Here is a 72,089-nt window from a genome sequence, read left to right as displayed (position 1 = left end):
GATGTCACTGAGATTCTGTGACTAGTCGCAGCTCTGATTTGAAAAGGTACTCTGTGGTGTGTTCCTAATAACGTGAATCAGCAAGGCATAAGAAATACAACACACATCAACAGCACCAAATACAAAACAGCCATTCACTGAAGCATATACATATATACAGAAATGATAATGCCAATATAATAACAACATTGAGGCAATTTGTAGTGCTTGTTGCACGCTTACTGACAAATAAATAAATGAACCATCATCTGCACATCAATTCACCTGTAACAGCGATGAAAACTAGGTTAGCTTTTAGACCCAACACATTTCACACTTTTTTTTCTCTACAGCTAATAACTGGAGGCCTTACTACAATTTATTTTTGTTAAGCTTTTTCAAAACACCTTTTAAATAATTGAATAACCCAAAATGCAGCTGCAGCTACCTGTAGGTTTGATTCAACACAGCATAAATATAATACTAGAAACCACCATATCCCATTCAGTAGTATTAATATGTGATACATGAGACAATGACAATATTTATTTTAGCCTGTGCCCTAAAAAGCATCCATTCTTTGAATTCGCATGATGCACTGTACCAGTGGTGCCTTCAACAAGGCCAACTTTCACAAAGAACTGTGTTAGCTTTGAAAGATTTTATCAACTTCTATCGAAAAATAACAATACCTTATAAATAAGTCACATTATAATATTAAACATACCTGAAGTAACTCTTTCAGCTTCAAACGTTTGAGAAGAACAGGCCAACCACAGAAAAAAAAAAAAAAACTGTTCGCAAACCTTCTCTTGGTTGAAGGCACCTCAGCTGTTGCGTGTGTTATGACGTAATTATTACGTCAGAGTACTAGTGCACGCTGAGGAATTTAGTTGTAATCGCTGAGCTAACTAAACATTGCCCTACTACAATGTGTATAATAATAAATATAATAGGACTGGTATCTATATATGTCGTTTTATTAAATCAAAATATTTTGTATAATAACCACTACTACACCTTGAATTTGATAGGATGCACTACTGTCTCTCTCTGTTTTTAGATACAGGGAGTAACAGTAGGCTATTATGATGAAGTAGGTGTATTATTATTATGACCCGAGGTAGTGTACACTGCGGGCACAGTCATTTCAGGGGGCTGCAGGAATGTGAGTGGATGGAAATGCCAGCGTTGATCACGATTTCTATGATGTTTGAAGTGTGTTATAAGGACTCGGTATGGATTATTTAAGATTTATGCACGTCAACGCGTTGTAACAATTTATTTGCATGCCAGAACAAAGGTAAGTGGACTAGAGTCAGCGTGACTAATCACAAAATATTGTATGGGCTTTCTTGTCATGTTTTAAAAAAAAATAATCTAACCGTCTCCATGAAATAAATCGACTTACTCCTTTACATTATTAGCCACATACACTTACTTAAATATACTTTGGTTGGCCCTGATAGTGTACATATATTTACGATTTAAAGTAATGAAAAATGTGGATCTTAAACTTAAAAAAAACAGAAGTATGCAGAACAGAACGGTAATAAATACATAAATAAATAATCGTTGCTGCAGGTCAGTTAAATACAGTACATTTTTAAACAACTTTTGATATGTTTGTGATTAAATTTGGATAAACGGATGTGTACGGGCGTGAAAGCATTTTTGCAGCAAAAGAAGGCTGTTCTAAGACGCACTGGCGTCTCCAGAATTATTTATTTTTTGTAATATATACATAATTACAAAATAATTGTGTGTGTAGTGTTAAGATATTAGAGTTCCACTTACCACTATTAGTAAAGTTTTTTTTGTTTTATTTTGTTGTTTTTTTTGCGATTAATTTATATATTAATTTGCAGTGTATTCAAATAAAACAAATTTGGAAGAAAAAAGTTTGTCTTTTTAATTTGACTTTCACAAAAAAAAAAAAAAAAAAAATTTATTAATTATTTTGGAATTCTAGTAACCCTTAATGTGGCAACATTGGTATTTATTTCGGCACCTGCCAGGGATAACTAACATCCTACGTGGTGTTTACAATCAACAGCCGTCCGGGTTGTGAAGCGAGATGTCGCAGAGTGAACGGAAATCACAAGATAAATGGTGGAAGAAAAGCACATTAGAGCGGCCAAAATCATCCTCTCCAGCGAGCTCTGGCAAGGAGTCGCGGAAGAAAACATGCGAGGACAAAGACGATTCAAAGAACAGGTGCGTAATTTTACGTAGTCAGGATATTGTAGTGTGCAAAATAAGTGTCAGTATCCAACGGTCGTTTATTTCTATAGTTTGTCTACAGCCCATATAAAACGTAAAAAAAAACAAACAAAAAAACTTGCAGGACTCCAGCGCCCCTGTCAGCAGACTAGTGAAGCCCTCTCCTATTGCGTTTCCATTTGCTTGTTTGGCATTTTAATCTGATTATGTCTCCTTACTGAAATATATATATAATATATATAATATATAATAATTTTATTTTTTTTTTTTACACTGTAGTTTTCTCTAAGGAGTTTACCACACATGTAATGATACTGTAAGTGTCAATAATAACATCTTACATGAATAACAAGTGTATTAATTCAGTGCTGGAATTTACTTTGCAGGGCCATCAAAAGACCAAAAGGTCAACAGAAGGATTTGAACAGTGAACAGAAACATCTGTATCAACTACTTATCTGCCCAAACTGTGGGAATCTGTGTGAACAAGCCCAGTTACTACCCTGCCATCACAGCATGTGTGGGAGTTGTGTGGAAAAGATTAAAAAGCAATCTTGCATCGACATATATGAACGTTCTTCTGCCACGTGTCCCGTGTGCAAGTCAGAGTTCAACTTCAGCAAAAACGACATCCAGGCTTTCCCAAAAAGCTACTTGCTTTGCAACATCATTAGCAGGTACTCCCAGGAGCGTTCCAAAAACAGCCCGGCCGGTGCAGAAGACATAAACATTTACTGTGAGCTTTGCCTAAAGCAAAGGAGCTTGGCTGATGTGCATTGTAAAACCTGCAACTTGAATTTCTGCAAGAAATGTCTGCAGAGGATCCACAGCCACCCGGCTTTCCAGGCTCACTTCCTGACTGATCCTGCAAACAAAAAGTCAGATCCAATTCCATGCTTCTGTCACCCTGAAAAAACCTTGACTTTTTACTGTCTTACTGACAAAACCCCAGTCTGCAAAGACTGCACAGTCACTGGCCACAAAAAACACACAGCAGTTAGTTTCCAGGAGGCCTACACTGAGGAATCCAGACACCTTACTGAAATCTTGACATGTTCAGAAATAGGCAAGTGAAGTTACCTTGTATACTACTAGAGACTTATTGTTTGAATATGATATTTCATGTTGTAATTAGACCACTCTTACAGTATGGTGTGCACAGTATAGGATCTGGCTGAAGAAAGTTCTTAGATTCAGCACCATCATGTATTTTACTGTCAATTCCTTTGAACAGACGCAGTTTGCATTTTGCCACTACTGGATGCAATTACCAGGATTGTTTGCAATCAGTACATTTTCATTAATATAGAATCCACAAAATATACATGCATAATAACTCCATTGAGTTTCTAAACATATGTATATTTAATGTACAGAAACATTTGTCGTCATAATATTCACATAAGGGAGCTTCGGAGATATTACCTTTTTTTGAAAGTAAGGGGCTTATTCAACTAATTGGAATCAGGGAAGGGTAAACTGACTGATATGGATAAACAAGTTATAACAGTAAAATTATAATAGCAGGTTAAAGGTTTTTTTGGGCATAGGCAGTAAAAACAGTTTGACCCACAGGAGAAGGTGCATAGTAAGCTTGAGGTGTATCTATTTCAAAGTTTTCAGAGGGGATAGATTGTAATTTAAACTAAGATTTTTGTCAGAGCAATTTACATATATTATGCCGCCATCATGTTAGAACAAAACAGAAATTGTGTATAGGTTTATTTTTTCTAATTTTTACAAAAAGACTGCCAGTCCAGCCAAGTTTCAAAGGTATTTGTAAAAGTTTTGATGTTCCTTTTTTTCTGTTTTTCACCTGTTGTTCTCTAGCAAAGCATGCATGCGAAAATGACATAATAGAGATGAACAATTTACTATTCAAAATAAAAGACAGCAAAATCGAAACACACAAGAGAGTCGGCGAAGGATTCCTGGACTTACACAAGATACTTGGGGACTTTGAAGACATGCTGATCGACACAATGAATAAGCAGGCGGCAGCAAGAGTGGAGCGAGTAGGGAGCTTCATCAGCCATTCCTCCAAGACGCTGTATCCTTTAGAGGGTTTGCTTCTGTACTGCAAGGAAGCTCTGAAGGAACACAACCAAGGGGCTTTCTTGCAGTCTGTTAACCACCTCAAATCACAGGTGGTCAACGTTGTAAACGAGCTCTACATACCTGAGGATGAACTGAAAGAAGACCCTTACAAGTGCTTTAGACTGGGATTTGGAAATGTTTCAAAAGGTCTGATTGATCTTCTTCAAAGTAATCTTTATCATGATGAAGTGGCGAGACCCAGCACACCAAAGCTATACATCAATAACAAATATCCACCTGAGCCTCCTGAGTTCTTAGCCCAGATAGAGGCCACTGAGACCATGACCATGACCAAGACATACTCCAAAGGGCCAGAGCTGAAACAGTACAAGCATGTCTCCAAGTCACCTCTGAGGGTGCCACCCAATAAGGTTGTCCAGGTGAAAGTAGAAGATAGCTTCAAAATGGTGAGAAGACAGGAGAAAAGGCAGAGAAGCACTCCGCCTTATCAAGAAGATCACCACCAGATGAACACCTTCCACCGTCACTCTGGCAGGAGCCACGATGACCTGGAAGCCCTTCCCTCATCAAGGAATTTCTCAGTAAAAGTACCAGACTTCTTACTGCCCAGACCACCAATCATCTACCAGCACAAAGTGCTTGAAAGTACTGCAAAGGTATGAGTATGTGCTTGGAGGTATATTTTAATGCTCATAAATTCAGTAGATGTTTAAACGGATTGCACTTACTCAGAAAACATTTTAGACATTTAGAACTGTAAGAACTGACATTTTAGAACCCCACACTACTTTACAAACACTTTCCCTATACAAGAATAGTTGAAACTTTTGTCCATTGATTATAAACAGAATACTAAATTGTCTAGACCATTCTTGATCGGTACTCTGTTTGCAGATTTACTGGATTATTCCAATTGGAGAAAACACTGATGTTTTTGACGTCCAGTTTCAAGAAGTGGTTTCTAATGATTCCAGGATGTCTTTGTCACAAGAGAAAGGGGGCCTTTTTCCTCGAATAAAGGCTTGCACTTTTGAAACAGGATCCCTGAACCCCCACTCAGAATATCTTTTCAGAGTGAGAGGAGTGAACACCAGCGGAGAGGGAGAATGGAGCTATCCTTACAGGGTGAGCGTGCTGTCTAGTGTAATAGCTGGCAAACTGGTAAATCAGTGGTTAGCAACTCTGGCCCTTGAGATCCACTGCAGTCCAGGACTTTGTTTCAAATAAACTCCTTAGGCAGGTCAATTAATATTTAGAACCGTCAGTTATTTAACTAAACTCAAAGTCATTAAATCTTAAAAAAAAAAAAAAAAAAAAAAAAAAAGAAAGATCAAAAGCCGATCAAAAATGTTGAAATGGCTCAGTCTGGGTCAAGTGGTGCAAGTGAAGTGGGCTGGTAGTTTATTCATTCAAGCTTTTGTATGTACAGAAGGTGGACTTAACTATGTACACAGCTGGGTTTAATAATTCAATTTGATAGTTCCAGCATGTGCAGGAGTTCTAGACTCAAACTACAAAATGATATCTCTCGTAGTAACACCCTATGTACAGTTTATTAATCCTTTGTAAATCGCATAAACAAAGAGTCATAAATCAGGCTATTCAACATGTATTCAGAATAATCCCTAACTGCAATTGGTTGATTTCTAATGTTCAGTAAAGTCAATTGGTAATCCTTTTTTAAGTTACAGTCCCAGTTTGTCCTTAAACAAGCAGTCAGCTGTGCAGGAGATTTCTCTAATTAGCAGTTTTGTTCTGCTCTGCATGAGCACTTAATCTCCTAATTGCAGGGTTATCGTGGCACTCCTATTAAGGCTTTGTAATTGCCCAGAGTTGTGTGACAGAGCCATTAGTCTCTATTGTTAAGTCAAACCTGAATTTTATGCAGTAAATCATACTTTTTGCTGTTTGTCAGATCACCTTTGGATTTTTTCAATAAAATAAATATATATATATATATATCTATATATATATATATTATATATATATATATATATACTATATATATATATAAGATATATAGTATATATATATATATATATATAGAGTTATACAAAATGGTATTATAGACAAAAACATGAATCAAATAATATAGCCTTTGTGCAGCAATTTGAAATAAACTGATGATATAATATATCAAAGGTCTTTCTATGTTAGATAATACAAGTTGGGGACAACTTTGACAAGTCAAGTGTGTAAGTTTAAAAAAAATCTTTTGAAATAATGTCTAAGCATTAAACAAACTGGCAGAAAATCATTAATGGTTGTAGAAATGGTTGTTACATCACAATAACAAAACATTCTCAATTTTGCAGGTTATAGTTGAAGGCGAAGTTGATTCAGGGAAAGGACAGTAACAGGTTTATGATAAACCTCAAGTCAAGGATACAATGACATTCAAAGAGGACCTGACAAAAGAATGTCATTCATACTCTGGCTTGCTTCAGTTGCCTGGCACATCTTGAAGGGTGAACCAATTAAATAGAACCTGCAGTTTGAAAATGATTCAGTTCTACAGTGGTGTCAGTGCTTTTTTTGGTTCTGGTTCTGGACTTGTGTGTGAATGTTCAATATTCTCTCACTGTCCCATCATCACACCGAGGGCTCAGGGAGACAACCCCACTTGTTATTCCTGATTTTTTTTTTTTTTTGTTGGAGATCGAGTGGCAAACAAACCCAAATTCAGAAATACTTTCTCTTTCAGCCAGAAACTTATTAGTAGCCTTTGGTAAGCATCTGTTTCATTTATATCAGAACAGTTTATTGAACCCTTGGATTGAAACTTGCATTCCAGTTGGCTAATGCAGGCTCAATGATCAATACTAGTTTGTGCTGTTGCCCAAAGTCAACAGTGCCCCACAACATCTCCCAGATTTCATTTGATGAATTACTCTTAATCAGAGCTTAATAAACAAGAGTTTAATATGCCCTTTTAAGCCCATTTCTTTAACTACCAGACCACATAGCCTCCTGTATGGTGGTATAAATGAAAGAAGCCAGACTGCTAGGGAAGAGTAATGGCAATGCCACAATATAGATAGGGGCATTATTTCACCTAAATGCTATAATTAGAATTCTTTGTGGCCTTCGTAATCTATTTCTAATTGCATTTAATTTGGCAATTCATTAACCAATTAAGTAGTGCTTGATCCCCTAGTTCAGTTTCTGTCTGGGTAATTGAAGACAGTCTTTAATGAATCGATTATAATAATGAGTGGGAGACCACTGGTTATGTACTGAAGATTGGTAGAATAGAATGCTACCTATTTCCTGAATGTGCTTTTGCTAAATCAAAGCAAAGTGCAGAATACCTGAAATTCTGTATTCTGCCTGCAAAGACTCGTGGCTGAGCCCTTATTAAGCATCTCACTCTTAACAGTCTTAAGCCTACATTTATTTCAAGGCACACTTAAATTGTAGAGTGACTGATTTCATTTTAAAAATGCAAGTCTAACTAATACTGGAAAAATGCTGTTAGATGCAAATGGGAAAATACATTTTACACAAGCCTATCAAAACAGACTAAACAGTCTTCACTGGACTTCAACAATGTATCTAGTGTTATTTACAGTGTGTGGCATCTGCTGTCATTTACAGACAGGAAGCAGGCAGTGCTGCCCTCATTTTAAAATTCCCCAGGGTGTTCTAGTGACATTGGAGTGGAAAGAGTACAGCTCCTGTCTGCCGTAATGATAGTAAACAAATTCAGAGAGCCCTATACATCTTGTAATGAACCTTGAGAAAAGCAGCGTGCAAGTGACAAATAACTTGTTTGCATTTTCCCACCAAATATTTACAGACTTAGTATTGAGTGTGTGCATGTGTGTGTGCGTAAGGGCCTGAAGGGGGCTCACCTGGAAAAGGCACTACCATGTGACATGCAGGGTGGGTCATCACTGACCTTTAGTTCTCCCGAGCTGTTTTCAGGGTCAGAAACCAACTTGTGGGGCATGTTACAGCAAAATTAAGTAAATAAATAAACTCCATTCCAAATCAACTATTTACAGCTGCTAAGCCTAAGCACCAGGGACCTCACCTTGCTACTGAACCCTCTAGACAAGGGCCCAGTCTGGGAAGTGTATGCAGGGATTGGGGGGTGCCCGAGCAGTAGTGAAAGCTATAGCACAAGGAGGCTAGCTACACCCAGATGATTATCCTTCCCAACCTGTGGAACTTGTGTTCATTTTCTTGCAGCAGAAGTAGTAATACCCCCTTAAAATTAGGTATAATCTCTTTCACACTTTGTAGATACAGTTCTATGTCCCCTGTCTTCTTGAGTGAGAATTTCGAAATCAGAAATACTATGAGCGCCATCTGCTGGGTTTCATAAATTCTTGTCTGTGAAACTAGTTTGCTTAATAATCCAGTAGAGCTATATAAAACCCAGCAGCTGTTCCAGGAATCCAAGCATTGCATGTACAGAAGCCTTTTAATTTTGTCTGTACATCTATTAAAACCAAATGCGTCATACATAGGAAAACAGGACACGCACAGGAACTTGCAGTAATTTCCATTTCTGTATGGTGATCAAGCATTGGGATTCAAAAAATCCTCAAAAAGGATCCATGTAGGATTAGAGGTTACTTGTAAAATAAGGATCCCCAATATAGCACATTATAATTAGATCATGAGCAGCCCACTAGCTACAATAGACCACAATGCCGCACAAGAAAAATACATTATCCTACAAACACCATGAATGCTAGTGGCACTTGTATATATATTGTGGACTTGTCCACCATGGAAGAAGAAATGGTTTAATTGGCATTGATCAGGCAACAATTACCTGGAACTAAAATTGTCAGATATTACCAAGTGATTGTCTATTTTTCATTGTATGTCACATTTAACCTACACACTAGTAACAGGTCCTAATGCATTACTCTGATTGGTGATAATGATTGCCCAGTTAATAATTTAATTCCAAGTAGAAATTGATTAAATGGAGCAGTGACTAAAGCTATGGTAAGGGAGAAAATGATATAGAATACAAGAAAAAAGTTACATCCTGACAAAGTAGAAAATGGACAATTTGTTTTGTGTGAACAAGCAGCAATGGTATGTAACGTTAGATGCCCTTGACTCTCACCCACCCTCTTAATCAGTTTCTGTGCTGGCTGAAATCCGATTACCGCGACATTGACAATGCTTTTGGTCCTGGTGTGCTTGTGTACTGTACTGTAGAGACTCTCACTGCAGAGGGTTACTTCAATAGTTTTACCACCACGGATCATTTATCCTGTAATTGTTAGAGCCGTTGACATGTATTGCACTCGGCAAGTAAATTAAAATGAGAGCAACAGGCAATGTAAAAGCACCACACAAGCAGTTTGATCTTTAGCTGATATTGTTCCACACGAGAGGTTCCATGAACCCATAAAAACCATTCTGCAGCCTCACTGGGTTTTACAAGTTATATAGCACGTCAACGACTTAGGCTGCATGATACTTGATCACCAGAAAATGGAAGTAACACCTGATTAATAAAAGATAAAGAAATGTGTTTAATGCAGCACGAGAGCTAACTTTGTGTACGGTGCAGTGTGATAATTCAGTGAAATCCTGTGCTGTTTTAGCTGATCCCCGCTCTGTATTTTCAAATAATTGATTCATTTGTTTTATAAAATCAATGAAAAATCTAAAATTCTCCATGGAAATGAGACTGCACAATGGACTAATTCACAAGCATGCTATACTGGTCCACCTTTGGGGGACCTGGGTTCAAATCCATCTGAGCCCTCTATTTTCAAATGCTCGGTTAATTTACCTTATAGCAAATGCAAAAGCTACCATGGAAGTGCGATAGCACACTGGGCAATTTAATAACATACTGCTGTTCTTCCTTCTCTGGGTACTGGGTTTGAATCTAAGAGTTCGATCCTTTATTTTCAAAGATTTGGTTCATTTACCTATACAGTAAAGACAAAGCAAGCTCTTCTGTGGACGGGAGATATCACAGTGGGCTAATTCACTAGCATGCTATGCTGGTCATTCTTGTCGGACTTGTTTTAAATCCAGCTGAGTTCATTCCTTCATTTTAAAATAATTGATTAATTGATCCTATAGGCAATGAAAAACATGCTCTTCCGTGGAAGTTAGATGGCATAGTGGACTAAGTCACTGGTATGCTAATAACTGCTGGCTTCCATATGAAAATTTGTTTTAATATGGTGTCCCTGGTCAAGCTGTGGAATCTGAAGATGCACAGCAGTAATAATGTCTAGGAGGGTTGGCTTTTTGCAAAGTTTTGTACCAATTTTCAAAATGATTGGTTCCCCTGTGGGGCATGGCCGCATTAGCTCGTTTGTACATCACTATCCAGCACAGTAATGGGATTATGGGCGACACATACTCTGGCCTACTAAAAAAATTAAAACGTACTGGCTTGTGATTCTGGTGTGGGACATTTATTGCCATTATTTACATTTTCACCTACACCTTGTGCTGATATCTGATGAAAAAGTGAACTAGATTATACACCATCAAAACAATTGCATTATGGCAAGTGCTCTTTATAAGGAATCAGTACTATCGGTCAAAACCACTCATCTTGATGATTCGGGACAGTATCTCAAACAGCAGACTTCTTGCATGGGAAAAGTCATCAGCTATTACACACTGCATACAGCAGGTGGCAGTGATGTGCCATACCACTTACATACAAACTGATTTCAAATAGGATACGCAACAGGAAAAGGCAGCTTTCTGCATGGGTTTGCATGTGCATTGGGTTTTGATTCAATCAGTTGTATTGATATAGTTGTCACGGGATATTAAAATATCTATTCAAATAAAAATACAGAAATGAAATACTTCAAATACACCTGGGAGCTTTTTCAGGTAACATTTCACACAGGACTCCTATCTCCTGAATAGAGACACACACTACTGTTAGGATCTGAACGTGTATTTAGCTGTAGATTTAATTGATCTTAAAGTTTGGACAAAGACTAACCAAGGTAAAAGCACTACACTCGTAATACAGTAAGCATTGCTTACCTTTCACAACCCCTCAATTGGGTTTATTGGGTGTCCTAATTTTAGGGACTAAACATTGGACTAAATTATCAGTCACTGCTGGAACTTTACTGTTTATATATATATATATATATATATATATATATATATATATATATATATATATATATATATATATATATATATATATATTATATATATATATTCATTCATTCCCCACAGGTCCACTTTCACTGTGAACATCTTCACCTGCTCATTACACTGTTAAAGGAAAACATGGAAAAAACTGAAATTAGTCAGCACTTGTTAAGTGAAATAATCAAGTTACATTTTATAAAAAATAAATTAAAAAAAAAACCCACATTGAGATACCTGAAACTCCTTTCTAAATGAGCCTGCACTTTTAGAAACCGTTTAACCATTAGCTATTCAGTGCAGACAGGAATGTCTTAATGTTGCAAGTACGAAAAATAATCCGATAGGCCCTATAGAGTATTAGCCCTTTAGTTTTAGTTTTACAACATAAATAATCAAAAACTTACCTCTGAAATGCCTGCAAGATATTGTTTTTGGACATTAAATTTCTTTGAATATGTTTTAAACACAAAACTTGGGCCTATGTATATCACATATATTAATACAATGTGTAATATCTAGAAAGACAAATATTTGTGCTTTATGTATGTATTATTTCTATAAGTTTTACCCAGCATGGGCCCCGAGCTCCAGCCGCACTGATCTCTCCATCCACAACTGTGTCATCTGGCGTCTCAGAAGGTTTAGTCGTGCATGCACATCCTGTATTAAGACACAAATATACATCAAACCACAGGAAGAAAAAAGGAAAAAGCGATCTTTGGTTTGACACCTGTACAGCGAAGCAGGGTTGCTAAGCAATGATCCATTCTCCTTTGCTTCACTGTCCACTCCAATAATGAACGGGGCACAGGGCTTGGTGGGGTCCATCTCAATCTGCTGTCTGTTTGCAAGAGATAAAAGGAGTGGTTTCCTGGACATGACTACATTATGGCTCTCAGGCATTCATTTCACCAGCAAACTGCATGTGAGTCGTGCGCTTCTACCATACTGTACCAAACAGTATTTTCATACCAGGCACATCATTTGAATCCCAAGATTTTTTTTCATGGATTATCTGTGGGGCTTAATTTCAGAATTCCTGGCCTCAAACAATTAAAAAGTAACGGGATATTCTTTGGTTATACAGTATAAAAACTAATTATACAGTGCAGCTTTATGCGTTTTCTAGCAATGTTGAGGACGTCTGCTTGCATATCCTGAAATCATCTCTCTTCACATAACAAATTATAACAATAGAAATAAAAGCAAATCAGAAGTAAATAATTCAATATATTACTTGTGTTAGGGCTAGGGTAAGTATAAATGTGACATTTGCAATCAGTTTGACAGGTAAATCCTTTTAGAACAGATCTCTCTTGCACAGTGTTACGTTAAACTTCTTGTGGTTATTGTTTTTGATTGAGATGGTTAGACTTGGTTTGTCAGCCTGAATACAAGAAGTCTCTGAAGGTCTTGGCGAAAGGCGTATCATCTGACTGCTAGATGAGGAGACTCTGCGTTCCACCAGACTTCTTGTTCCTTTCCAGCTGCTTCCTCCTGTTACAATACCCTTTCCTTAAAACCACATGCAATGCAGATAACACACGCCATGTGTAATGAGCAGAACCTTCACCGGTTACAATAGGATGAGCTGCCTTTTATCTTAACAGCTCCCCATTGCAGCCTTTATGCAAACTGCAAATGTAGAATGGGATAGGGAGTTAATTAGAGCAGACAGTTGAACATGTTCCTTCAGCACTACCCTGATGATAAAGGGTTAGGTGAATTGGACACTTCTCCAGTGGTGGCTGGACTGACAGCTGGAGGCAGTCTACTGCACGCTGTTACAGGCACAGATCGGCAGTTTATTAGTTGGAGTAATTTGTTTCAAATGACACCTAGAAGAAAATTTCTTAACAGAACATTCCAAGGATCATTAAATGAAACATGCAGCAAGTGTATTTCAGCATAACAGAACCAGCATCATTGAAAGATGTGTCCCTCTGCACTATGTAACTGGTTGTATACAAATCCACTTCTCTTTACTTCAGTCCGGTAGTGTGCATTCTTCAACTCATTTTCAGTACAACTGTAAGGGTAAACAGTTAGCTGCCATGTGCAATTTTGAAGCCAGTAGAAGTGAGATTATGGCAGTTTTCTTCAGCAGTTCGTTTTGGTGGGGTATACGGTTTACTTTTTGTTTAGTTCAACAAATTGCTTAATATTCTCTCGCTCTCTATAAATCGATAACATTGGTAATCAAATCAAAAGTACCAGGGATTATCAAAATAGAGAATTTGCCTTCATTGAAAAGTCAAAATTTAAATAGCATTAGGGATGACTGGAGGGAAAAAAAAAAAAAAAAAAGAATATGGAATACAGTCTTGTAACCAAGAACCTTTTTAATATGTCTTGCAAGTTGTCCAGTTCAACAACACTCGGTTTGGCACTGGACTTGACAGTCATTAAAAGGACCAAATAGACTACTGATTATCTGCCAAACATTACACTGTAAAACACTGCGACTTTCAAAGCTAATTTTGAATCTGCAGTGTAGGCTTGAATTTTAAATGTCTGAATTTTGACCATCTTCAAATTCTCATTCTTAGTCATTCATAATTCTACAGCTAACCTAAGGCATGCTCATGTCAAGGTTTAATTAATTAAAAGCAAAGCACCTTTCATTTTGAACACTAAATATAACCAATACACAACACGCTTCCTACTCCAGTCATGCTGTCATTAAGAAGTATGTTAAGGATTGTCATGATGCAATTATACAGTCCTAAGTTTCCCTTGACCTAGATTGAGTCCAGTCACATTTCCATGGAAACCATGTTAAAACTAATGTAGGGTGACAACCAAGTTATAAAATGGCTTTAAAACCACAATGAAAATTGCATTCAAATTTAACATCCTAACTCACTGAAAGGCTGCAAAGGAATATAACAGTCCATGTATTTAAAGGGTTAAGGACATGTGCCTTTGAGAATTATTCCCTGGGCCTGCTTTACTGTCCGTGATAATAGGCTATCTAACCTAGTTTTTTCACATTGCCATTCTGGACTTGTTGCGATGGCTGCAATCTTGATACACAAGGGAAGAAACCGTTTCCTCACTCGTTTTCTTTTTTTAACTCCTCCTGTTAGTATGGTATCTCTGGAGCCATCTGCTTGCGTAAATGAGATGTTCTGCACTGTCAGCCAGCCGCATGAACTTCAAAAAGGAAAAAAAGAGACACTGATACAAAAATAAAGTGCTGGAACAAGTATCCTTGTCAGTTTGAAACAATGAATTCTCAGCAATTGCTAATTAAAATGCCTGTTTGAGATAACAGAATAATCATGGTGGAACTATAGGGACATATACGTTCAAAAGTTACCTTCTTGTATCCTCTGTGCCAAGTAGAGGTAAAATTAAATTGTTTCTGGAAATAATTAAACATACAGTAAGTACATATTGTAGCCCCTCCAGTCCGAATCGATTCTGCCAGTGAGGTAGACTGTTGGTTAAACACATACTCCATTTGTATTGGTTAAAGCAGCAGCTTGTTGGATTATTGTATTTTAAAATAAGCCAGAGCTTTGAGATTAAACATTTGAAAGGCTGCATATTTGGCTTCCCTGTAATTTTCTGGAAATTTTTGTTTTAATTTAACAAAACGCTTAAAATGTCAATTATTGAATTTGCACCCAAGTCGAGATGCATTTCAAAATTCCTTCAAAATCAAATCATATGCCAGTAATAGATTTCTTCTCTTTTCTAGTGCTTACCGCTAAGCATTTTAATTAAAACATGCAAGCAGCAGGTTTCAAAAGCAGAGTTCTTTATTTGGCTTTTTTAACTTATTATTCTTATTCCTTATTTAAATGTCTTTTTTTTTTTGTTAAATTACCTTTGACAGTCATGATAGGATGTTGCTCACTATGAATTCCATGTTATACTTCATAAAAAGGACCAGAAAAACATAATTAAGGATTACAACTCTGTACAGAAGAAACACATGCAGTTTTGCTAGATGTTTTAGTTAAGGAGGGGTGTTCAAGCAATTTCAGAAGCAAACACTTTTAAAAGCTGCAATCTTGGCCCCAAATCCATCTTGAAACTACACTCAGCACTTAAGTGCTTTATTGACATCATTTTCCTCATACAGAAAGGAAATGAACAATAAAAGAGCTCTCAAAGCACAATGGAAGTCTAGGAACCAACACCAGGGAAGCAAGATCTAGGCAGTACCAAAAAACTAAACAAAAAAAAAAAAAAAAAAAAAACACACCAATGGTGCAAAAAGGCATTGATTGAGAATTTCTGGATATTCTTTGCATTACATACACCGTAAAAACAGACATTTCCACACCCAGAATTGTTGCTCACCAAGTTACAATGCTTTATTTATTAGTTCATCACACTGTAAAAGGGAGTGGTCAAACACAAGGACTACTCATTGATGTAACCTGGTTACAATGCCTTCTACACTGAAGTGCAGAGAGACAGCACAGAAATGAAAAACATAAGACAGTGTGGAAGACCAGTCGCCCACACTAAAAATAAGCGAAACAAAGCCTGTATAGTACGGAAGTGTTGGTCTTCAGTGTGTGTCAACCGTCAGACACAAATGTTCTGTTCAAACCTACTGCATGGACAGATAGAGTGCAAACCCTTCACCTTGAGACCTTACCACTGTACAAAAGAGCCAGGCTCTCTCCAGCCAGCCATTATGGACCTGGTCTATTTCCCAGCAGGCACTTTGTTGGACCTAACTTTGGTCTTCCATCGTGAAGTCTCAGTGGCCAGCTTTGCCTGGACTCCTGTGGTATTGCGTCCTCACTTAGATGACAAAAGCGCAGAAGACAGCATCTGCCAGGGTTGCATGCATTATTGCACAAGGTGGTCACTGTAACTGTGTAGAAGAACAAGCTACAAACACCATGGGTCAGGAGCTGTGGGACTGGGTGATAAAAGCTTACCCTTCCAAAGGTTTAAGTGCTTTCTATTAATGCTCATTGAATATGGATCTCACAAAACCACACACAGCGAGGCAGGTGAAGAGCATTGGAGGGCTAAACTGCACTGGAGGACAAAACTACTAACAGAATGGACAATATATTTAAAAAGGATTTATTTTCCCTCATGTTTACACCCAATAGTATTTTGTCATTATAATGCAAAATATACCTGAACACTGACAATACACTGAGAAAGGTATTCATTCACTTGTTTTATTCACATTAAATATGCTAAAGGCAGCATTGTCCATACATTCAACTTCCTGCCAGTTAAAAAGCAGATTTAAAACAGAAAAGAAAAAAAAGCAGCATCTTTAAAAAATATATTTATAAAACAAAAAAAGATCGAGAGTGAGTCGCTAGAATTATTGGGCTTCTCCAATCCAGACATTATCAGAGCAGCATTAAAAAAAAATCTGATTCGAAACGATAAATACGCATTCTAATAAACCACACAGTAAAAAGAGGGAGGTCATTAAAAAAAGGGTACAAATTAAACTTAAAAAAAAAGGGAGAGACTTTAGCTTTGAAAGGGTGATTTGTCTAAGACAGCATGGTAGTGAACAGATTCAAGGACGATGTCATGCAGAACTTCCTAAGAACTAATTTTGCTTTGAATGTATCAGAATAAATATGAAGCCCCAGCCACAACTAGCAGGCTTCTAATTTAAAAAATACCGTAATATATTATATTCTATAATTACAAGAGAAACGGTCTTGCAATGGTGGTAAAGACCCATATTGAATGAAAAAGATATTTGCTAACATAGTATTCTAATGTAGTCCATCCTGGTGTTTGTGCATGGAAAGCAGAGGCCTGATCCAGAACATAGGCATCTCCAGAGGGTTCACGTCTTCTCAGCGAGTCAGAGGGTTTGTGAACTCCTGCCTCCGGTACAGTAGTCGCCATTGGGCTCTGTAGGGATCTGCCAATACTGATTTAGAACACCACATTCAATAAAAACTCAAGTGTTCACCACAGAGATGAGCAGCACTCAGTGTAAACAAAAGCGATTTCGTCCAGAAGTTTTTTCTTTTCTTCTTTTCTTATTTACTGGTACTGTAAATAATTCTTCAGGGACTGAGGCAAGGGTAGCGATTCTATTTCCTGCAGCCGATCTCTGCCGAGCGCTAGGCGGACTGATCTCCGGCACAAGTCCATTAAGGGAAGAGGCTCCGCTGGAAAAGAGGAAAGACAAGGAGTTTATAGGTTAGTATCGGAACTCGCTAGAATGCAATTGCAAAGCTAATCGTAAGTCAGCCAGATTTAAAGGATGGTCAGCTGCTCAGTTTAATTGGGTTTTACCAATAACGTGAGCAGTGATGAACAAAACCCCAGCTAGTACCTACTGCTGCAGAGAGAACCACACAGGCAGTCCAAAATTTGACCTGTGTTTAACAGCTATTAGCAGGAGATTTTCTGGAACAGCTTTAGAGTTTGACATTCTAAAAGACTGTGGTAACTGTAATTCATATCATTAAAAAAAGTTGGTAGACGGCTTACCACCTCTTGTTTCAGCGAGTCCCCATCCCACCAGCAAACCTCTAATGTACACAGCTTATTGAACACTTAAAAATGTTTCGTTTTACAGAGTTTTTCACTACACGTTTCTGAAAGCAAAACATACTGTTAGTGAAAAGGGATCTAGTTTAAATTACCAAAATAAAGCACCTGACTGTTCGACTAGCGCAGATCATGGACAAGTTTGTCTTCCCTTGTCAGCTTAATACATGCATCTAAGGACTGAACAGGGACAACTTCTATTTATCTGCCTTGCCAACACAGTATACAGGTATATAAAATGTCAAACTAAATATCTAGAGACCATGTCTGTATAAAACGCTTCCTGCTGAATTAAGGGGCATAGTTCACTAAACGGTAAATATGTTCAATGAGTTAAGTGAGGACTATTTACATAAAACTCAAAAGTAGCTAAAAAGAAGCACCGAAAAATAAAAAGAATAAAAACCAAAAAGCCTCAATTAGGTCTCTAGCAATTCCACTTAACCATTAGCTGTACAGTAGCCCTGAAGTCGTACATAGAACTCGTACTCCTTACCTTTCCAGAAAACACACGCAAGTCAATACAGAACAAATATTTAGTCTAATCCAGAGGGCTACGTCTCATTGGGTTTTCTTGTGCAAAAAGGCTCCAATTGGCAACAGATGGTGAAAATCTTTTTTAAAAAAAAAATAAACAAATAACCAGCCACGAGCTCACCCTTGTGGCACCTTTAATATTTATAATAACTGGACTCACTTAGAAGCAAGCCACCAATTACATAAAAAAAAAAAAAAAAAAAAAAAAAAAAAAAAAAAAACACACAAGACGAGTAAAATGTTCAGCAGTACTGCCACGGGAATGAAATTCAATTTAAAAAAGTGAATTCAAAAAAGGTGATGTTCCACTCCAAAAGACAGGAAGGTAGATTCCATCTAATTTAGTGTTACTTTTTTTCTTTTTTAAAAAAGAAAAACTCTCCTGCCGGTCCAGACCCAATCTGAATGCAACCAACAGTGCTGCAACCCACTGACTGATCAGGAGGACAGAAGAGCAACAGATGTCCATAAAGCAAAAACGTTTTTCTACAAAACTGATGGTATTTCGTTTATTGAAAAAAGTGAAGGGGTTGACTACCGAGGTTTGATGAAACCGGGACCTGGATCTCCTGGTTCCGACTATTTTTCACGGTGAGACCTATGTACCCCGCGGCCTGGTCGATCTTCCAGTGGCGGTCCTGACCGTTGTCTACACAGGACCGAAAGAGGAAAGTGTGGCCTAGGGTCCTGTTGGTTTTCAAGGTAGCACTACCAGGACTCAAACCAGAAAGCTCCTGATCGGCTCACCCTGGGCTCTTGTACAGTGAGAATCCACAATGACATATGCCATGAAAGCTTTGAACAGCAGTGTTTCTGTATAGTCTTTACATTTCCAAGAACCGACTCTAATTCCATTAACTTAGACTAAAAACGGATAAGCATACAAGGAGGCACGTGTTAAGTTCTTTGTCCAAGTTGCTGCATAAAGTGTGGTACTGTAAAACTGATCCAAGTTAAAACCAGCCTATAAAAAGTAGTCAGTGCCTCGTCCGGGATTTCTTTTCAACCCTCATTTGTCAACATTGCGCCAAAGTAATTCATGGATTAAAAAAAAAAGAAACCTGACAACACTGCAAAATTGAGTATATTGATCCTTCTCCCACTCCCAGCTGTGACAAGGGAAAAGAAGAACTGATTAGACAAGGCACCAAATGACAACGGGGACCTGAATGATTTCTCAAAAGGTACTTTACTATTTCGTATTGGGGCTTGTACTTCAGGCAGCGTTCCTTGATCTTGTACTTGAAAAAGACAAAAACAGATCAGTCTGGAACGACCGATAAAAGCAGATGGCCCTTGATCAAGCAAACCCTTTCCGATTTAAAAATAAATAAATCTATATATTATATAATTACACACACGAACAGACTGACCCATAAGAGACATACTCTTTTGCAGAATGTTCTACGGTATATTTACAGCAGTAGGGACTCTGAACTGAGCACATGTAGATAAATAGACATTGGTATTTAATTAGGATCTTTAGGAAGGCACAACACTTAGCTTTATATAGGAATGCATTGTTTTAAAATTGCAGGCTTAAAATCCCAGTGCAGTACAAATGTATCATGTAAATGTTTTAACTGAATTCTCATTTTGAAACTCACCGTAACAAACATAAAATAAGCCGAGGCAATAACAGAATCATTATGAGTCATTTAATAATAACAACTACGAGCCATGATAAACACAACTCCGGCTCAATCCATACTTTTCCCTCTGAAGCCAAAAACCCTGGAGAAATGATGCTTGTGTTTGAATCTCCATGCAAAACCATTGTTTCCACTGGGGCTGAGGTTTTAACTGGATCCACACAATTCAAAGCAGCTCTAGATTAAATCATGGCAGAAAGATGCATCTGTATATTTACAGTAATCACAGTCCTTGGGAGTCAAGAGGCTAATATCTAGGGAAGTATAGCATACCCAGGAAATGTAAAAGCTTTAACAAAAAGGTCAGTCATTTATCATTTAAGTAATAAACACCAATAATTTATGTGTGCAAGTTACACCCACCCACATCCAATACAATATATATGACACTCTGTACAGCAGTACAACAGATTTAGAATGTCTTTTCAAAGAAAAGCAGCCTCATTATATTATGACATTCAATTGCGGGAATTCCTTTCTTCCAAGCATCATAAAGGAAACAGCAGAACAGGTCACCATTTTCTACAGAGGTTTTGCAGAATGTCCAATGTGATTCTATGACCATTAGTTATTATTATTAATTATTATTATTAAAACTTAAAACAGGCACAAGGTAAGAAAGAGTGCATTAAGGACATCCCTCTGCAGCAGAGGTCTCCAACCTTGGTCCTGGAGAGCCCCAATGCTGCAGTTTTTAGAGGTGTCTGTTACCAATGGCTAAAGATCTGGAACACATGTTACTCATGACTAATTAAGCCAATAATTGTCTCAATTAAGTTAGCCGAAACAAAAACCAGAAGCTGTAGCTCTCCAGGACCAGGGTTGGAGACCTTTTTTTTTTTTTTTTTTTTTTTTTTTTTTTTTACAGCAATCTTTGTAGAACACAGTTTGTAATGATTCCATGCCACAGAGCTGAACTTTTAAAAGGTAAATATACTGGTTGTTTTTCCAGATGCCCAATTTAATAAATCATCCAGCTAAACCAGAGGCAACCTCAGTGTCTGCAAAGGTCAAAGTTTTCATTTCAGCATGGAAAGTCGATTTCCGTTATTTATTACTGCCACTCACCCTTCAACAGCATCAATCAATTCCCTGCTTTTGCATGTGTTGATTTGTATGAGAGTTTAATTAAATTAAATAAAAATCGGCTTTGGGATCTGGTGTTGGGGGTGCCGAACTCAGATGACTGAAAACTGCATTACAATTTGAATCCAGCTGTCAAATCGCTGCACTTGGTTAGAACTACATGTTACAGGTCTACGTGTTTATTTTTTGTTGGAGATGAAAGCCTTAAAACAAGTACAAGCATAAAACAAAAGGTCTGAAGAGGGATCCGCTGTAGAGATTGACTTGCCTCAAATTACTGCCCAATTTTTCTATGGGACCCCACTATACGTAGTAATTGAAGGCAATGCTCTATTAGCTGAAAAGAATATAAATATGCAAATGCTTTGGATTTGCATAAGGAATCTGTAATCCAGGCAAGACCATCTTAAGCACTGCTTGGCATCTTCCCCATTTTCAACTTTAAATTACAAAAGATCCAACTTCACAAAGTTCTCTTGCAACTGCTTTGCAGAAGGTTAAACTGCATATAAATGACCACAATTTATACAAGTTCTTATCAGTTACAAACACAGAATTATACCTAAATTGAAGCAACTGGCAGCTCAATTTATTAGTAATACTACTACTCAGTGCACTTCATGTTAACATTCCGAAGCTTACTAATATTTCAGATTTCTTTTCAAGGAATATCAAATCATGCAACCCCTTGTCCTTTTTGTGAGTGCAGTTATTACTAACTGTCATGTTGCCAGATAGAATGTGTTCCAACAGTTTTAGTGTATATTTGTATATGTTTAGATCAAGATGGCCAGCTCAAAAAAATCAGGCTTAAACAAAGCAGCTGACAAATGTAAAACGTGCTGCAAGTTTATATTTTATATTTTCAGAAGGAAAGCTGGGCCTCCATTGAGACCAGTCAAACGTTACCAATGCAGTCTCGTCTTGCATTCATGATCCCGACCATCTGTGCTGGCTTGGTGCTGCAGACAGACGGCTAAAGCATTATACAGACAAACTGGCACCGACTCACAATCATAAAAATGAGAAAAAAAAAAAAGCCCTTTCATGTAGCAACATTTGAAACTGAGCAGGACCTGATCAGCAGGGACACCAAATGCAATCTATTTCAAAAGAATGGACAAGAAAGTCTAAGGAAGACTGCAGCAAAATAAAAATATATATATTTGAATTGCTTTATAATGATATAAACTCTAGTGCTTCAGTACTGTAAATGTCACTGTGCCCTGAAACTGCACAATCCGACCTACTGCATCTGACTATCTCCCAAGACTGTAACAATGTATTTTAACCTCGAGTCATGCAGTGTCTATGCATTTCTTGCTCTAACCTTACTGCAGTCCTCAGTGAGTGAGTGAACCATTCCTTAAAGGAGCCAGTGCAAATCAATGTCATGTTTAGGAAGAGACATGACAGCTCCAGATATTAAAGGGCTGGAGAATATTGCCCCCATAGGAAATAAGGATGTTTATGACAGAGTCAGCAAGTACTATATTAAGCGAGTTGGAGAGTGCTTTTCAAAAACAGTACCAAATAATTCATATCGATGCCTGCAGTTATATGAACAGTGAATGGGACAAGTGGGTAACAAGTTAGAACCCCCCCCCCCCCCCCCCCCCCATAAAAACCTTGTGGACATTTCATATGCGACACATTAATCATAAACCACTGCATTGTATTTATACTGTAACGTCATTTGACTTTGTCACGAGACTACCACTCTCTCTAAACCATAATGATCCACTGAACAAAACACCCAATATTGTGATCACTAACTTTTTTTTTTTTTTTTTTTTTAAATGGGATGACTTGCTTATTTTTTAGATTTATTACTAATGAACGCCAACTCTTCAAATGTTACAGTACAGTATGCTCGCTGAACCCTATATGCAGCACAAACCCTTCACTTAACAGTAGTGCTGAATTTCTACACGTCCTCATCTTCATTGCCGGAATGGTATTCAATTGCCGCCTACAGTCTCTCCAGCCCCTCGGCAGATCAATGGTTCACGATGTACATTGCAGGCAGGCTAGCTATTGAAGAGAGTCCTGCATTGGGACTGGGCTCCCATGGGGCCCACGAACAGGTTAGCAGGAGTGGGATAAAATGACTTAATTGCAGGTGGAATTGAGTGGGCAAAAACTTCAGATTGCGGTAATTTGCGAAAACAGATTAAAGCCTCTCATCCTTTTACAGAGTGTTTGTGCTTCTCTGTTTATAAGCACATAGCCTTTAGTAGTGTTCTGAATCCGGGTGAAGCCAGAGTCAGAGAATCAGTCTTGCTGTATTTCATTCATGTAAAAGCACAAGATGAAACACGTAAACTGCAAATTGAATGGTAAAAATTAAAAACAGACGCACACAGACCACAGCACTGTCAAATCGTGGTAAAAACTCAAAACAGTAGCTTTGGCAGTAGTTGCCAAGATACATTAAAAAATGCATGACATAACTAAGTTGCACCAGATATACCTTTACTCAATCGGTTGACACTAGCTTACTGTAGATATTAATAAAAAGTCTCTGGTGAGGATTAGGCAGTATTTAAGGCTTTCACGAATAGGAGCAGGATTAAAAAAATAATCCTGCGCATGGCTCTACTCTGCATCGACATACACTACTGACCTTTCATGAAGAAAATGATTTTTCTTTCTGTTCAAATCTCCTCCACTAGGAGAAACCACATTGTACATTACTGAAGTTCTTGTTAACCTATTTAGGGGCTGCCCATCACAACACTACATCATTAAGTGGTACTGTAGTAATGATCATGCAACTTGTGGAATATACTGTATAATGTGCAGCACTGAACACCCAAGCCTTTCATAAACAGCATTTTCAATAGAGCCTGCAACCACTCAAGACCCCAGCCTCATAAACCCATCCTGCTTTCACTACTATGTGTTTAAGAGCACAGTGACAGACCAACGTGATCCGTCACTCAAACCTGACCTGCCAGAACTTCCCTGCCGTGGTTTTCTTGGCTCGCAGAGTAGATTTCTAACCCCACAGAGATGTGAGGAAAGCCTCTGGACAGGATCTCTTTGAACTGGCATTTTGAGTCATGAGCCGGCACCTCCTCCCGTCATCCTTTCAGGCCAGCCCTGCTTGAACGACATCCTTTTTAAAACGTCGAGAATGAAGCCTAGTGCTGAAGCTTGTTTAAGCGTTCTTTTAAATTAAATTAAAATTCGCTAAAAAGAGTATTAAAAAAAAACAAAAAAAACACACCACACTTCACAATGAATATTTAAACAAACTCCTGTAAACGACTCCTCTCGAATATTATAAGCAAAACCTTTAAGAGGTTGCTTATGTAATTACGGTAAACCCCCCTCCCTCTCCCATTTCATAATATATAAAAATACAAAATAACCATCTGCACCCTCCTCCAGCTTCATTAGTCATCAAGATAACAGGATATCCAGATGCTTAAACACCATCCTGTTGATTTTCAGTTTTGAAACTACATTCAGCATGTTTCAAAGATATCATATGACACTGCTATCAGTTTACAAACACAGGATGCTACTTCAGTGAACAGTAAACCATTTCTTCTTTAAAATATATACACACAACAAAACGTAAAGGTTCCTCTATACATCTATACTGTAATCAGGGCTTCATAATCCAGTTACTGAAAGTCTATATTACCAGCAGTCTATAATGACCCTTTGCAGACAGTCCCTTGGTTCCCATTAAAATCTTGCAAGGGGTGGAAATTGGCAGAGCCTGCTTGGCAATGCCCCACTGGAATGTGAATATTTATAAATCCTTAAAAATTATATATATATTTTTAACTGACAGTTTTGTTAGTTTGAAGGCCCAGATAAAGTGACTCACTGAATAACTGTAACCAGAATGTTGAAATAAATCGCCAGTACTTCACCCAAGTGGGATTTTCATCCATTAAATCACTTTGATACACATTAAGTTAAAAGTAGTTTCTCAACTTAAGAGGCAAAATATAAAAACAGCAGAAGGCAATTACTTTAGCATCATTACCAAATGTCATCTTTAGAATGTGTGGTTTTTTTTTTTGTTTAAAGTGGAGTGTTTTGCCCAATGTCTTCATCAGTGAGAAATGTGGCGCCAAAGTGGTTTGTCATTTTAGAATTCATTTTAAAAATGACAGAGACAAGTTAGTTACTGATTAACCAAGCTGTTTTCCTTCTCTTGGGGAAGGAACAAAATACAGAAGGTAATTAAATGCCAAAAGAATAGTGCCCCCCCCCCCCCCCCCCGTAACAATGAATTATTAGTAATATTTGCAGTTTCACGTCTAGACCAAGTTCAGCATGTAACAAGTTCAAAGTAGGACCGAACTAATCGAAATCTAGTAGTGCCATTTTGAGGACTTTTGACCAGGTGGTTGGAGATCTTAGTGTGTCCAATAAATGAGACACTCCAAGCACATGAGATGCATTCTAAAACGTGATGAAGAAAAATAGAATCTCAATGCTGTCACTCGCATGCTAGAGCGCAGCTGTTTGCCAGACAGCCTCAGCATCTAATTCCCCCAGCTCCAGGGAATTACTGCAGCTTTTAATCAATCCACACTGAACAGCCAGGTGAAGTAGGAAAGTGGGGGGGAAACACTGAATCCACGATGCTGTGGTATGGCAGTGCAGAGGTATAAATTTCACAAGTCAGCCTTTCCAGGGGTGACTCATTATCAGCACAATATAATGTAGCGCTTTCTGAAGAGCTCTTACCCTGAAATTAAACATTTATTTGAAAACTAGAAAAATAGCAAAGTTGCAAATGCCAAAGCCTTGCAAGCATTTATGCCCTTAATGAACCCTGTTAGCCTTGACAGCACTAGCTGTAGTTCCATTCCAACTTCTGCAAGTACAGCCCCAGAAATGTAACCCCCCCCCCCCCCCCCCCCCCCCCCCCCCCCCCCCCAAAAAAATACCTTTCACAAAAAATTAGTTGGAGAACCCCCCCCCCCCCCCCCCCCCCCCCCCCCCCCCTCCGTCTCTACCTAAAAAAGTACAATCTGCAGATTTGTGGTATACATTTGTAGTTCTCCCAGATTACAAAATGCATTTCTTTAAAAATGAAGTCGTCTGGAATTCAATACATGGCTTCCATCACAGCCGTTTTGCACTTGTAATTAACATTAAAAATGTGAGGGGAGCTACAATGCAGTAATTGAACAGACTACACGGCGAATTCAATGCATCCCTCTTCTAATTAACCAATGAAGTTGAACAAAAACACAGAACAAAATGGACACCAAATCACAGGGCTTCATATATAAACACACATTAAAATGTTACGACCCAGGTCTTCAAAGTGCAGTTTCTGAAAGATCCTTAGAATTTAAAAAAAACACCCATACACAACACTGTACAGAATGGGTGGGGGATGTAAAGATACATTATCAGATTAACTCCCTGATCTCATTTATGAAAGTGACCTTGAGCAGCAGCAGATAGCAGAAAATTAAAAAAAAAAAAAAAAAAAAAAAAGTAATTCAATGCATGATTTCTGCACTCCGAATATAAAACACACACTCTCCACTACAACATGTTGTAACCACAATACTTCCTCACTGCTTGTCTGAACTATTTGTTCTAAACCAGGTCAACAATGCAGAGTAAAACAGACTATGTACATTTAAAATAGTTCATGCAACATACATACATCCATACTGATGGATGTGTTTCTCCATAAACTCTGTTCAGTTACTAAATAATATCTTGAAGTTTTACTGCACTCGCGGCCCTCTATACAGTATACATGTAAAACTGACATCATTTCCATTGGTTATGTGTATAGACACTTCCACTATATGCAAACCCAGTAGGGGATATTAAATGCATCTGCTTTTATTTCTCACTGAAGCAGTATGGGTTGTTTTCAGGATTCCAAACCTAGCAACGTGTAAAAACACACCAAAGCTCTCCTGTTGTCCTCACAATGGAATGTGGAAAATACTGTTGAACTGTTCTTTTCAGGCAAAGGCACATCACTCAAAAACATGCATTTAAAAATCATCTCTCCACACCGTTACAAATCACTTGAACTGGTTAGTTGGTACTAAAATTTAAAACAACTATTATACAATTAGACAATGACTAATCCATACTGTATTATATTAATGTTGCAACAGGTTTTAATATTCAGATTGCAAAAATATAAAATACAAATCAATTTTACTACTTGGAATACGTAAGCTTAAAAAAAAAAAAAAACACTTCCGGTTTGACATAATACAGAAAAGCTGGCTCGTGGTAGGGTATATATGTAATATTTTGTTAAAGCATTGAGACCCGACATTGTCTGCTGTTTAAACCAAACCTGAAATAGGCAATGGACACAATGCCTTGTTGTCATGGTTTCCACGACCTAGCAGACAGACATCAGCTTTTCTGACTTTAATGCAATATGCACCAGTTATTTCAAAGGTCACCACAGGCACTTCAGTATAGATCCTATCAAGACTGCAGTGCCTGGGCACATTGCACCAGAACTTCAGAAAACACCATTGTAGAAAGAGCAGTGGTGTTTCACACCACTTCACTAATACACAGGCCATAACAGTCTAAGAAATGATGCTTTCATTTTAAAACAGAAGACGCTTTAAAATTCCCATCTGAATGTCCTACTGTATTTAGAAGCAGCTTATAACTGGATATTTGGAAAGCATGTTGACAGATACGAATACTCTGAATGAAGCCAAAATTAGATCACGATTAACTGGCTGGCAAGAATACCTCTCCAATCCATGCTTCCTTCCTCCCAAAGAGCTTAAACATCATGCAGCAGAGTTACGTCACTGAACCCAGAAGCAGCCTCGTTTCAGCATTTAGACATGGCTGTAGATGGAAGAAAGCAAGCAGCATGCCCCTTTACCTATATCTGGCAATAGCTGCACATGCAGGGTAATGTTCATTTTTCATTCAGATGGATTAAAAAAAAAAAAAGTTGAAGCGCTGTTTTTAGTATGGGATTCTTTGTATTAAAAACATACCAGATTTTCCTATCAATAGCTCATTTAGTTCAAGCATTGAGCTTGTTTAATTATTTGGCATCTTGATGCCCCCCCCCCCCCCCCCCATTACAATAAATAAAATTATAACGTGCTGGACCTAGGTCACCCAGAGTTAAAACACACCATATCCAAATGACAGTCTGTTCAGAGGATACACAGGTCAGCCACTCTGCTATGCACCCAAGCGCACTGCAAACTGATGCTCTATTGCATGCTGTATGGTTCTGTCACTGCAAACAAAGCTGGCTGGAGACGTGTATATATTAGAAGGAATTTAGGCTGTGGCAAGAAATTACTCCGAAACAGGGAAAGCTTACACAAGTTTGAAATATGGAAGCAATTTCACAATGTGTGCATTCAGAGTACCAAAACATTGAAAGCCAGGGGACTTGGCTACAGTACAGAGTTTCAGATCAGTTTCTTCCCACATAAATCTTGTCTGAGATGAGACCTATGGGAGTACTTCAGTAAAAAAAAAGAGGCTTTTCTTAAAAAAAAAAAACAAAAAAAAAACAGGAGATTTGTTTTATTGTGCTGCAGAATATTGAGAACCTCCATCCGTCAACACAGCTGCACCCTTCCACAGCACGGAAAGCTCAGTGTAAACGATCACATTTGTGCTGTTTTAGGCAAGATATGTATACGGGTTTGGCAAAAAACACTAAATGCTTTAATTTGTAGAGTCTGAGAGAGACACCTTTAAATATTAAAATGTAAGACAAATAAATTATATATATATATATATATATATATATATATATATATATATATATATATACACACACACACACACACACACACACACGTGCAGTTTCCACAAGACTTTCTACCATTTGCACTGTCAAACCGAACCTATCAAAGAAATGTTATTCTGTGCATCATCTCCCTGTATGATGCAAGTGTTTTGAAATGTGTAGGTTTCATCTTGCCTTCAAATCTCAAAGGTACAAGCAGAACCAATGGAAATGAAAAAGTAGGTCTTGACACTTCAAACTCCAGTCCAGCTCTGATGCCAAGCCTAAATTGCAATACACAGGGTGGCTTGAAAATGGGATGAGTTTGGGGACTTTAGACAGTTCCTCATTAGAAGGGATTGTGGCTGAAAATGGAAAGTTAGACTTGGGCAACGGCATCTAGATTTGGCACATCTAGAATCAAGATTCATCTTGCTCGATGCTCAACTGTACGATAAAAGGCAGACAATCTCTTGGTTATTGGCAAACGCATTTAAAAGTAATGTGGTATTGTGTGGGGATCACATTATTTTTATCACATGAAAACAGGCCATATTTAGAGATTTACATTTGTCTTGGCAATGCTATTTAATTCACTCAAATTGTATAGATTTGAATTAAATTCAAACATCTGCAGACTAGGAGACACAGTTTTGCAGTGAAGGTTAACTTATAAAAACATTGGCTGCTCTACAAAAGAAGTGCCTTGGTGACAGTGTCCCTCTTTCTTATGCAGATAACTTTGAGTGTGACACTTCAGCCAGTCATGAAAGGTCATACTCTCCAAGCCAGGCATATAGCCAAGTCTTGCATTTAGACAGTATAGAAATCACACAGTAGTGTGTATTTACTGGGATTGATCAAAATACCATACCTCAGTCCCCAGCATAAGTTTTAAAAGTATTTCTCAAAAACAATAAAATAAAAAAACAAAACAAACAAAAAAAAGTGGTCAGTGGAGTTTGAATGCAAAGTATTCCAGTCATCACTGTCATTGTGACAGGCACACCAGTGACAATGAAGTCATTGTGTACTTCTTTGCAGACATTAAAACAGGAATGGATCCTGCTCCTGTAGTCTGCACTGATGCAAATCAGCAACTGATGGGTGATTCATGCTATCTGTTGGGGTGACTGAAAATAAAACACCATCTAATCAATTACATCTCATCTCTTTCAAAATATATATTTTTTTTTTTAATCTTCCTTTTTCAGGCTAGGAAATCTGTATACTGTTTATCAAAAACACACTCACTCAAATCAATCTAAAGCATTTTCCAGAGAACTTAAAATTGTACAAATAAAATGTATCATGTGTTAAGAAGCTGGCATATGCATTGCATTTCAGCATGTTAACTCCTTGCCCATATGGAAGATTAATTTATCTTGTAAAGTATTTGCAGACTGGGGAAGTGGGTCCAAATTCCCAATCCTTTGCAAACATGTTTTTGCTTAAAACAAAAGACATCATCATAATTCATTTAAAACCTACATTCATGCTTTCCAGGGCAAAAAAACAAAAACGTTTAACCCTTAAACAAATACGTGCACCGAAACAGGTCCACCAGAGAGAGGCATATAGACCAGATTTAGCAGCCTTCTCCCCAAGCTCCTGTTGGAGGTAAGAAGGGCACAGCCAGATTAACAGGCTCATCAAGATTGAGCCCCCAAAAATCTAAGCCTTTCTGAGCAACATGAATACAAACTGAGCCAGAAAGACGCTAACCACTTGTGGCAGAAAAGATCAGTTCTATTTTAACCCTATTTTAATTACACTGTAGTTTACTGGTTAGTACAGTCTTGCTTTTTTTTTTTTTTTCTAAAATCACTGAGGAACTACTATTGTAGCCAACTGGTACAACTGCCCTCCAACTGCACCTTCTCCAGCTTTCCTATACAATTAACTAGAACAGGCAACAGTGTTAATTACTAATTACCTGGCATTGGATAGTTCTAAGCAGCTTGCCTGTCTATGCAAAGCTTGAATTACAGCACCACTCTGGGACGAGGCTCCGCACCATGACAGCCCCGCTCTATATTCATATATTTCACTTGCAAGGTCATATTACAGAGGAGCTTCTCCTTTCTCTGCACACCGCCATACAAAATCGATGGCTTAAGCAGCTCATTTTGCATTACCAATATGGATATGGAATACTGTGTCTATAATCCCATTACCTGACCTCTAAAAAAGAAGTTAACAAGTAGGAGAAATTTGATTACCACAAAAAATGTATGTTGTCCTTCTTGCTACATGGGTAAAGGAACAAATATGACCTGTTAAACCAGCTACAAGCTGGACATTCATACATTATTCAGGGATCAGATCTAATGCATCTCGTTGGCTCTTCTGTGCGTGATCAAGCCAAGCATGTTTAAAAATCTCTCTGCTCTCAGGTTACTGCTCAACATATGTTGTTTCTGCAGAGCTGGATTCAATGCTGCGCCAAGATGCAGGGATGGAAATAAGACACCCACTCCTGGTTTTAATGTAAGCTTGATTAGACACCGTGCATAGGTAACAAGCTCAGGCGTCTCATTAAAAACTCATGGTAAAAATCAGGAAACTGATCAAACTGACATGAAATGGGAGCCTAATTACCATCCAGGAAAGTGGATGGATATGGCTAGCAGAGATAAAAGTTTAATGGAAACAAAAGTGAAGGAAATACATATCTACAGTAACTGTCACAATCAGGGGTTGATAAAGTCTGTGACAGTTGTCTTTTGTCCTAGTGGAAATCAAATAAATCATCCGACATGTATTGCCTATCTGAAGGGATGGGAGAGAAGTGCATTAAACTGTCACTTACCATTTGCTACAAACCACTGAACAGGGTAGCTTGTGTCTAAACATAGGAAAATGGACAATGGCTCAAAGTCAACAACATTTCTAGCTTTTATTTTTTTTTTTCACATTTTTAGCAATTTGACTGGTTAGGCTTTTGGAATGAGTTTCACAATGTAACCTAGAAGAGATGTTCACAAAACAGCTATATAAAAGCTTACTTTGTTAGACCAATTTATAACAAAAAAAGCATTATGCTAGCTCTTTACAATCAGCTATAAACACTTGGGTGCCACCTGCCAACTGAAACAGCCATTCAAAAAAGTCTGTTGGCATACAAATTGCACAGGTGGATGTTCCATTTCATTCTCAAAACCTGCAAAAGCTCACGGAATACAAGATCTCAGATTCTGGATCTAATTTGAAGTTCTTTCTTATTACAATAGATGTTCCGTAACTACATGCCTCCAACCAAATCAGGAAAGAAAGATTAACAAAAAGGCACACATCCGCTGCAGAAAACTATCGTAAAATCATGAGCATTGCATTTAAAAGACATTTTAAAAAAGGTTACAAAAAAATTACTGCTACATTTACCATAACAATATTTGCAATCTTTCAGTAGAAAAGGAGACTGGAGGGGCAAGCTGAAATCAACTGTAGAATGACACAGCCTACTTGCTACACACACAGTATTTTGCATACTGGTAAACTTGCAATGCAAGTTTGAGGGGCCCCATTTGCATAAAAACATATTAAGCTTTCAATGTATTACAAAAACATTTTGGGCAGCTACTGTATGGAATTTCACAACATGGTCAAATCAACCTCCATCCAAACAGCTAAAAACCATGCGTTTGTGTGCAAGGTGGCATTACTGTGTATGTGCGCGAAGTTTACAGGGCAGATACTGTTTTCATAAGTTTTGTTGTAAAGGTGCCAGTTTCCCCAAAACTCACCAACTGACTATTAGATGTACTGTACAAGCCTCATCACTGGCGTAGTTTTGCTGGGTTAGGCAGACACCCTTCTAGCTGACTAGTAATTTACATGCAGTTTAATACAAAAGTGTTGTTTCAATCCTATGCCAAGGGCATGGCTTCATTAGCAGATAAAGACACACTACTCTTCAGAGTGTACATCACGTACTGTGGTTGAAGATCACTTCAAATGAAGCGAATGATAATTGTTCTGGGTACAGTAGGATGATTAATGAGCACAGCTCCACCTCTCACAGGCATTTCTGTTTTAATATTCCAATATTATTATTTTATTTATTTATTTTAAGTCAAGTGATCTCCAGTTCGCTCATGAATGGTACAGCTTTTTTTTAATAAACCAAGGTATAGTACCAACGTAAAAAGAAAAGTTTAGTTTCTCACAGTTCTGTCAAACCTCAAGCCAAAAATCTGTCAAGTCCAATTAAAATCTTTTACTCTCAGGGCAATTCTCGCCTACAGATTCTGTAAAGTAGATTAGAGACTAGTGAGGGACCGGAGGACTGGGATGCCATGTAGAAATTGTCCATCATCAGCAGCCTTGTGATTTTTCTGCATTATGAAATGTACACATTAATGCCATCTTAAAAAAAAGGAAGCCTTTCTTAAAATGACACTTTCACAAATGTGTTTATAGATGGTAAACCGTGTGCAGCATAACTAATTCTGAAAATTTCCAATGAGCTGAGCTAATTGCAGATCAAGGTCACTTTGATAAAAACAAGTGTGACGGGTATAAAAAAAATCACTCCGTGACAAGGCAAGATTTTACTGAAAAAGAAACGGGCTCAGGACAGGCATGTTGTACTTGCAGTGTTCTGGAACGTGGGGTGTCTAAATTAAAACAGGCATTTATGATGTAAATAAGTGCATTAAGAAAAGTGGAAAGAAAGGAGGGGGGGTTGCAATCAATATTGTATTAGTTCTGAAACACATACAAACTTGTCTAACTTGAACAGCTAACCTCAAAGCACATGCAAAATATATATTTTTTCTAGCTTGGTACCATTAAGCTCTGACTTGAGAAAGTTACGTCACTGGCAGTAGCTAGAATTTAGAACTTTTTATGGCACCATATAGTTTTGATTTAAATCAAAGCCTTTGCCTTGTAGAAATGATGTGGATCAAACTCCCGTTCCACTACAAAAAGTGCTAGGAAAATGTTTAGGTAAAAATAAAAGTATCATTCATTAAAAGACATCGATGAGGCTCAATTGAGGGTTTTGCCACTCCGATTAAAGCAGCAGGATTTCACAGCATAAAAAAAAATAAATAAAAATAAAATCACAATACTAAGAAATGTCCCTTACAGCAGGATCCATACGGAAGTGAAAAGGACTGGCGCCACAGAGTAAAATAATATACATGGAATATTAATGACTGGGAACTTGCAACAGTATTACACCCATGTGCTAAAATGAAGACAAAATGAACGCCGGGACCTAGCGCAGCAGCATCTCTCTGCACCATCAAGAGAGAATCACAAATGCCGTTTCAGCTCAGATTGCTCGTTTTGTTTGCTAGAACAGCAAAATCCAGCCAGAGACACCTTGGCAATGGGTACCGCAGATTTAACACCAGAACCGCCATGCGGGTCAATTTGACCCATTTTAATTACTCTTCCGTTGTAAATCGTATGAGTATGTGTCTGTTTTTGACTTATTCAATATATTAAATATCCTGACGCCGTTTGATATCCAGAAATCACAAAAATGATAAAGTTGTAAACAATTCCATCTAGAACCGCCATGTGGGTCAGTTTAACCCATGCATTACAATACATGTCTTTATATAACGTTAGATACTGTTTTCCTTGTAAATGCAGCAAACAAGACACACCTCCTCCTAGCACACAGTCTTCATCTCCTTTCTCAAATGCCCAAACCCACTGTACTGAAATAATCCCATTCCTAACATAGGAGGCTTGTTGCTAGGGAGCACACATCACTGCCCTGTGACACTTGCTAGTGCATTGATACCACACATGAACATCTCATTGGCTACAATAAAAACTGCTTCAGCAAGTAGATATTTAATTTGCTTTGTGTTCTTGTGCAATACGTGTGTGTATGATAACCGTATGCTATTAATGCTTTGTTTTTAATTGTTTTGTACATTTGTTTGTGATGTGCAGTACGAAATAAAACGAACAGTAATTCTAAGTGCCTATGTATATTGCAGCTAAGGCATACGCAGTCACAGTAAAAATGGAAGCCAACTCTGAATCTGCAGTATAGCGAGGGGCGACATAACGAGGAGTGGGTGTATGTATGTATAATATATGTGTGTGTGTTGACGTTACCAGAACAGTTCTACATTTCCCCCACCTTGTATTGATTTATTTGCGGTAAAACAAATATTCAATATATACTGTGAAAATGCACTGTAATGGAAGCTTACTAAATATGCCCTTTGTATAGAATGTTCCTCATATTTTAGTTGTAGAGAATTAAATATGCAAAAAATTGAAATATGCTAAAATACAGAAAGAGGGAGATAGAGCACATCCAAACATGGAAAGCTGTTTAAAGTTACATAACTTTTTTTTTTTTACATGACCTCTGTTTCATATAAGCAACATCTTTGCTTTTGTATGGATTGTTATGCAATGGATTGAATGACCTCTACACATTTCTAAATTGACAAAAGGTTTAGAAATTCCACATTGATGATGAAGCAACACTCGAGCCAAACAAAACAATTAATTAGTAACTTGCACATGTCTGACATACCGAGCAAGCGCTCCAGGCTGTGTTCATAGCCAATCATTCCCACATGGCTGACAGACTGGCTCCTTCATGCAACCCCTGAGCCGAAAAGGCTCCCCTGTCATCTGTGATGACCTTGTGCTCTGCTGCGATGGTGCTGGGAAAGGCAAAGGTTACAGTTCATACACCGAGAACAGAGCCATTCCTATTGACTCGCAGTCAACGACTGCAGCTTTTCACACACGAGAGTGGGGAGGGTTACTGCAGTGTGCCTACAATCCACACAGCATTTTAACAGGTCATCACCTACAACACCCGGACAGATTTGTTAAAATAAAAATGGCAGTGGAGTAACTTTGGGGGACAAAAAATATTTTGCTAACAAAGTTTGTCGTGAATCTGTTGAAGCGATGCCTTATAAATCAATATACTAGCTACTAATTGCATGCAAGAAAACCCCCCCTCAAAAAACAAAACCCACACACACGCAATTTGTGGTAGAAACACAATTTTAACCCAGTTATGACCTGGACTCTTATCATTCCTTCCACCAGGTAACTGGTGCACAAGTTTATAAAAGGCAAGTGAATACAACTCCTTGCATGAATGCATACAAACAAACATTAAGGCTTGGCAACTGTGGCACTTAATTGCTTTGAACATATTTGTTTTAATGGGTAGCTTTCATAGTTCGAGCACATGAAATGTAAGAAAATAAATGTAATATTCTCTCAAATCACCAGGACAACACAAGTCAAACACTATCATTAACACCAGAAGCCCCGCGGCAGTCATTTTGGCGTTTTTTGTCGTGTCGCACATATGGGGATGCGTGTTCATGTACCTTTCTGTCGATGTATTAAATACTCTCACAAAGCAAGAAATGAGGGAGTGCAGAAATAAAGGAGACATATTACATTATACCTAAAAGCCCCAGGAGCATTGATGGCAACACAGAAAACAATTGCATTTTGATTATACAGAACGGTATTTTACGTTATTTTTATTTACCGGTCTGCAATGTGTTAAGCTTTGATTAGATTAGTCTCTACTCTCTGCCTTGGTGAATAACTGACTATTGTTTTTCAATTGTTTTTCAGTTCAGTCTTTTGAAAGGCTGGTGCCTGCTTTCCAGCTGTGCTGCTTTGGTCAATCAATTAGCATCTGGACTAGTGCAAATAAATACCAGAGACCGTGGAGTTCGACAACACAATACAAATATGGAGTTTTGACTGGATGGACCACAGGAAAAAACTGGCACCTTGGGAATACATTCATCTAAAGCATCAATCAGGAAATCCATGACCTATCATTGCATCTCTATTATACAACCCATTTTAAAAATGTATCCGATTACAGTACTGTCACTCGGGGATATGGGACAGTTAGACTCCTTGGGGTAATTCCTATAATGCTTCTATGACTTATTCATGTAAAATGTTACAGCTCATTAGAAGGCCTCAGCAACTGAAATTGGATTGAAGAGGCTACCTGGGACAAGGTCACAGTCATGCTGTACAATATATTTTTAGCAAAGCACGGACTGAGGGGTCACCCTGCTCTGCTGGAGGTCCGATACAGGTACAGAGAGGGCATGGGTTGGGGGTAAACGGGGCCACATTCACTGTCGTCCCACTACAGAGTGTAGAATAATTATACAAATCTAAATGGGAGTCTCTGCATGGAAATTAGATTCTGGTGTCTTGTATGCATAATATATAATATTAAACCCGAGACGATCTTGCACAAGGTGCCATTGTAGGAGCAAAGTAGCAGAAAAAATGCAGTTCCCTGATGACTACATGTATGAAATGCCTCTTGATTTAAAAAAAAAAAAAAAAAAAAACCCCAAACAAACAAGACACAAAAAAAAAAAAACCTGAAGGCATTTGCTGAAGCAGATAACTCACTGAAATAACCCCAATACCATCAAACCAAACTGCTCAAGCATCGAAGAGATTCTAGGTATTACCGGGGATTAGGGAAGGGTCTGGCAATTCAACCCCAGACAAAGCCATCTCGGTTCATTATCCCTGCTCCTTCCTGCTGGGATGTCTTACAGCTTTTAAACTGAATGTGAATAAAGACAATGAATAGGCTTTAGTCTGTGGCAATACAGGATTACACAACTCCACCACCACAAACCACCATTAGAAAATTGGGCATTTTCATCAAATAAATACATTTTGTATAAAAACAAATCAACATTTAACACTTTGCCAAATACATAGACATTCTGGTAAACAATGTGCATTGAGATCTGAAGAAATTACACGTCAAGGCCGGATTGGTGTAGATTCGCTTTTCACAAACTCATTAGATTTTATAACCATTACAGCCACGTGAATGCAGGCCTCCTCTTGCTGCACAGTAAAATAAATTTACTAAAAAGCCAAAGCAGGTCCACATTAATCTGCAGCAGCAATCTTGTCAGCAGAAAAGGAAGCAAATTTAAATCAAAAGGAAATTTGATTGGACTACCAGTTCATCATCTGGGCTGTAGAAGCCCTTCTCTCACTATTAACAGAGGATCTACAGAGGCTGCGTTTTACAGATAAAGCAGATTTGAATCTCCACTCGCCACCAGGAGAGTGTTATTGTGCTGTGCTCAACAGATCACACTGGTCAGAGAGCTCAGCCCCTCTATGCAGAGTTTAAGGGCTGCTCCTGCTTCACTTTCAGTTTGCTGGCTGGCCTCTCTCAAACACAGGGCTCATTCACCCAGACTAACCCAAATTTGCTGGTCAACAAATCGCTCTTCAGCACCAGGGATAATAATATGGCTACAACTCTGTAGATTCTACCCCCCCCCCCCCCAAAAAAAAAAAAACACACACAACACTTAAGTAGACACAATATAGAAGATCACTAAGAAAAACTAAACTAAAATCTCAGGAGCTGCAACAAGTATTGCAAGGTTACTGCTACCAATCAAAGTGCTCTTTTGCTGCAATGGTTACAGAACAAAGTAGTAACAAGCAAGCTCTCTCCTGGCCTTTCCAGGAAGCGATGTCATGTCATCACGGCAGTGCCTGGTCCATAAAGGGATTTTTAACTCACTGGGCCATCTGCAGGCAGCAAGCAAGCTCATAAAAGCATATAAAGAAACAGAAGCATCTACAGCTGTAAAACTGACGAGAGGAATCAAGGGGTTACACCAATGGTCTGAAACCTAGCAGTAATTACTGTGCAATTTAGAAAAGCACATTTCAAGTGTAACATATGTACGCGCGCACACTCTTACAACAAAACATGTAGGAATTTATAGCAAAGTAGGTTTTGCAGTATTTGGATAGATTTAACTAAACTCTTCTTTCTTGAATTTACAGTAACCGTCAGGTAAAATGGGTGCCTGTGATGTAAAATGGAGAGAAAGAAACAGGAAGCCACGAGAGGTTGTTATAAAAATCGACAGTACAAATATAAACCATGCAAATGATTCCTAGTATCCCAAATATTGAATATGTACCCTAATGTTTTTAGCTATGTGCAGTCTACACATTTACTATCTTTAAAAGATGTGTTGATACTGTGTGAATAGCTATACGTGAATTCTCATGGTTTACATGCAAAGCAAATATTTATCCATGGAAGATAAGATGTTTACATTCAACTGCTGGGAGTTGCATCAACATTTGATTTTTCAAAATTATATTAAAATACCAACCTGATTTTTTTTCAGTTTGAAAAGCTATTTGTTACATATTGCATTGCAGATTTGGGATGGGGGGGCAATAAAAAAAAAAAAGACAAATTTCTACAACCCAAAATGTATTTAGAGGTGGGAGAACTTAGCTGGTATACGAGCACTTTACTGTAGTTCCCAAACTCAGCCACAGGAATGTACAAGGTGGGAAAGACTGAGCTAAAACATTTGCCAAATATTCCACAGTAATTCAAAAGAAGTGGTATATAAACAGCTACAGTACTCTCTGCCAGATGTCCAATGCATACCAGTTCTTGAACATAGGGTTTATAATATTTAATTAAAATAGATTCCTGTTCAGCTGCCACTGTGAACACATCCATAACTTTAAACACACAGAAACTAAAACCTAGGCATTGAAAAGGGGCTTTATTGTAACGTTTGTCTACCAGACAAAGCTTCTGCAGGCGAGTCAACGAGAAGAAACAGATGAGGTACCAGGTCACACTGATAATGCTGAAGTGTGTTAAAGATTAAATATGCAACAGTTATTTCACCCATGATGATGGCAGTAAGCAACTCGTTATTTGCCCGTCTTTGTTAAATAACAACACAGTAATCTATGAACGTTCATGATGCGTCACGGGGTAACGGAACTGCCTCTGGAGGGGGGTACAGAAGGGGCGGCAGTAAGCTGCATCCAAACTGTACGCGTGTCCACACAATCCACACTAGACGCGACTTCGAAATGATCCCAAAGACTGGAAATAAATACAAGACCCCTATTGGAAATACTAGAGATGGGCTGTCCTGTTACAAAACCGGTCTTGTTTTGATAAAAGGTTACCTTGTAAAATAAAGACTGGACTTGTAAAATCTACAGATCAGAATTACAACATCCCTATATATCCAATAGTTGTATTGTGATCATATGTTATTAGCAGTAATTGCACAGATGCACTCGTAGTAGTAGGTTTTTTTTTTTTTTTTTTTTTTTATTTGTGATACCAGTAGTTGCACTAGTCTGATTTGAAGCCCGGTACATCAGACAGTAGTACAGTTTAACATATTTTCAACAAAATATTTTTATTGTCATACATTTATATATACACAACTTACTGTAATCTCAATTCTTTACAAATTCCTTGATCCTTTTTATTAACTAAGTACTTTCAAGTGCAACATTATTATTTATTATTATTAAGCATACATAATCACTATATTATTATTCTGTCCTATTATGCACAAGTCACCACTTACCTTGTATTATTACCGATACCGTTCTGCAAATCAATTTTTTCCACTTTATCGTAAACGCTATTGAAGACTGCGACGCATCAGAACATGGGTGAGTAGTGTTTGAGCAGTCTCTTACTTAATGTACTTATGAATAAATTACACACAGAACAAGGTCGTGTGGAAAGATGCAAGACTTATTTAGTTTTTCCTTTTAAAAAAGTCCAGTGAACAGATATGGCTCAATCTTTAAAACTATGAACTTGGTAATGTGATGTGTCACATGGAATACAAAACGTGTTGCTGGTTTTGTTTTACAGTGTACAGAATAGTAGGACCACGATAATATTTTTGTTTGTTTGTGGAACCTCTATGCATATTGTAGCGTGCATGGGGGTAGGCAGCAGCAGGGCTGGTAGGTACGCTCCTTGCAAACGAGACGGCTCTTTTGTACAGCGGTATCGGCGCTATGTTTCAGTGCGAGAGGTCCCAGGTTCGCGCCCGCCCTCCGCCTGTGTGTGGATTGCCTCGCCCTGTGTGATGCGCCTGCCTGCATTAACCTATTTCGCTACAATATGTTCACTTTGTATGTAAAAGAGATTGTTCTGTGACGAGAAGAATTTAATGAACAAAACATGATTTACCATAAGAGCAAACAAACCCCCCCAAAACACACCACAGCTTAAAATTAGGTCACATGTTAAAGTTGTGTGAATGCAAGACCTTTTGTGTGTCATTTTTAAAAGCCAGCAAAAAAAAAAAAAAAAAAAAAACGCACATTTATTTAAATGCTGAATCTACAGACTGCATTTATGGACAGATTTATTTTTTGCTTATTAACAAAACCTATTTTCATGCAACTTGCATAGAATCTGAAAGAAAATGTCTCTGTGCTGCTAAATGCACCACCTACAAGCCATTACTATCGGTACTACATAAAATGAACTTTTTCAAGCGTCATGTGTTTTGAGGCGTGTGTTTGTGTTTCAAGGGTATTAACCTTGTTTCCGATTGGTCAGTCTCATTATAGTTAGCGACACAAAATGTTCTCAAAGCGACGTCGCTCGCTGCTGGCGTAGATACTCACCGAACTCTGTTCCTGACAGCGTGTGAAGATTTGCAGTAGCCAGAGCCCGGTATTACTGACCATACTCTGTTCTCCTGATGAAGTCAGTCAGTGTCCCATTATAGCCAAACAGATCGCGTTTCTTTAAAATTACTTTTGACAGCCATTTACAATTTATCGCACACATTTTTAGATTTGCAGGCATATGTGCAAGCAAAGGATATTCATACATACAAGACAAAACACAACTTTGGGCATCTTTTTTGAGCATCCTGGCACAGCACTGTGGACACTGTTCATTTCCATCTCTAACAGCACAATCTATTTACCTTTTTTAAAAGTGGGAAAGGCATTCTTGCCAAGTTTAATCTGGGAACTGTAGGAATGCACATTCCATCCTGTCTGCACTGCTCCCACACAGGAGACTGGGAGGCTGCTGCAGTAGTGATCAGATAGAACATGTTTTTAAGCTCGCCACTGTGAACAGTTAGCCCTTGCCTGCTTCAGAAGGTTAGATTTGCATAAAATTTGAAAACACAGCTTAATTTCTTTATTTAGCAACACCTTGAAATCAAACTTATTTCAGTGTGTGGATCGGTGTCTTAATTTCCATTGAAGTATTAAATCCCAAATCAAAATACATCCTCACTAGAGGTTTTTAACCACGCATATTTGATGCAATCTGAGGTGGTTCTCCAGTGTTGTGAAAAGCAAAAAAAAAAAAAAAAAAAAAAAACAGTAACATTTTAGGACACTTATTCACAGGCTTTCAAATGCAGCTCTGTTTTGGTTTGTTGGAATTACTTTTTTTTTTAGCTAAAGAAAACCAGAGTAAATTAGCAACTACAGCACATTTTAGATCGAGCACATTAAAACACCATTACAAAAACATAATTCCATCTTTGCGTGTTAAAATGGTCTGCCCACTAAAAATTGAACCCATCTATACTGAGAAAATCAAATCCAAATTGAAATCAGGTGTGTATTTAAGTATAGCATAAAACATTTAATTATTCTCTATATATAAAATTCTCCTCTTTATATAAACACCTAAATAATAAAAAGACACTTACGATCAAGTCCGTTGATGTATCGTATTGTAATTTCACAGTGACCCCATACAGCACTAACGATCGGATGCAGTTTTTTTCCTTTGAGTCCTCTGAAAGCCACTCCCAGATACTGCCCGTCCACTATAAAACTCAGCGTCCCCTCGTCCATGTCCAAAACCACCAACAAAGTGTCCGGCAGCACAAACGACTCGTCCGGCTCCAAAAACACAGGGTACGTAAGTCCAGGCTGGTTTTTGCTGTTATAGTACAGCTTGTTACGCCCCAGGTCCCAGCCCCACGACTCGCCGTTGCTGCCTACTAGTGAGGTATAGCCCACCGAGTGCAAGGGGGCTTCAGCCGTGGACACTCCCACCACAGCGTGCGTCCCTCTCTGCCGCGTGGGCCAGTGGATCTGCCAGACGTGCAGCCCCCTGGTGTAGCCTACCCGGCCCCGGATGCAGTCTGTGCTCTGGGCCACTGGGTGCCTGTGGAAGGTCAGTTTGTCGTCCTCCTTGACGAAGATGTTGAGCGAGCGGTCCTCGTTATTCCAGGAGTGTTTCAGCTGGACGTCCATGGGGGCCGGAGGCATGTCCAGCAGCATGTCCAGCCGGGCGGGTTTGGAGAAGTCGGGACCATGGAGCTCCCGTTTGACCGGCTGGAATGCAGGTTCCCTCGCATCCACAGACTTTATACTCCCTGAGATTTTTTGTCCCATCGCTCTGCTACGGCGCAAGCAAAGGTTGGGGGTGGGGGGGGGGGGGGGGGGTAGTGTTTTTTGGGGTAGTTTGTCTTCTTTTTCCCCCGCTGTTACCTCATGAAAGCAGTTTGCAGAGAGCCCAACCACGAGACAGGACCTTTTACTTCCTCTTTTGAATGCACAATCCCTCAAATAAAAGCACACCCCTAAAAAAAACAAAACAAAAAACACTGGGTTATTTGAACAGGTTTTTACTTGTTTGTCTTTCTGGAAAAAAAAAAAAGTCAGAGGATTTTTCTAAAAATTAGTTTCTATAGAAAACTCCTGGACTGGACACGTTTCCCAGCAAACTGCTGAATAAATGAAGCACAAGCCACAACTGCTACTCAATAAGCTCAACCCGTACTGCAGACAAAAACTTCCTCTGATTCATAATGGAATGCAGACATTCCCACGCCTCGCATCCCACCAGTCCTCCAACAGGACCAGTCAGGCTCGAGTCACTGTCCAGACATTGTTCTTGTAAAAACAAAACCAAAAAAGAAAGTTGGAGAAACTATTTCATCATCGTGATCTCAGAGGGAAAAAGTAGAGCCCCCAAATTGGCAGTAAACATATCTTCTTAGAATGTTAAAATTAAGTTTAAATTAAGCTACAGAAAAAAAAAAAAAGCACTGGCAAAACTGACCATTTTGACACTACTTTAATATATCAATGGTAAGAACAAAATCAATAAAAAAAAAAATCTGCTCTTTTTTGTTCCAAATGAATATGGAACAAACCCCCCCCCCCCCCCCCGTAATGAATGGAGTGTGAAGTGCACAGCGGTGTGAAAAGAGGTTTGGTTTTCAGTTAACACCTCGTTTGGAGCCTGCAGGAGGTGAAAAAAAAAGTAAAAAGGCCACTTTATATTCAAATTTAAAACACCACTAGTTCTTTCTGACCCCCTACTTAACCCTAATTCAGTAAATAATTTGCAAGAAGAATTGCAGGTCATGCATGATTCAACAACACAAATGAAAAGCATTTTAATGCCTTTTGAACTGCCAAAAATAACTAAATTAAAACACACACCACCCACAACCTCAATTGTACGTTCAAAACACTATACAAGATTTACAAGCAAACAAACTCAGTTTTACAGCTTTTTTTTTTTTTTTTTTTTTTTTTTTTTTTTTTTAAATACACAGCAAAACAATTGTTTACAACAAGCTTGTTCTACTCCAACTCTGCAAAGTAGGAGATTGTTGAAAGCTGTTTAGCAACACACGCACATTCCAGCTTCCCTCCGATAGCAGCGCAAGTGGTGTGAAAGGAACAGTCAGTCCGTTCCTACATACGCAAAATTACAACAGTGCTGTAATTTTCCAGAAATTACAAGTAGCGTCACACGCCAGGAAGACTCAACAATTCCAACCTTTGACAGATATTGTTGTGACTGGAGCTTCACAGCTGGAAGTGATGAGGTCAGAACATGGCTGAACGGGGGCCAAGTCTAAATAAGTCAGGAAGCAGAGTCCAGACAGGAGTGCTGACGATTTCACTGCACTACAGTGTGTGCAAACACCGGGGACAAAATACAAAAGCAACTGCCATTTATGCAGTATTCGCAGCATGTTTAAAAAATAAATCAATTAACACAACTCCGGTTTATCCAAACAAATTGTACACAGTCTCCTCTAAAAAAAAGGCACACACAGTCAATGCAAATCTCACTTACCCAAAACCTACTTTGGATAATCAAGTTTCTACTTTACTGTTGTAAAACGTTCACAATTAGAAGATATTAAATCCATATAAATGATTCTAAATAAAAGTTTCTCCTCCTTCACAAACATCTTAAATGCAATTACAGCAATAAAGGATCGAGCCTGTCTATGTACATCCAATTAGTTTTGTTCCATCCCAATACTGCTTTGTAAGCAAGTTTCTTTCTCGTACATATTGTACATTGAGGACTTATTGTATAAATGATGCAATTTATCCTACATTTTCTTTTACACATCCAAGTGACAATTGGTTACATTAGAAAGGGTGCAGAAAAAAAAGCAGAGGCTTGTTTTCCATGCCTTCTTGGTCTTATTTTACTTTAGTTAGAAAGAAAAACATTTCAAAAAGTGAAGAATAGAAAATGACCATTAACCACTTCACCTGCATCTGAGCAACTCAGCAGCAGGATGTTCAATAAACTATGGAAGTGCAGGGTATACATTTCTCTCTCCCAACACGAGAGAAACCAAGCCTTTTATCACATTGAAGAAACATCCACATGCCAACTTCCATTTCCCCTGCAGCCACTGAAGCATGTAAAACTAATATCCCCGTAGAGACACACAAACTGCTAGGATGGCTGCAAAATATATTGTACTGCAGAATGTAAAGTAGTTCCAAAGTTAGGAGGCAGCGTGGTCCAGTGGTTAAAGTCCAGGGCTTGTAACCAGAAGGTCACTGGTTCAAATCTGCCACTCACTGTGTGATGCTGAGCAAGACACTTAACATCTCATCCACATGATAGAGAACCAGGAGCTTAAAAATTAATGTCCTATTATAAGTGACTCCACATATAATGCACAGTTCACAGCCTACCTCTGTAAAGCACTTTGTGACGATGGCCCACTCTGAAAGGGTGCCATATAAAAATAAAGATATTAATAAGCAAACATGCTCCAGGTGTGAAAGGCAGGTGGCAGCACCAAGAGAGACAGCCAACAATGCAGGCGTTTGCAAATAAATTTATAATAGTCAGCAGGTAAGGTTCTGGGTGAACAATTTGATTTAGTTATTTTACCTTACCTATTGGGAAGCTGTATACGAAATTTCAAAATAGCAAAAAACAAAACAAAAAACGCTTTTACAGGATCAAACATTGCTGACAAGAATTCAGGATTCATTATAAATGTAAAAAAGGATTTCAAAATGACTAAAAATCACAGAGTGCCAGAACTGCGTTTTAGTTTTTTCCACTTCAGAGTACGATCCAAGGATGATTAAAACGTGTTTCCACATTTTCTTAAAACAAAAATCTAGAAATGGTCCTCAGAGACCTGGGACTGAAACGTAGTTCTTGCACTCGTGGCTAGCCGCCAGGAGAGAGCAGTTTCTAACTAAGAAATAAGGACAGCCTAGACTTTAATAGAATGTTAATGACACAAGGAATGCCAAAGAGCGAGACTCAGTCAGTGGCATCCACACAAATCACCAAACCCTTTACTAACACTCTCATACAACAGGAAGAGACCACGTGCAAAGACCTCACTCCCCATTCAGCAAGGCCAACCTCACACAAAATCACCAAACCCTTTACTAAGACTTTGTATGGTCTCTCCCTGTCATAAGAGAAAGACCTCACTCACCATTCAGCAGGGTGAATCTCATTTACAATTCCATGTAACAGAGCAAGGTGGAACATTTCAACATTAATTGTCCAGCATGCATTGACCGAAATAAAATTGAGGGTTTATTTATATTTTTTGGTTTCACAGAAACTTCAAATGAAAAGGCATTCTGTGAATTAACAGTGAGGGTATACTGTGCTGCTGCTGACCCAATCACCTACATCTGAATGATTCCTTTGTTAAACTATATGAAAAGGGTAAAGTTCTACCACCTATCAATCCCACTGGTATTGTAATACCCAACTGACCCCTTCCCTCCATACATAGCCTTTAGGATTTCTAGAGAATTGTGCAAAAACAGCATGTCAATTTCTTTTGAAAACATGCCCAGAGTCCCTTGCTTCAATTAGATGGGTGACCCTTAAAGAATATCTTATCTTTAAACAGTGGTTCAATTACAGAATTATTATTAAAGTATTATTATTATTTATTTATTTTATTTTATTTTTTTAAAATAAGAGTGACCTCCTTAGTGCATTTCTCATATTATTAAAATCAAAGTCTGTTTGACAGTTATAATGAACTCCTAGAAAACAGTTTGTCCATCAAAAGGTCTATTGTACAAATTGTGCTTTTGGGGGGGAAAAAAAAAAAAAAAAAAAAAAAAACCCATAACAAAGTTGAGATTCCAGGAATGTGAAGGCTCTCCCAAGAGTATTTTGGCTTGCCTAGCAGTAGGCTTCATGTTGCCTGAGCTACAAAGTAAACAGATTTTTCAAAGCCTGAAAAAAAAAAAAAAAAAAAAAAAAAAAAAGATGTCTGTATGTGTCCAGTTAACAACAAGCTCATATATACCCAAAAGTGATTTTTAGTAATACATAAAGTCTGCCTGTTCCTTTATGCATTTGGACCCCACAGGAGCCAGTGCAACCAAACTTTGCATGGCCTCCTCTTTCATCCAGGGGAAGGGCAAGGGCTGCGTTTGGATCCAGAATTTTGACCCCTGGGATACTTTATTTAGTAACCCATTACTGGAACACTACAGGAGCCGTGTATCCCAAATTAAAAGAAACCAACAAAACCGAAAAAAAAAAAAATTGAAAAACAAAGATTAATGGCAAATTAAGAAAAAAAAAAGGGAAAAAGGGGGTCAGAATGCATTGTACGATTACCCAAGATTGGTAATTTATAGGAAACATTGAAATACTGAATTTCCCTGGGCAACGCTGGTTACTTCAGCTAGTAAGCTATATAAAAATAAAATGGTTGTAAAACAAAAGTGATTTTGTAGCCTTCCTAAAACGACATTGTAAAAGAAAGCCGCTGGGATTAGCACTTCTCTTTTTGAACTCCTAGTGTTTTATTAAGAACACCTTCCTCTCTTTGCATCTCTCTTTGACACACTCCCATTGAGAGCTAATCCCTTCCTTGTTTACCCCACAGCTTTTCTATTGCAGCATTTGTTTCTTACTAGCACGTGTTTCCTCAATTAGTTTTCTGCCAACTGCTTCAGGTTTTATACTACATACTGTTCATCTACGGCTAATGTAATTAACTTTAAATAGATTCACCTTCTAAACCTTCTGCTTACCTCTAAGCCATCATTCGTGCTTTCAAACGAAAAAGCAGACTCGATTTAGAACAGTCACATGTGCACCGTTTTCAATTTTGTATTCATTTCAAATTTAAAAAAAAAGTTGATTTTCAGTGTTACATTACAGTGCATGAAGGTGCATTTGTTACACAAATATACCCCTATTCTACTGGCTTGTTGAGAAAAAGGCAAAGAACTTTGACCTCAAATCACAATGTGAAGCATTCCTACAATGATGAAAGGCCTGTCCAAGCCGCTTGACCCTGCTTTGAAGTCAATTCCCTCAATAACAAAAGCTAGTGCAATACAATGGAACATAAAAGAACAGGTCAACAGAAAAGGGAGAGTCTAAAAGATTGCAAAAAAATTAAAAAAAAAAAAAAAAAAAAAAAAAAAAAAAAGTCAGAACTTGAGAATGCTGCAAATTTAAAACTACTGCATGCACCTACAGTACATAAACTCCTCTGTATTAAACAGATGTTCCTTGGGGATCACAGACACTCCAAGAAAGAAAAAGGCAGCCCAGGGACTGCCCAGATTTAGGCTGCCATTTCGTTGTGGCACATATATGAACGCAAAGCAGATTTAGGGCAAGCTTTTCATATCACATGACCAATGTGGTTACGTAGCTCAGTAGACACGCCCATACATGGCTCTACGTTTAGATTTTTAACTACTGAGCTAGTGTTTACTGACCCGGATGCCCAATATATTTATATATTTTTTCATGATGGTTTTTATTTTCAGTATGTTTCTAATTGTGTATGGAAACCAAAGAGAGCTCACATCCCAAAAGAAAGTGGCTAAACACCTTTCAATATGTTACTTCAGCCATTAAACATGTATATAGCAAGTGTTCCTTGTTTTGAATTATTTACAGGTTATTGAACAAACGCAGTAACTTGACTTCGAATCATCTGATGTCAGTACTTGATGGCTAGTTGTAATTAGTAATGTTAAACTGTTGTAATGTTGGAATGTATTTTCTATTTTGGCCAGGTTACAATATTTACACTGAGATTGTTATAAATATTATTTGTTAGAATTAAACAGATGTGGAATATTTAGGTTGCTATATGATAGATCTTATTTTATTCCGAATACACTACAGCAAAAATTATTATTTGGTGGTTTGCGCAATATTATGCTACTGTTGCTTTAATTGGAGGAAATACACGCTGTGACGTTGCTGCTCATTGAGTACTTTTAATTCTAATTAATTAGTTGCCCAAGGAAATAGGGTACAGAGCGAAGAAATCTCACCTTGGACATTGTTTGAACACTTTGTGAAACCGGCTAAACTTTACCGGCTTACACAGTTATGCTGCCTGCTTAAGTGCACACGCATTTGCCTTTTACTCTTGGTAGCGTTAGGGACCAGAGTTCGGTCCTATAATAAACACTATTAAAACAATGTTCATAACACAAAACAATAACAATCCTACTTAGAGCTTTGTCACTTGTGTAGCCTCTCCCAAGTCAGCGCCAGTCTTGCAGAGTGACACAGCGAGGCCTGGAAAGATTGTGAACGGCACCTTTGTCCTGAACACATCGGATCCCAAATCAAAAAGTTAGACAATTCGATCGTGTATCTGGGTATCCATCGGGACATCTTACTGTGAGACTGGATATGATTTAAACGAAATGTTAAATTCACAACATAAAGCTGCTGCTTTATCTGCAAGTCTGGGAAACTGACGCCAAACAAGGCAAAACTTTACTTTTTTTTGTTATAATGAAGCCTCCACTCTAAATGTTCGTCTTCATTTTTTTATAATTACATTCTTTGATTTATTTCAGCGCTTTCCTTTTGGCTTATTTGTTGCTTAGTTGTAGAAAACCGGATTTGTAAAAGATTTGCCGCAGGAACGAGTACCAACACAGCACTTCGGTACGCAGTCTCAGATTCTGACTGTACAAGAAATATGACGCAAGGCGGGAAAGTTAGGTTATATAAAAAAATGGTTTGGAAATTAATTCAGCTTTTTGACACACTGGCCCGTTTTCCTGGATTCAGGAAACAAGAGCAATATGCACACACACATTACACTAAATGTAACTGGCCCAATTCGGGCCTGTGGTGTTTCATAACTACCGGCCAAACTGCGCTCTGATCTATACTAATCGTACAACTTTCATTATAAAAATATTAATTAAAAAATGTATATCCAAGTGTGATAAGTATGTGTCTTTACATTAAAATAACAATCATTTGTTCCGCTGCTTGCTTTTACATGCACTTAAAATACTGTTCTCATCCACAACTATTAAGATCGCTGATGACCCATGTGAGGGCGAGACCCTCACTAACATTTCAACGTCTGTTATTGTGATTATTATTGTTAATGTTATTCTACTGACACTAGAGCAGTGGCTTCTTATATATCGTGCATATTGCTGAGTAAAGGGTAATTGATATGGGATGTTTGCTCTTTACTGGTAATGGTTAGGGACTAGAGAACAACAAGTAAACAAATAGTTTAACGATTGTGTTTTTGTAGGTTAAACAAACAGGTAATAAATGAGAACATGTGGAATGCATTTAAGATTATTTAACGCCCTGTCTTTCCTTGGGAGGAAGGTGGTCAGTTGTGAGCTTGTCTTGTGAATGTCAGTCATTGTGAACAACCTGATAGTCATTTGCAATCTAAGTGAAGTATCCATTACGAAAATAAATATTTATATATCTCAACACTGGCAGCTGCTGTTTCCCGCATTCTAAATACCGGCGTTCTTTCCAGAATAATGGGTTTGTGGGCGGGGGTAAGCTTGGACTGTCACCCTGTTACACACAACATTGTCAAAATGTTTTTAATATAACAGCATAGAATTGCTATTGTGCATTGGAAAAACAAACAAACAAACAAACAAACAAACAAACATCTGCTACAAAAGGATTACCTGTATATAACAAAAAAAAAGCATTGCCACATTTGAGGCCTGTTTTTCAGCACATATGTGAATGCACAAAGGTGCCTTAAATGCAAACGTTTACAGGGTAGCAGACCTAAATATGAGGTGGCCCTGGGCAGACCCAGTAGTGTGAACAGGGCCCATACTGAATGACTGTGATGCATCTGCAATAAACTTTACAGCAGCACAAGGGTGAGGTGCATTTAGGGAATCCAAGCTACTAAATTGAGTCCTTTCAACTAGATTAAAACCTGGTGAATGGAGGCCAGTCATTAAATACAAAAACATGCAGAGAAGTGGAAAAATATCTAGCAGTAACCAAACCTGCAAGAACTTCAGATTCAACAAGTCCTTCCACAGAAATCCTCTTTTCAATACTCCAGGGCAAGCGTTGGGTGCTTCTCTGAACACGTGGCAAAGCAGCCTCCGTCAACTTCCCAGTAATCACATTCTAACACTGCAATACATTAGGTGTTCGAGCAATCCAGAAAAGGCTTAGAAACACTACACAGCTATATTTCCACAAGCTTTGCTTGTCTTGTGGGTCAGTTACAAATTTACAGCGCCCCTACTGCTATATTGATTACATGGTTGCAATAATAGGTGAAAAGAAAAAAAAAAAAAAAAAAAAAGCAACACATGGAAAATCACATTTCTTGCAAATACCAAAAAAAAAAAAAAAAAAAGAACCCACAAAAATTTGAATTAATGAATAAATACAAAAAATTCCTTACCATAAAAACCTCAGTTCAAGTTTGTTCCACATAAAGCAGACATGAAGTTGCAGCAAGACACTAGTTACATTTTTTACAGTATCCTCAAACTAAAAAAAAGCAGAATGACCTTTCTGGCAAAACTTCCACGACATCAGGACCTCTACCCTGGTCCTCAAAACATGTGTGTACAAATAAAAAAAAACCACCAACCACACACACACACACACACACAACAGGGAAAGCGTTCCAACAAAAAGATGTCCACTTCAAAGTTAAAGCCAGGAACTGTGTGAAAAACACATTAGTGGGTGAGGCGCACAGCAGACAAGGTGGAAGCACACATACACACCCACACTGCTCTCTCTCAGTGGCACACAAGCTGCTTGTAGTAGCAAGCTGGCAGTCAGTTAGCACAGCTAGGGGAATGTTCAGAAAAATTACTCTCAATTAAAACTGCTGTCCTTCACCTCTGCAGGCAAATCTAAAAATAAACACCCTCAAGATCCCGCTATTCTTTGCAAGCTTCTTGGACCTCCGCTGCCCAAGATTTCAGCCACTTTGCTGCTTTATTCTCTCAAGAGCCAGCTCGCCCCAGTGACGAGCCTGCTACTCAAGCGAGTGCACTGCCCCATGGTGAAAGCCGATCCTGCTGATCTCATGACCAAGACTAGCTGCAGTGGCCAGGGAATATGGAACAGATGGCGACGCCCCTTCTCCCCCCTTCCCCCCCCACAGGGAACAGCCCCCGACAGACTACACAAAGATAATGTAGCACACTCTATGGATGCAGGCAGTGTCTTTCCCTTACAGGCTTTCCTCTCTACTGGCCCCCCATTCCAGGTTTGTACTTATTAAAAATAAAAAAAAAATGCCAAGATCAGATAGTCAAAAGATTGTCTTTACAAGATTAATTAAATCTATGCAGAACATGGGCCCTGTAATTTGCAGGACAATGCTTCTCTACAGAAAGGGGACCAACGGCAGGAAGACATCTGGGACCCCTCTTAACAATGGCAGATTGGTAAGGGTTAGGAAGAGCCACCTTTAGTCTATACATGTGTGTCTCACAAAGACTGCCCATTGTCTCAGCTTCAAAAGGGAGCCACAAGTATCTGATTACCAGGGCAAGCAGGAGCAGGATGGGTGCTCATCTGGCAGGCGTCAGGACGTCCCGGGGCAGATGGCTGACAAAACATGAGTGTGGACTGGGACCCATCATTACTAGCATTGAAACACTCCACAACACCCATCAAACATACCATGTGTTGTATTATCTTTCAGTGTTTGAAGCATATGGTTGGGGGGAAAAAAAAAAAAAGTTTCAATAGAAAAATAGCAAATATACCACAACTACAGGCTTAAGTTAGTAGTTTTGTATTGACAAAGAGTCTGGGACACCATTGTGTTCTGGGATTCTCACTCTATACATACCACATGCAAGCCATCATTTTTTTTTCCTCCCCTGGAAAGGTTTTCTGTAGGCCAGCATGTTCTTATCAAAAACGCAGAGTTTCTGCAGCTAACAGCAATAATTCAAAAGTATGGTGTGGTTAGTAGTAAGAAAAGAGAGTACAAAAGTAAGAAATGCATTTAATGTCCCCTTGACTTAAAATAAAGGTCTGGTTCCACGACACCAAATCAGCACCAGTCTGGGGTTACATTACCAAATCAAGATTATTGCTAATCATAAATCATCAGGTCTGTGAAACCAGCTGAAAATGTCTAGATACAAATAAGAAAGCCACTTGCCAGAATTAGTTTTTGCCTGCAGAATTTAATGTCTCAAATGGTGTTTATTTTGAAAACAGGTATCTTCTATATTTAAAAAAAAAAAAAAAAAAAAAAAAAAAACACACCACACACACACACACACACACACACACACACACACACAACTGTGAACTAGCTTACCATTGTGCTGCCAATGTCAATCAAAAGGCCATACTGAAAAGTGGTTCACTGGTTGAATAATGTGGCATTTGGGCTAGCTCCCAAGGGGCAGATCTCCTTGCCTGTTTGTACAACAAGGTCTGGCAGTTCATCTTAGCAATTAGGGAGGACTGAACTATTGACCGCTTGGAGGGGGGGGGGGGGGGGGGGGGGAATTGAAGCCAGCTGAAAAATAATGTTCCAGATCACAGAAATAGGATAGTGTCCCTCCCTGGTCACAATGTATTAAATGTTTATAAAAAAGTGTATTTTTGGTCCTTTTATAGAATGTAAACTCAACATTGCCATTGCCAAACTTGGACTAAAGAGAAGACTAAGAGGGTTGGGATTCACTTAAAACAGATGAGAAACATTGCATTTAGCAATATGCTTTATGGACAATAGGAATTGCTGTAGGTAATCTGTCAATAGGAACAAAAGAGATACATTTTAACTATCATTTTGTTGTGGCCAATTTCACATGCCAAACACTACACAAGAACATAAAATACAACCCCGAACCAAACAATGCTAAATTATACAGCTGAAGTGACAAAAAGAGCTTTAAAAATAAGAACATTTACCAGGGGGGGGACGACACATTACGAATGTATCAGGGATCCTACTTACTAGACTGGCCGAGCTGCACGTTACCCTTTCTGAACAATGGCTCCACACTAAATCTTCCATGGTTATTAGGAGACCCAGTAGCAGCATGTGGGTTAACCCAACTGGACAAATTCAAAAGCCACATGGAACCAAGCAATCTGTGTGAGGCAACATGGGCTCCAAGGCTAAAATAGTCTACCCCAAAATCACCCCCACCCCAAATCGCACACAAAGCTGCATTTGAGATGAGACCAAAGATTGTGCATAAGCAAAAAGGACATTGCATGAAACATCTAAACACTAGTCACTTATGATTACTTGATAAGCCATCAAAGAGAGCTGGGTAACGACGCCAATTATGCCAGGTTTCTAAACTACCTCTCAGAGGAAACAGACAGATGTCCATTACGGACCATAAAACGTATCACTCGATCAGTGGCCACAGACGTGCTTCCAGGCTATTTGCATGACGACAGAAGGAAGGCAGCCGGGTTTCTTGCCTTGGGATATAAATATTCAGAACAGTGGATGTCCTCTTCGCACGCTTCAGAGATTATTGCAATGCTAAGACTAACACGCTTCATGCAGAATTAACTGGCGTGACCGACATTACCGTGAGGTGTCCTTGGGCACCACAAGTGATAAAGGATACATTTATTAACATATCACATTGGTAGACTATTAAAGATGCATCACTTCATTTTTCAAGAGAGTTTATATATGTTTACAAATACCATGCACCTCTAAACTAAAAGCGCCACAGTAGACCTTTCTATTTGAAAAACATAGCCAACATATTTTGATGGCGCCACTGATCTCTATTAGCAAAAGCTTTCCAAAACAGAACCAAATGGCAATGCAAAGTTAGGCCAAAACAGGACTCGCCTGCTAAAAATAAAAAGGAGGAGATGGGCGAATTAGGCACCTAATGGTATTTTCAAATCAAGACGTACAGAATTTCTCCCTTCAGTGTCTCTTTGTATAGACAGGAAAATACAAACACACTGGTCGGCCACCCAATTCAAGGGATGGAAATAAAACTCCAATTGCATAGCAGCTTCACCCGCTTACAGACAAACTGTTCCTTCTTCCTGCCTTTGACTTTGAAGAATGACCCTTCTTCATACTGATCCATAAAATGAGATCACAGGAAAATTGAACAGCAACTTCTCTGAACTACAAAATACCTCAGTCAATTAAAATCCAATTTGCACTAGAGATCAGGCAAGGTTTAAGTGCTCTTGCTAACTTCAGCAGAGATGTATTGCACTTTGTAAAACATGGCTGAAGGTGCTGCTTTGCCTCAGTCAAATTGATAATTCATCTGTACTACTTTACACCCTCCCCATCCCCTCTACAATAATTAGAGAAGGTTCCTTTTTGCTGTTCATGCCATTATGCCAACAGTGGAATATGCTTATGATACAACCTCCTTCTAGATCTCCACCATAAAACTGTGAAAAGTAACTAGGGCTATAAAGTTTATATAAAAAAAAAAAAAAAGTTGTTAAATGCTGTCTATTTCAATCTTCAACAACAGATTACTGCACTATCAATTTCCTCCAAATCTACGCCAAACCGATATCATATTTTAACCAATTACAGCAAGTCTAAAAATGCAATAAACTCTCTCAACATGGGCGTCAAACATCTCGCACCATTAATACTGTACTGGCAGAATGACTGCACAGCCTTCAAGATATTGTGCTAGAAGCTCAATCCGCTCTGCAGTGCAGCCAGATCAGCTGGTTTTATTATATTACAATTAGAGCTGCACAGCCCTTTCATTCAAGATGCACTTTAAAAAGAATAATCAGTTTTAACATCAGCGGCCATTAGGAAAATGATAATGAGTATTATCTAGTATAGAAGGTAAATGATGCAAACTGAATTCATTGAAAAACGCAAGGCTGGAAGTACCTACAAAATCTAATGAAATAAAACTGTCAGCGCGCACCGATGCAGATTATTATGAACAGAAAACTATCAAACAAAAGCTAACATTTTACTGCATCTGATGAGCGTTTCAAGGTTTTGTTTAAAATTAAACCGCTTTATCCCATCTACAGTCCCGTTTGGTTTGCAGTTGTTCTTAAGACAATATGCCAATGGATGGATCCCCCACTGCCACAGGCACACAACAAAAACCTATTTATTTAAAAGCCTAATTTCATGGAGCACCAAGATTCCCCAGGCATGGGTAACCAAACAGGCCCCAAAGGGCTATAAATGTTTCCTCTAGAAGCCATGCTCCACAGTGTGACAACACTAAACATTGCCTGGCTTAAGTTTTCAAATGCTTGATGCTTCAGTCATTAAGCTTTATGAACAGTGACAGTGCAATTAGGCAGTCACAAAAGGAGAATGAATGCAAAATAATAAAATCATGTGCAATAACAATCTATTTTTGTATAGCACCTTTCATAGTGGACCACCATCAAAGCACTTTACACGAGGTAGGCTGTGAACTGTGCATTATATGCATACAATAAGACACTGACTTAACATCTCATCCACATGATGGAGCATAAGGAGGTGAAGTGATTTGCTCAGGGTCACACGGGAGGAAGGATTTGAACTGGTGACCTTCTGATTACAAGCTCTGGACTTTAACCACTGGACCACAATGCCACTGCAAGGCATTCCCCACAATGAACCTGAAGAGAACAAGGTCTAACCTACATGTTGGGGGGGGGGGGGGGGGGGGGGGGGGTGGGGGGGGGGGGGGGGGTGGTAAACTCAAGCCAACATTATCAAATGCTTCACTTTAAAACAGTAGCACAGATTGGTTACTCTTCCTACAAACAAGGAATCCCCACTCTGCACTAATGGAAATTCGCAGCAGAATATTCCAAGATGGTGGTGCCCTGTGAATTCGTTGCTTGACTGGCAAGTTAAATAAAGGATGAAGGTGATAGTTAAAGACCCTTCTATTTTAACCTCAAAGACCTTAAGGTTTTTATTTGCTATTGCGAACAAAAGGATTTTGAACAAATTGATGCATTCATTTCATAGGTCCCAAGTTTCATCACCTGTAATGCTGGTCCAGACTATCAGCTGCACGAGAGGGGGGGGGGGCGTAATCAGAGCAACTAAGAACTGCCGTGGGACTGCAGGTTTTAAAACGTCAATTTGCGGGTCTACCTACTAGTCTTCGTATTATAGAAGGGCAATGTATAAAATTAGCAGCGTTTTCCAGGCAGTCAACTTATGCTGATTTTATGGAAGAACAAATTGTCACAAGCCATAGAGATTCTTGCACATTAAAGAGCTGTAGTGAAATACTACTGATACTAGAAGCAGATTTCATTACGCTTGTACAGTACACATTAGTCTTCTTACCAGAAGTGAGCAAGACCTCCAGGGAATGCCTGTTTATAGACTTCAAATATTTATATAGTCCATTTTTCACCTCGGGTGATGACTCAGGCAGAATACCCAAGACATTAAAATGAGCAAAGTCAGTTTGGTGGCATTTTAAAATGTACAGGAAGCACGCAACATGAGGATTTTGTTTTGGGAAGAAAAAAAAAAAACACCTTTTTGGTCCTCAAAGAATCCCTTGATATAGTTGAGGATGTTTCTGAAGATGACAAAATCAGATCATTTTGAAGAGACAAATTTTCTGCCATTGATTGGCCTCAACAGCAGTGGAGCAAATAAATTTAAATACATTTTTTAAAAAATTACACTTCCTAACACAGGTGTCTCATGCTTCATGGATGAGACACCTCCATCGTGAGATCCACACACCAACAAAACAGCGGTTGCACAACTGGACTGGAGGAAACAACAATCACTGCAGGGAACGAGAGGAAATTGAAAGACCTGTATACTATAAATAATCTTTTTATATAGCGCCTTTCATAGTGGCTCACCATCACAAAATGCTTTCAATTATACGAGACTAGGGTGTGTGAGCTATGCATCAGCTGCAGAGTCACTTGCAACAATGTCTTGCTCAAAAGACAGAGCACAAGGAGGTTAAGTGACTTGCTCAGGGTCACACAATGAGTCAGTGGCTGAGCTGGTATTTGAACCGGGGACCTTCTGGTTACAACCTTGATTCTTTAACCACTGGATCACCTCCTAGCACTGTATCAAAATGTGAATGTTGAACATCTGTATGTTAGGAGTTATACATGTTAGAGTTTACAATGTCATCACAAATCCCTATATAAATAAATTATAAATTATCCAGAGTTTCACTGTGTGTTTGTATTCCTTTTGCTTGTACTTGGTAAAGTTGTTAAATCATATCAATATAAAATTTAAATAAAAAAAATCCCACATGCAATTCACTCTTTTTCTCTAGTATGCAAAATAGAATGCAGAATGCCGGCATGTCAAAGACTGAAGTCTGAGTGAGCCATTGTTTTCAGATAATCCCTTAACTATGCAATCTAATTACATTGTACTGCCTGCCAACAAGCCAACAGATGCCATTGACAACATAAAACCCTCACAAAATGTGTTGGTTATATTTATACTATAGGGGCCTGTGTCAAAAAATGATGGAACCTTGAGGAAGACCACATTAAAACTGGGGGATACATGCAGTTGAAGGCAGCCCTGAAGAGCAAATCACTTTTGTTTGGCCTCCCAAGTGTTAAGGCACTACAATGCAACAGAGCACAGCTACAAGTTCACTGTGGTGTCTACTATCTGCAGGCAGCCCAGACTCTCACCCTAGAAGATTAGAAATAATCCCATCACAGCACATGATGACAGGTCACCTGACCCCTTCCATTGAAAACACTCCTCTGTGCGTGCAAGCACACTGCAGGGGGACAGTGTCAGGGATTTGACATGACGTACCACATGTGACCCTGCTTCACCAGAAGGTCAAGCACAGACATACATAATCTTCACCGAGATAGAGTGGTCATGTCCCGTCCCCCACTGTGTGCGGTATAGGGAGAAAGGGTGAACTTACTGCACTTCAGAGAAATGGAACAGTACACAGGCCACAGATAGTCCTTTCCACTGTACTATCGAGCCGGGTTGTTTCTGCACTGCAGAGCCTGTGTGATGTGACGTCACACCTAATGACTATGTCGAGTCGCATGCAGTATTAGGAGGCGCTGTATTGTAGTTGAAAATGGTGGATCCAGAGGTTATGGCTTTCTTCATTTATTTTACCATGACTGCCTGGGGCCCGAAAGCTCGGATGTGCCAGTGGAAAGGGGTATTTGAGTCAGAGGAACATTGTCTGTTATCGAAAAGGATTCCATTTCGAGTCTTAATACACATCGTTTATTTATGAATTTATATTTTAATATCAGTGCCAAGTTATACCCATGAGTATTTCTACAAGACGACAAAGTTCATGAGAAGAACTGCAAATCCATCTCAGAAGGACGAGAGAAGATAAAAGGGCCAAGTGCCAAGGGTTTCAACATCTCTTCTCAATGAAATAACAGGTCTGTGATAAAGTGCTCATTAAAAATCAGGCACACTGCCATTTGCTTTGTGATAAGCAGTCTCTCAATGCTGTATTACATTAGAGATGTGGAATAAATGGCTCATGTGAGCCATCTGGCTAGGCCTGCAAGACCAGTAGCACAAAATGATAGTAAAGATTTCACACCTGGATTTGTCATTGTCCCCTTTCCATAATTTCATGAGCAAAAAAGTGACAAACACCACCAAAAAATCCAACAGTTTGCTAGTATTTTAAATGATGCTGTAACTTCCGTGAGCTAGCAAGCAAACCATATAATACTTTGATCAAGTTGCTGATGCATGCTGCTAGTTACTGCAAGTACCCAAGCCGGAATTCACAACAGATGCAGAGGGATTGCCTGCTGCAAATTTAGAAATGAAAAGAGAAATACCATTTCAAAACACTCCTACCCAGAGCCAAATTTCACACTCCTCTGAACATTCACCTATTCAACCATCTGCTCTTTCCTCTGATTAACTCAGCAACAACAAAATGCATCTGCGCTACAGATAACCACTCCTGCAGCTGTCCGCTTTACAGCAGTGTTAGTCCAGTCATCCCCACCCCCATTTATAAACTGAATTCCAGTCTCCTGCCTTCTGTATTAGACTGCACACTGTACTCCCTTTATATAAAATGTACCATAAATCACAAACTCTCCATCCCCAGAACTGGATCCAATAAACCTTCAGCTAAGGAAGCTCTCAAAATACATGATGGGGAGGGGGGTGGGGGTGGGGATGAACTTAAAACTGGAATGCTATTAATTAGTTTTAAGATTGCAACTCGCTTGCTGCTTTGTACAGGTCAAACTCAATTTGGGTTCCTCCACTTTAAACATGTCTAATATAAATAGACACACATACAAAATATCGGCCCAGCTTCCCACAGAGTTTAGGGTCAGAAGTATTTTTCATCCCAGTCAACCATGCTGAGGTTTTAGCTCTGCTCGAGTTGTCATAGAGAGGTTCCACCTAGGCATGGAGAAAATGAAACCACTTATCCAGTGGAATCCCACTGTTAAAACAGGAGAGCAAGTCCTATAAACTGGTCTTAAAGCTAGGCCCACATATATACTGCTTTAGGCCACAGTGTTATGGAGACCACCACCAATTATTCTCTGAACCTTTTTTTTTTTAAATTGCTAAATAATACACTTGAAGTTGCAGAATCACTAATAAATTAATAATAAATAATGGAACGAGATACAAAGGACAGACAATGCCAAACAAACGTTGGGGAATTCTTAACGCGAGACCAATACTGGCTTGTTCTGGATAACAGGACAGACTTGTTAACATTACACCAACTAAATGAAAACACCAATTTAAACGAGAAGCAGTCATCTGCAAGGGAGGATGGAGAGTTCGGTTTTTACCCTGCTTGTTTTATATGATGCAATCTTCAGCCAGCTTTCTCCCACCTCCCTCCTGGCATGTACTGTGGAGCTGGTCTAGTCAACTAGTCATATCTGTAGGTCATTAGGAGTACCCCTGGGCCCCTGCTTTGACTACAGACAGTAGGCACTGCTTCAACAAAAATATTAAAACAAATCAATGCTATTTAATGGCTCCACAACTGGTCTGCTTGCTGGATTTAGAGCACATGCTGAATTGAAGATTAGTGACTGCTCTAAATCTTCTACCTATGACAGTACAATAAACACTACGGAATCATACCCACCTTTCTGGGTCACTTATCCCGACCAGAATTTGATTTGATGACCACAGCCAATATGAATAAATGTCAAGGTTATTAATCTCTACAGCACATCTTCAAGCGATTAAGAAGAGGGTGGTTATGGAAACGCACACATCACCTTGCCAGGCATACATATCCAGGTGCTATACCAGGACATTAAAACCAGGCTTGAAAACTGCTTTTCAACTTAGAGTCTGAAGGTTTCAAGTCCCAATTGGTGCTGTGATAAACATAGCAATCTTGCCAACTGTTCAGCATTACTGGCAATCTAAATTCTTTGCTACTCCAGGGACTTGTTAAATGTAACATAAGAGTTATGTACACAACAGCAATTATTATAATTTATCAATTATTCACATGTACCTACATTACCTTTCTCATCTCAATTAATCAATTTAAAACAATCCCATTAAAAAAAAAAAAAAAAGGATTTAAAAAAAGAGAACAGAAAATTGCCTAGACAAAAGTCACATTTGATTTTATGACTTGGATGGCTGAACTATTTAAACATTCTCAATTATTTTTCTGGGAGGCAAATAAAGCACCTGGCACCACACGAATCAAAGCCAACTCACCTATCATGGCATTTTCAATTAGGACATGACAATGCTTAATTACTGTCACTTACCACAAGTCAGGCCCAGTATCAATGCCTTGTCACTTGCCTAAAACAATGGCCAGCAAGGGCATCCCTTATTCTACCTCAGCCTACCCATATCTGATGCAACAGGCATCAGTAGATACACAGCATCTGAATAAAAGATGATCAGGAATAGGCACCTGCTTGTGTGTCAGAGCAATGGCGTCTTGACCTCATCCAAGGACTTTAAGCAAACTAAGGATTTTGCTGGAAAATGTGGATTAAAAAAAAGTGGAGAATCAGAAACCCGCTCTGGATAGTATAGCCTTCCGAGGTTAAAATACTGAACCAATTAGTTGTCAAAATAAGTCAAGAACGCTTGCTGTTAAACGCAGATCTATAAAAGTTTTGTCTTCAATAGAGAAACATGTGCAGGGGCTTAATAACAAACAGCAATGGCTTCTAACCAAGAGCTTTCTCTGCAAACCTCTACAGAGCGCTGCTGGCGTAACAGAATTACAGGTTCCTGGCATTTATAGGAATCCCAATTCAGTATTTGCTCTCTTACTTCATACCTCCGCTTTCTAAACCCATGGCCGAAAAGGCTTTCAAAATTAGCATATAGACGATGACCACCCCTGAATAGCTTTTTGTTTTGCATTACTATGTAACCTAATCCTTGCTACTTTTGATTTCTGCACACAGCATGTTCAAAGTGCAGCAAGCTGTGCAATCTTTAATAGCTTAATTATTGAACAGGTTTATTTCTCTACCTTGCACAAGAGTACAAAAACAAATCCTGTTCCTTTGTTATTAGCCAGTGTTGACTGGCTGCCTATGGGATTTATCATTCCATTATGAAATACAACATCTGTTCTGCATTTCTTAAATCTTTTAGGACAGTTGTAAGAATAATTGCTTCATTTGCTCATGCAGATGACTGCAAGAACAATGCACCACTACAAAGCACACACATGCACACCAAGATGATGCTGGGTCTACCACACATTTCCACATCTAGTACTAAAACAGGAAACCTGTATGCATGCCTTCCTAGGAACTGAGAACACCTCTTTGCATTAGTGTTTGCATTGAGACACATGTGCTATTAAAATATACAGAAAAATCAACCTCATTCACTTGAATTGCACAATTTTATGCCCGATTCAAGTTTGTAAATCAATCGGTTTGGCACACGCTGTGGTCTTTTCTAGAAGCCTCCCATACACAGTACTGGAAGCTGGCTGAAGACAGCTCTTGCTGCTCCAGCTCATGTATTCTATGGATAAACAGAGGAAGTTTGTCTCCACTCTCCAATGGGATCTAAATGTAATGTTAAATGCTACTCTTATTCTCCTATTATATGTCTTGTTACCGGAGTACAATGAGAGGCTGGCCATTCTCCTCCTGGTAGTAGCAATGCTATACATGTCTATCACGGGGCTATAACCTTTAACATGAATGGCTGGTTTCACAGACCTCAATTATCCATATTCTGAGATTACTTTACCTAAAACATTAGGTGGTCTAAGATTGGTTTCACAGACCCAGATGAGCACTAATCATAAAATACACACACAAATGACTCTTCATTACCTAGTTTTTTCAATTTTCCAGCATAGAATTAAATAAATAATCTTTCAAAAGGGGATGCTGGCCCTCTATGAAGATACCCAGCCCTAGCTACTGTAATAAAACATTCTGTTCCCAGTTTAACCTCTGCAAAGCTGGTGGAATAAAGTGACTCTTATCATCTGTTCTGGCAATTGCTGCAGTTTGTGACTGTCGATACAGCAATTATAATTTCATTTAACTGAAGACCGTCATCCTTACAGTATGACAATTTCAGAAAGCCAATTTAATAACCAAGCCTGCATGTTATCAATATTCTTTCTGGAGGAGAGCTCTGTGAAACCGCCACAAGATTTATTATTAGTTCAGTCCAGATAACAGAAGCATTACCTCTGCAGAATATTTCTCATTAGTTCCACTTAGAGGGCTTCTCTTTTCAGATTTGCCTGCACGTCGAAAAAAAACCAGAGTTTTAAATTTGAGTAACTGCATCCGAGAACCATGAAGGGTTTGAAATGCTGTGGACGGCAATCTCAGGAGCAGGAGGGATTCCAGTTATTCTACATCATTTAGACTGCTTTTCTGTCTGGAGGGTGTAGTATTCGTTCCAGTGCCTTGAATTCTTAATGCCCCATCCTTCACCCACGACAAGCCTAATTGCAGGGCTCTTCCATTGTGAAAAGTGTTGAATTTAAATCAAGGGAAGTAATGTTAAAACTGTACAATGCACTAGTAAGACCTCATCTTGAATATTGTGTGCAGTTCTTGTCACCTCGCTATAAAAAAAAGATATTCCTGCTCTAGAAAGAGTGCAAAGAAGAGCGACCAGAATTATTCTGGGCTTAAAAGGCATGTCATATGCAGACAGGCTAAAAGAATTGAATCTGTTCAGTCTTGAACAAAGACGACTACGTGGCGACCTAATTCAAGCATTCAGAATTCTAAAAGGTATTGACAGTGTCGACCCAATGGACTTTTTCAGCCTGAAAAAAGAAACAAGGACCAGGGCTCACAAATGGAGATTAGACGAAGGGACATTCAGAACAGAAAATAGGAGGCACTTTTTTTTTTTACACAGAGAATTGAGGGTCTGGAATCAACTCCCCAGTAATATTGTTGAAGCTGACACCCTGGGATCCTTCAAGAAGCTGCTTTGAGATTTTGGGATCAATAAGATACTAACAACCAAACGAGCAAGATGGGCCGAATGGCCTCCTCTCGTTCGTAAACTTTATGTTCTGGGAGTGTATAATACTGAGATGTACAAGGCATTCTGGATTTCACAATAATGGTGTAAAAACAAAATCATTCTTTACACAGCGACTTATGGAAAGATCTCTTGTTGCCTTTGCAAGCTCTTAAATAATTTTTGTAGTTTAGAATTGGGCAAAATGTGTGACTGATGTATATATTGTAATTTAGAATAGTCTGATTTCAGAACAATATAGCTCAAGGGGCCTTCTCCAGCAAAAATAATAAATGTAAACAGCCATTTCATAACAGCCTTGTGGTCCACATGGTCTAGTCTGCTAGTGATATGAAGAGTTTGCCAACCTCAGATTCCAGGGCCTAAGGGACAATTGTCATTTAGGGAGAAATCATATGGAACAACAGAAGTGTCTCACTGCTTCTCAAGCACATGCTGCAAGCTCAGACCAGGTGTTGCTAGGCAGCAGCTGCTAGATGTTGCTAGGTAGCAGCTGCTGTAGCTCAACATCTCCCAGCAGGTGCTACTGTTAGGAAGGGAGTCTGACACCAGACACACTACAATAGAACAGAGTGCATATAAGCCTACTCATTAAATTCACAACTGCTTTAAACTTCTAAGGACGAGATGTTAAGAAGAGTTGATCTTTCTTTTTCATTTAAACAAGCAGGGGCAATTGAGGAAGACCAACTCAGTGCAGCTGCTTCCAGACCAGATCTGAAAATCTACTGGTGCCCCTGAGGATCCAGCTGCAATGCTGAGGAATAACTCCAAATATCCAGAAGAGTCAAATACATAGCGTTTGCCCTGCAGGCAGCTGGTAAACTACTTGAATCTTTACTTCCCTCAATCTCTCTGTCTTTATTGACATGGAATTTGTCATGAACAAAAATTATATACTGCACAAAACACTGTAGAAAAACCAGGTGCTGTCAGTTCACAAATGTTACAACAACAGTCTTTTGCTAGAGTCCAGAAACCACTCTGTTATAAGGCTATATATTTATACAATTTAAATACAGGGGTTTTCTACAGCAAGCTGTGGGTTTTACAGACACCAGCCATAAAGATGAGACAGAAGAAAGGCTGACAATCAACTGAAGACAGTGACCGTTTGGAAGTGCCCATTATGTACACCAACTGCAGGTTAAAACCATTTTCTCTTATCACATAAAGGCTACCTGCTATGGATCTGAACGAAACCGACCTTTTGGTTTTCAAAACACGTCTATGCATTTCTAACCTGGCAATTTTGCTTCTAGCAGACATTACAACCCATTCTCTGAAAATTGGTTATATTCAGTTTATACTTCTGCCCACATTTTGCAGCTAGGCTTCTTGAAGCATGAAGCTCAGCAATCAAATCAAAACAACAACAAAAACTGCCATCTAAAAATCAAAGCATCCTGTCGGATAATACGAGTAGGTCAAACAAAAACAAGATAGTAAGGGGGCTTACTATTATTATTATTATACAGTGCATTACAAATTAAAGTCACAACGTTGTGTACATCTAAGGCAATGTAATGCCTAAGGCAGTTTCTCAAGACCCAATAGAATCTAATCTAATTATTTAATATTACCACTGGCCCTTTAAGAGAAGGCAGACGATTCTTACTTAGTTGGAGCCTGGCTGAGTAAAAATGCTTTCAGCTAAATCACTTATTTTCTTTGCTGCTGCACAATTCAGGTGTCATGCGTTTCCCGCTTCCCTAGCTGCAGTCAGAGTGGACCTGCTCACTCATTACAATACCTGAAAATCAGAACCAGGGTGTACGTTTCACAGTCAGTTTACTCACCTTGTGCCCATGGGGCCAGCACAGGTACAAGCACCAATACAAAGAGAGACCCAAATAAGCCTTGTACAACAAAACAATACAGCAATGAAATAATGCAACAGTTACTATATACAATTTATTATGTATATATAAAAAGTTCTATTGTATATATGAAGTTGTTTATCGAAGCATCACTAGGTATATTACAGCAACATGCTTTTGGTTCATCTAGTTTCCAAGGGAGATGGGTGCTTATAAGAAAGAATGGCAGCATTTGCTACAATGAAACAGCAATATGAGCTGGAAAACAAGCTACATAGTGTACCTTTTGGAAAATACTTCAACATTATTCATTATGGGGTGGTTTCACAGACCACCATTTACACTAATCTTGGACTACCTCACCTAAATTAACATTAGGCAATCCAAGAGCAGTGTCTGTGATGAAATTCAGATTCACTGGAACATGCTCACTCAGTTGTGGGGCTGTCATACCTGAACATGCTTGCTAGACTTTAGAGAAAGAACAATGGTCTGACATAAGAGAATCCCCTTAACTGTGCGTGTCATGTAAATAATTCAAAATGTCCTTTATCGATAGGATGCAGAGCACCTGTCAATTAGCACTTGTTGGAAATAACCCAATATTTCTCTTTCTATTCAATTAACATTGATCAATGAGGAGTTAAAATCAGAACACTGCTCCACAGTCTATATCAAACAATTCTTCATCACACTTCCCTCCCCCTTCTCCACAATATAAAAAGTACTGCAATTGAATTGTTTTTTGTAGATTGATTTTTAAGTACCTATTCCAAACGGTAGCTAGCTCTGAAGCATTCCGCACTCCTACAGTATGCAGATTAGGCTGCATGCCAAAAGTGCATCTCCAAACTTGTTATCGAGTGCAAGAATGTGAAGTACATTTATAAGGGTCACTCAAATAGTTCAGATTATATCACATCTCCTGTAAAATAACATGGAAGTGCTTTTGATTTAGAACCAGCAACCTTATAATACAGACAGCTTAACCTCCAATGCGTCACTCCCGATTAAAATGAACTTCTCCACATTAGGATTTCCAAAAGCAAGGATTTCAATTGCAAGCCAAATTACTCTTTGAAGACGTTTCATTAGGCAGACGCTGCCTAACGTTTATGTGCACGCCCCTCTCTTCATAGACGACATGCTGTTTTATTTCTGAATATGAAAAAAAATTACCTGCAAATAAAGCTCACTTTATCCATCTTCCAGTCTGCAAGCTTACAGTTACTAGTCATTTTGCAGCCACCTTGGGTAATGGAGACTTTAATGTATTTTGCTCGACTGCTTCACATGACCTGCAGAGCGCTGGTGGAGGCTGCAATCCCCTAGTGCCTGTGCTTCCACAGCGTACCACTTAAGTCCCTCACAAATCAATCAACCTAACTTCCACAGCAGGCCACCATCACAAAGCACTTTACATGGTACAGTAAAAAAACAATGCATAATACATTAAATAGTGAACAAAGCATAACACATTAAAATACAAGACTAGTATGTCATACAGAATCACAAGAAGATACGTGAAAGGTCAGAAGTAGCAGAGACACAACAGCTAATAACAAATGTCAGGCTTAAAGAGCATGGAAAGCAAGAGAGAACAAGTGGGTCTTGAGAGTTGATTTAAAGTGAATGATGGTGGGAGCATCACGCACCAAAGCTGGGAGGGAGGGCTAGAGTCGGAGCCATGAAGCTAAACGAGTGTTCTCCGAGTGTGGTGCACTTTTGCTTGGGGATAACAAGCAGGCCAGAGTCAGAGGACCTGAGCTTGCGGGCAGGGACATAGCGGGTCAGCAGGTTGAGGAACGTACTGATGAAGGGCATTGTTGGTGAACAGGAGGTTTTTGAAAGTAATCCTGAACTTTACAAGTAAATAGTGTAGTAAATAAACATTTTTTACATTTGGTAAGGATCTGACAGCAGCATTCTTAACTAGCTGCAGATGGTTGGTGGCGCATGCCCGAAGACCACCATAGAGAGAGTTGCAGTAGTCGAGAGGAGACAAATGCATGACACAGTATGTTCGCATTCGGGAGGAAGAGGTAGGGACGGACTTTGGAGATGTTTCAAAGGAAGACATGGGCATTAAAGCAGAGGCTGCTATCCAGATGTACACCAAGGCTTCATACTGTGGGGGAAGGTAGCACCAGACAGTTTCCGAGGTTCAGGGCAGCTATATTGAGATTCTTAAGTTGAGTTTTAGATCCTACTAGAAGGAGTTCAGATTTGCTAGTGTCAAGCTGAAGAAAACTGGCAGACATCCAAGCCTTGATGTCTTGAATGCAAGCTAAGAGACGGACCATGGCAGACGGGCTTCCAGGGTCGAGTTTTAAGTACAACTGGGTGTCATCAGCATAGGAGTGAAACATGAGGCTGTGTTGGCGGATGAGGTGACCCAAGGGAAGCATGCAGATGGGGCCGGAAGCTAGACTGCAGAGATTCAAGCAGATTGTTAACCTGAGAGGTTTCATCAGCTGACTGGCTACAGACCTTTCCAGAGTGAGAGAAAAGGGAGATTGGAGAGGACAAAAAAAACATTTAGACTATCCTCAGATAGACAGGCCTTCAAGCAGCAAGTTTATTTATTTATTTATTTTTTTCAAAACAATGTGAAACTCTGAGCAAACCCCAGAAAGTGGAGCAGCCAAATCAACAACTTTAAGCAAAACACTAAACTGTGGCAGATACTAAATACTGTCACCGAGTAACTCAATTAATCCCACCCCTAGGCTGGGGTGATATTAACCCAGTATTCTGTTTACAATTGAGAAGGGTCCATGTTAATAGGTTTAAAAGGGGTGGCACTACTGTATTTAGAATTAACATAAAGATAATCTGTGACTTTAAATATATTCAGCATCTCCAGTGACAACTCCACGTTCAAACAAAACCAGAGGACCCATTGCACCACACCTCAAACACACTGCATCTCAAAAGGAGCTCTCCCCATGAGGTTGGGCAAGTGTCTTCCTTACTCTAAGAACAAAAGCTGACAGGGAACCTAGAAGCCGAGACTCCCCGCAATTCATTTTTGCTCAAATGACTTACAGCTCTGAATAAATAGGAAGCAGCAGGTTTTGCCCTAAAGCACCGAACCAATACGCTGATCTTAAATGCAGTTCTTCTGAAAACAATTTGTAGGTGTTCACCCAGAATATTAAAACATTTCTCATCGTTTCACTACTGTAGCAATTGGTTAAATAAAGTTTAAACACAATCCACTGCCATCACATTAAAGTTGGGCACTGTAATAACTTAAGGTTAAGGTGTTGTACCAAATTTAATGTCTCCTAAAGTATGTGACATGAAAGGTAAAGTCCCAGATAGTACACAGAGATGGAAATACTGCAAGACTCCGACTGCATAGCAGTTCGATCCATTCGTGGCATTGCAATGACTTTAATAACACACACCAGCTTGTTACCTATAAACTGTAGCTAATTAAGCATGTAATCTGGAATGAGAAAGCAGTGGCGTAGTGCTCAATTGATTGATGCTCTCCCTGCTACTAGCCCAAGTCATTGAACCACCCGTGTTCACATTGAATTAATCAGCCCACAGCCTTGTTCCAAGCAGCTCTTAAATTATTGAATGTGATTTTCAGTTAAGTAACCGCACTGAATTTGAGGAGCTATAAGGTGTTGGACAAAAACATGAGATTTTGTACCACAACTTTGCCTCTCTAGATTGCTGGACTCAATATCATGGTTTAGTCTTGACTAATAAACTAATTCCATTAGAGTCAACCAGCTGAAAGTTTTTTTAGACAATGCACCATGAGGGCGTGTGTTCTCAACTCAATAACTGGGGCACACAACTCGTTCGCCAGTTTTGCACACGTGTTCAAATGGGAAATAGGGCTTTGTTAATTATAACTTTTTAATTTTAGATAGCACTATGCGTTTGGGGGGGGGAAGAGAAAAAATGCTGTCGCTTCTAAATTACGACATTTCGAGGGAAATATCACTCAATATAATTTGTAGAAGATGCTAAATATATTCAACTGAACTGCAAATGCGTATTTATTCGGTATAAAACCGTACACAGTAGCAGATAGTTACCGTAATTATCTCAAATAAAACTACGACGTAACTCACCTAATAGCATCAGTTGACAAAAATTCATATGTACATCAATAAAAAGCTTTACTTACGTGTCACGATGTATCCAAAATGAAGACGCTACAGCGTCAGATAAGACTGCCGTCGCTCTCCGAGTTATCGAGATAGGATTAACTTTCTCAATACAAACAACTAGGCAACAAAACGTCCCGCTTCTTTCCTCTTTAACTCGACTCACTGCTGTTCAACTTACAATTCAAAAAAGTAAAACTAAAATAGTGCATTTATTTATTTATTTATTTAATTATTTTTTAAATGATAGTTTTTAGCTTTCACAATGCTGCCCAGAGTAGCCTTATCACGCTGCAAGTCCCTTTGTTTTGCGAGTAGATCTCCAACCAGCCGAGCTATTGACAGAGCGCTACCATTCAAGAGCTCCAGCAGGCACTGATTGGATGCAGTGAACAGAGAGGACCGTAGGGTGACAAAGGTTTACAGGAATTCCACTACGTCCTAACGTCTGCCAATTAGCATGCTCACCAGTCAGTGTCACTTTCGTTGGATTCAAATTACATGTGAACGTATATATTCTGATTTGAAGAATAAACTCCTGCATTGGCTATAACTGATTTAGATAATTGCAATGTATGTATGCTGTAAAGCCTTGATGACTGGGATTGTAGAGACCGGCTGGTCGTCAATTAAGAGGCTTGTAAATATGTGTTCCAATTCCCAACTTTCAGCTGGTCACCAGCACCTACTGGGACAGGGCTTCTCAAACTCGGTACTGGGGACCACCTGTGGCTGCTGGTTTTTATTCCAACTGAGCTCTCAATTACGTAACTAGACCCTTAATTGAACCGATAATTTGCTTAATTAGAGCTTTTTACTTGTTTTGCGAGCTTGAACAGTTACATATTTCAAGTTAGCTATAATATTTTACAATAATTAACTTGAACTGTTAAGAGCTGAAAACAAGTAAAAAAAGGTCTAATTAAGCAAATTATTAGTTCAATTAAGGGTCTAGTTAAGTAATTGAGAGCTCGGTTGGAATGAAAACCGGCAGCCACAGGGGGTCCCCAGGACCGAGTTTGAGAAGCCCTCTACTGGAAGATTCATCAAGACTGTGCCTGGAAATGATAAGCAAGCCACGTGACAAAAGGTAACTTTCCCGTGATGCAGTAGCGCGCCGGTGTCTGTACCGCAAGCGAGTGAAACTTGCCTCATTATCTGTAACAGCGGTAAAAGCACGGTGACGCCTTAACAAGCATGGCAAGACACAGAACCACGCCTTTTAAACAGAGTCTCCCTGCTGCATTCAATATGCCGCAGTGAATAAGCAGGCGGATTGCATTACACAGCATTTCCTTGGATGTATGGATTGCTGCGCAAACAGACAGACGGTCAAGGTCAGGTTAATGTTATATTTAGCTGCTAAGTACAGTGCAGTGCACAGACTTCCGTCCACATGTGTCTATGATAATTCAACGCGTTTTTACACATGGATTAAAAAGTTA

At 38.9% G+C, this 72,089-nt stretch overlaps 1 protein-coding gene across 2 annotated transcripts; it reads right to left on the bottom strand.

The window, feature by feature from the left end:
* Nucleotides 1–16,418: 16,418 nt before the first annotated feature.
* Nucleotides 16,419–71,027, bottom strand: LOC121327130 (SPRY domain-containing SOCS box protein 4-like). Of its 2 annotated transcripts, none has more exons than XM_041270943.1 (3): nt 70,665–71,027; nt 42,414–43,295; nt 16,419–17,501 (listed from the first exon to the last, which is right to left on the bottom strand). In XM_041270943.1, exons 2-3 carry the CDS (start codon nt 43,105–43,107, stop codon nt 17,374–17,376), a joined length of 822 nt encoding a protein of 273 aa, XP_041126877.1. In that variant the 5' UTR covers nt 43,108–43,295; nt 70,665–71,027; the 3' UTR covers nt 16,419–17,373. The 2 variants fall into 2 exon arrangements, with proteins under 2 accessions (XP_041126877.1, XP_041126878.1); XM_041270944.1 differs by lacking the exon at nt 70,665–71,027 and adding an exon at nt 51,666–51,737.
* Nucleotides 71,028–72,089: the final 1,062 nt, after the last annotated feature.

Source organism: Polyodon spathula, chromosome 14 (genome assembly GCF_017654505.1).
Source record: "Polyodon spathula isolate WHYD16114869_AA chromosome 14, ASM1765450v1, whole genome shotgun sequence".
NCBI classification, from domain to species: Eukaryota; Metazoa; Chordata; class Actinopteri; order Acipenseriformes; family Polyodontidae; genus Polyodon; species Polyodon spathula.
The sequence above is the reverse complement of the archived record's forward strand: the minus strand, read 5'-3'. Positions and strand labels throughout refer to the sequence as shown.

Bases quoted from the DNA above. Each gene is read 5' to 3' on its own strand.
- LOC121327130 (XM_041270943.1), bottom strand. From the start codon at position 43,107: ATGGGACAAAAAATCTCAGGGAGTATAAAGTCTGTGGATGCGAGGGAA. The intron at 17,502-42,413 runs GTAAGTGTCTTT...CCTCTTTTCCAG, and splicing joins ATACATCAACGGACTTGATC to CGGAGCCTCTTCCCTTAATG.